Here is a 72089-nt window from a genome sequence, read left to right as displayed (position 1 = left end):
GTTCTATTAGCAAGGAAGAAGGGCGAGTGGCAGGCATAGCCGGTTGACTATTGGGTAGGCACCTGAGTGTATCTGCCACAAGATAAGATAAAATGAAACCCTCATAGTGATAATCTTGCCATTTCCCCCTTCCTGTCAACCTCAGGAAAGTCCTTGGTTTACTTATCCAACCAACCATCAGTCATTTCAGTTCTGGATATCTTTTGGAGATGGGAGATTCCTGGGTGACAGACTTAGGGCGAAGCACCGGAGGAAGTAAACCCTTAAGTTCAAAGGATGTATCACCAAGTTCCATTCATAGATATTAACCCATGATACCTACTCTCTTCTTGTACTGGTACTTTTCCTAGTATACAAAGGCTAATCAGAGAACGAGCTCTAATTTTAGGGGAATAGCACCATCTCAGTGTGGTTGCAATGGAATGTTCCTGAGAAGATCCATTTTTATGAGTGTTTTATGCAAAGTCCAAGAAGCTTGCACACATTTTTCTGCTTACTCAGTGTCTTGTCTGGAATGTTTGCTTCCCCCGTCCACAGTAATTCTAATCTCAAAGGAATGTGCCTTTTCCTTCTGGGGTGATCATCTGGGGGGCCCCACTTTCCAAAGAGCCTGTGTAAGTCTGGGAAATGTCACTGACAAGCGAAGGTTTTCTGGTCAGTCATTCTTCCATGGGCATTTTACTGTCTCTTGATAATGCCTCAGATGAAACTTAGGCTCTCTCCTGATGCTCATATTCTTTCCTAGGCTCATTACAGTCTCCACATTCCTGAAGGATTGGTCCATTGGTAGAAACTCAGTTATTAGGCATTGGTTTCCAAATTACTATTAATGATGGCTATCATGCCTCTATTGTAATAATCACTATTGTACTTTAGCTCACTGGTTGGTTGTTTCCACACTAGTCTTTTTTTCCACTGATGTGGTCGTTAGTTCCACACCGAAGAAGAAAGTATGAGTCCTTGTGATGTTTTCTCCATTTACAGAGTTCTCCACCAATTTATCCATTTGAAAGAGGTATAAGATGATTGCTCCATTCCTTCTTCTACTCTGCTTGTTGTAGTTCAGTGCATCAGTAAAAATGATATGTGTCTATGCAGTTTATAAGTTTATAAATTAATAGTTCTCAGTAAAACACCTGCCTAATTGATCATCACCTTTCATAAAATATCTTTTAAATGTATGTAGATAGAAACTTTGAGTTTTAATTAGATCAAAAACTTTCATGGTAAGTACTTAGAGGGGATAATACACATTTGGCAATTAACATGTTATGTCCTTCAGTGCTAATTTTTTTATAGCCATATTTTTGGTTCCCCCAAAGATTGCCAAAATGGCAGGGATTGTATCTGACATGTCTTTGTATCTTTGACAATACTTAAAGCAATGTGTGGGGACACATAATAGATGTTAAATAATGTGCATTATATTGAACTGAAATTCTAGCCTTGCCTTCCTATGATTCCAGAGTAGCCAAAATAGATGGGATGAGGATCTATCTCTTTTGAAATCTGTCACCAAAATAAAATTAAAAAGTTGGCTCAACAATGAGAAAACAAATACCCCTATTAAAAAATGGGCAAAAGACCTGAGCAGATACCTCACCAAAGAAGATTTATAGACAACAAATGAGTGTATGAAGAGATGTTCACATCATATGTCTTCAGAGAATTGCAAATTAAAACAACAGTAAGGTACCACTACATACCTATTAGAATGGTCAAAATCCAGAACACTGACAACACCGAATGTTGATGAGGATGTGGAGCAACAGGAACTCTCATTCATTGCTGATGGGAATGCAAAATAGTACAGTCACTTTGGAAGACAATGTGGTTGTTTCTTACAAAACTAAACATATTCTTACCATATGAGCCAGCAATTATGCTCTTTTGTGTTTACATGAGTTTAAGTGAGTTGAAAACTTACGTCCACACAAAAACCTGCACATAGATATTTATAGCAGCTTTATTCATAATTTCCAAACCTTAGAAGCAGCCAAGATGCTCTTCAGTACGTGATTCCAAGTAAATGACATTCTAGAAAAGGCAAAACTATGGAAAAAGTAAAAAGATCAGTGGTTTCCAGGAGTGGCAGGGTCAGAGGAGGAGGGAAGGATGAATAGGCAGGGCACAGAGGATATGGTGGGCAGTGAAATTATTCTGTATGATGCTATAATGATGGACACATGACATTATTTATTTGTCAAAACTCATAGAATATACAACACCAAGAGTGAACCCTAATATAAAGTGTGGATTTTGGGCGACAATGGTGTGACCATGTAGGTTCTTCGATTGTAACAGATGTACCAATCTGGTGAGTGATGGTGATAATGGGAAAGCCTATGCATGCGTTGGGCAGGTGGTATATGGGAAACCTCTATGCCTTCTGTTCAACTTTGCCGTGAACTTTAAACTGCTCTAAAAAAAAGTCTGTTTTTTTGTTTTGTTTTTAAATTGGGTATGATTGTGTAGAATAGTATCGTGTTGAATAAGGTCCCCATGAAGTTATGGCTCTGGATCATTTTTTGAACAAAGTCTTCCTAGAATTGCCATTTCCTCCTTTGCAAAAATCACTTTGAATGTGCAAAGCAGATCTGTATGGAGTGGCATTTCTCTAAGTATGTACAAAAGAGTACAGGAACTCAGGGCATAGCCAAAAGCTTTAAACCTGTCATCTAAAGGCTCTGTATCTGTTTCATTTTTTCTCACCAGACCTCAGATTGGGAAAAGCTTTCAGCTTACCAGTTATTATTCTGCTCTGCCATCATTCCCCCATGTTTATAGCAGAATTTTCAAGGATTTCATACTGAAGGTTGAAGTCTCTGAAGGCATAAACCACATTTCCTCAGCCAGCTGGTTACTGCTGCCTTCCCTGCTGACTCCTGACCATCAGTGATCCCCGGATGTGCTCACTCCGCATAAACCCTACCAGGTCCTCTTATTTTGCAATTCATTTTGCAGTATAAACAAGCTCAAATTCAGTCGTATTGGGTGGAATGATGTAACTCTAGTTGAGATCATCAGAGGTCTGATATATACATTCTTATAATATTTCAATAAACATTTATTGAGCATCATTTGTGTGATAGACATTTTGTCTTGGGGGGCTATGTATCACCCCCAAGGAGCTGATTCTTATATCAGTTAAGATGCTTTCAGCAGCAGGTAACAGAAAATTGTGTGGCGTAAACAATAAGGAAATTTCTTTTCTCTATTAACATGAAGTTCAGAGGGAAGGCTGTTCCATGTGTCTGAACACATCATCAAGGATTCGGATTTTTTCCATTTTTCTGTTCTGCTACTCTTAGGGTTTTGGCTTTGTCCTCACGTCATCACCCACCCTGGGGAGAGAGCCAGTCCAAGTGTCCCTGTTGCATGCAACAATGTCGAGAGAAGAAAAGGACCATCTCTCATGATGTCTCCTTTTTAGGAGGAAGAGAATCTTTCCCAGCAGCCCCCAGCCCTTTTACATCTCATCGGCCAGAAGGGGGTCACATACTCAACCCTAAAATAGTCCTTAACTAGCGAAAGGTGATAACCACAATAGACTTCAGCAAATCAAGAAGACTCTCCACGTAGAATAGAATTGCTACGTGAGTAAATTGGGGTAGTTGGTAATGAAAACAGATGGGGGAATGAATGTTGAGTTGGTAACCAACAGCTTCTGGTTGAGGACACAGGTATGTATAACAGGATGCTAAAGATGACTGTTCCCTTTTCCTCAGAACTTTGGATGAAGCCTGAGTAGAGGACACATCCCCGCACATTCTACGGGGAGATGCTAGAAATGCCTGTAGTACAACCCTTGACCCCTCAGCAGGCCTAGCCTCATACTCACCCCCTTCAGACTATGTACCTTTGTGTACTCATGGCTCTGGCTGCCTTTGCTCAGCATAATATTTTTGAGATCCATCTATTATTACAAAATCAGTAGTTTGTTTCTTCTTATCACTGAGCAAAATTCCATGGTTTGTTCATCCATTTATCAGAGATTATACCCCATCATCATTTACAGTTTAGGATGAGTGAGTGCATCAGCTCCTTTCCAGAGAGCAGGATGTGGCCCCAGGGGCTGGAGCTCTGGGGTGTTCCCACTGCAGAGGGATGACCCCCGCGGCCAGGAATGTGCTGAGAGCAGACGACAGTGTGCCAGTGAGCTGCTTCCACCGGTGGAGGGGGACCAGATGCAAGTCCCAGGGAACTCCTAGGGATTCCCTAAGAAGGTGAGAAAGTACAGATTTCCCTCTCCTTATAACTTGTCACCAGGGCTCCTTTTGTTCTGGGATTTTTGGACTTTGCATCAGGAGCAAGAATCCAAGTTATACCATGGGCTGCTGCAATGGAATTTTTCCCCTCCTGCCTGACAGAGTCCTGGAAAACAGAAGGCAGAGGGAGACAGGGAGGTTCCCCTCCTCTCTCAACTCAGCAGGGTACATTATTAGCAAACTCTTGGCCTTGAAGTTAGGAGTCAAGTCCAGTATGTCTATTTCAAGTCCAATTTTCTGTTGGTGTGACAGTAATCCTAGACCTCAGCACATCCAGAACTATGAGCTAAACATTTAATTCCTTAGTATATTTAACTCATGTGGTCATGAGTCACTGTTAATACATTCAACAGATATGCCGGTCTCCAAGCTGAATATCCAAAGTCAGGGTTTTAACTGTTTTTCTTAGTGATTTGCTCATGTCTGCATACCAGCCGTCCAGCTTGGCTGATCAAAGCCATCTTGAAATATTTAACTTAGAATTCAGTATAGGACTAAAACATGTCAACTATTTCTAAGATCTCTAACCAGAGATACAGATCACTCATCAAAGTCAAGTTCCAAACCAAGTTACAGTAGGAAGTAAAATCAACTACGTATTTTATACATTAATATTAAACATGGAATGAATGAAAATTTACATCATGTAGGAAATTTTCATGCATGTAGAAACAAGCATATTGTGTCTTTTACAAAATTGAAAAAAAAAAAAAAAGGAATATTTATCTGGTGAGCAATAATTTTCTTTCTTTCTTTCTTTTTTTTTGGCTACAGCACACCACGCAGCTTGTGGGATATCTTAGTTCCCTGACCAGGGATCGAACCCAGGCCCCCGGCAGTGGAAGCTCAGAGTCCTAACCACCGGTCTGTCGGGGAATTCCGGGACTGAAGCCTTAACCTGTTTCCGTCTCCAGACAGCCAGTGTCAGAATTGAATTAACTGCTTGGTGGTGTGGAAAATACACCCACGTTGGAACAGATTTTCTATAACCTGCTTTTTTTTTTCCACCAGTGATACTTCCTGGACTTCTTTCCCTATGAATATTTAGAGTTCCTCCTTGTTCTTTTTTTTTTAAAGGGATATTACTGAACATAGTTTTTGTTTGTTTGTTTGTTTTTAACAAACTGTGTTGGGTCTTCATTGCTTCGCCCGGGCTTTCTCTAGTTGCCGCGAGCGGGGGCTACTGTTCATTGCGGTGCGTGGGCTTCTCATTGCAGTGGCTTCGCTTGTTGCGGAGCAGGGGCTCTAGGCGTGCAGGCTTCAGTAGTTGTGGCACGTGGGCTCAGTAGTTGTGGCTCGTGGGCTCAGTAGTTGTGGCTCGCAGGCTCCAGAGCGCAGGCTCAGTAGTTGAGGCGCACGGGCTTAGTTGCTCCGCGGCATGTGGGATCTTCCCGGACCAGGGCTCGAACCTGTGTCCCCTGCATTGGCAGGCGGATTCTTAACCACTGTGCCACCAGGGAAACCCCCTCCTTGTTCTTTATAATATTTTCACAGTATTCCATTCAATGGAATGAATTATATAACCAGTTGTATATTTGTAGACGCTTAAGTTTCTGTTATAAATGATGCATCAATTAATATCATTGAATAATATTCTAGTATAAAGCTTATCCCTGTCTGAATTTACCTTGATGGTTTATTCAGTTACTTGCTTATAGTCTGACACCCCCTGGGATATGAGCCCCATGAAAGCAGGGGCTTGTCTCTTGTTCCTCATTATATTGCTAGCATCCAGGAGAGTTAATATTATTTGTTGTTATTACTTGGAGCACTTGGACATTTCTAGATCCCTTCCACGAGGCATGAACGCCGAGGGGAACGTGGGGGGAGGTAGCTACTTCTGCTCTCTCCCTGCCTAGTTCCCTCACTTAGCCACTTATAACTCTTTTCTGCCTAAGCAGTGCCCTTTTGGAGATTTGCTTCTCTGAAACCTTCAAAGTTTCCGGTCTGAAAATTAGGAACCAGTTCAGGTCTCTGGCATTCCACCCCCCCCCCCCACCGCCCAGCTCCTTTCCTTTTTACAACTTATCTGGCTGCATGGGGTAGGTGGGGAGGCAGGACACGTTCAGTCACTCACATCCCTAGACCCCTTTGCTCTTGATGGAATCCGATGGATTATTTCCCATCTGTGTATCTTCTTTGGTGACGTGTCTATTAAGGTCTTTTGCCCATTTTGTAAATTGGGTTGTTTGTTCTTTTGAGTTTTAAGGGTTCTTTGTGTATTTTGGATAACAGTCTTTTATCAGATGTATCTTTTGCAAATATTTTCTCCTAGTCTGTGGCTTGTCTTCTAATTCTCTTGACTGTCTTTCATGGGGCAGAAATTTTTAATTTTAATGAAATCCAGCTTATCAGTTATTTCTTTCACGGATCATGCCTTTAGTGTTATATCTAAGTCATCTCCAAACCCAGGGTCATCTAGGTTTTCTCCTATGTTATCTTCAAGAACATTTTTGTGTTTTACATTTAGGTCTATGATCCATTTTCATTTTTGTGAAGGGTGTAAGTTCTACGTCTAGGCTCTTTTTTTTTTTTTTTTTTTTTTTTGCATGTGGATATCCAGCTGTTCCAGCACCATTTGTTGAAGTATGCGAATTTTTTCAATCTTTACTTTGACCTAGCCAACCCTGATTAGCAACACAGGTTTCAAGAAAGCAAAACCTGTCTTCTTCCATTTGATTTACCAAAATCTCTATGGCTTGTCTGAGTGGTTCCTCGTTTAGTTTTACCTCCTTAATTTTCAAGACTGCAGGCTAAATTTTTGTCTTTGGAGGTCTCTAATAAATGATACCTCCGTCTGAAAGCAACTGAGAGATTGATACAGAAGTCAGGCAGATGAAGATAAAAATCCTACTTTTGTTAACATTAAACACCTACTGGAGGATGTGGCTTATTGTGAGAGCCACGTGGGCTCGCGTGTGCTCCCTGCCTCCTGAACCTCCAAAGTTTACACCTCAGAACAGGTCACCCAAGGGAAAACTGGAGCTTCCAGCACAGACTCATTTGCCTGAGTGTGCATGATGGAGGCTTGATGTGGGGTTTTATTAGAGGTTCCCAAGCTTACACCCACTCCCATCACCTCCCAAACACCCCCCCACATTTAATATTTATCCATTTTAAACTAGAATGCCAAGAGCACCCTTTGCTTTCCTTCATGAATAGGCTTTTACAACCAGGAAATGATCCTGTTTCCAAATCCAAAGTGATATGGAATAAGTGTCTTAGCAAAATATTAGAAAAAACAAAGTTGTATTGCTGTCATGGACCCCTGTTCTTTGTGTGAGACACATGATGTTAACTCCTTGGTGTATCTGGAGTCCCATTCCAGGAGGAGTTTGCCTGCAGCCTGGGGTCCGGAAAATGGCTGCCTTTGGGACCTCACCTCCACCGCCTGGAAATGCTAAGGAGGGACTGTAGCACCTGCCTCTTGGGAGGAACACAATCCAACTTGGACACCAGCCTCTAGTTTTGCAGAAACCATAAAACTGAACCAAAACATACAAACAAAATAGCTACTGGGAGTCCCTGAGTTCAGGTTTACAGTGTGTGCGTAATCTTGCCAAAACATAACTTACCTTTTCTTCTTGGCTTGTTTCTGGAGCTGAATGGCAGACCCAGCAGTGGGAGGCTCTCATGGCCCACAGCTGGGCCTTGTCTTTGGCTGATGCATATAGTACTCCTATTGGCACATTTAGTGACTCTTTGGTTTAAGTGTCAGGTGGTTAAGAAGGTTATTTTTGCTCCTGGCAAACATGTTAAGAGGAGAAGTTGACTCACCTGGTCTGGAGGGAAAAGACCATGTCAATTGCTAAAATCAAGACGTAATCCCTTAGCAGTTTAGGCGGCAGGAAGGTACAGACAAGAAGCTTATTCCCTTCACAGTCCAGCCTGAATTTGGAACTACTGAGCCAGCTGGGAATGGTTGATCAAAACCGTTAGGTGGTCCCAAGAGGACCTAGCCAGGCTGCTAGGACAGAGCCAGCCATAAACAGCCAAATTCTTTCTCAGATTCGTGGGCCCCAATCCCTCAGCCCAGGACTCAGGAGCCTGGGCCAACTGCAGGGCTCTAAGAGGTGGGTGAATACATGGGGGGAGTCGCTAGAGAAAAGCAGGGGTCTGCCTTCTTCAGAAAGCCACAAATGCCTTAGACTCTCCCTGACTTTCAGATCCCAGACTCTGGCATTCACTTTTGACCAGCTTCTCAACCTGAAATTCATGAACCCAGAAACAAATTGTATGTTGAATTACCCACTGCTGGAGCACTTGAGGTGGTGGTGGTCTGTGTGTAGGGGGGTGGGAGGGTGGAGGGGTGGTGGATAGAAAGGATTTGCCATTGTGGTTGTTCAGCTGAATTCAACCTACTGCAGCCTCTCCTCCTTTCCTCGTGTCCCCCCGTATCACACTCTGTGGGGCTGGTCCTCTTGTCCTCTGTCTCTCAGTGCTGGATCAAGTCAGCAGGCCTAAGCTTTATTTGTGGGGATGGGAGTAGAGTCTGGGGAAGGGACATTCTCAAAGCCCATATGCTGATTGCCAACTAAAGGTTGTTTCAGGGACAGAGAGAAGCACAGGAGGGAGGAAGCAAAGGGAGTTTGAACTGGATGAGCTGATGGCCTTTCCAGATCTCATTGGTGTGGGCTGCTGCCCCTCCCTGGCCTGTAGGTGTGCACATCAGTGACGCAAGGACCCTTGCAGCCAGATGTGGGTGGACCCACTGTGTCACCATTAGCTAGACATGTGCTTAGTAGATCTTCTATTAAAAAATTAATTCTTAAATATACCATGTGATATATTAATAGATCTTCCTTATAAAAATTTAAGCATTACAGATCAGGCTAAAGTCTGCTTTGATCATCACCTACGATGCTGGTCCCCTCCACAGAGATAACCCACATTACCACATTTTCCAGAGTCCCTGCTTATGTAACTAGAGAAAACATACAGCATTATTCTGTGGCATGGGGGTTGTTCACATACGTGCTGTTATCCTGTAAGTATAGTTTTGCCACTTGCTTTTTTGTGCTGAGCAATATTTTGGAAGGCTTCCATGTCAGTGCCTTTAGATTTCATGCTAATTCTTTAGATGTTCTTACCTCTTGCATGTGTGTAGTCAGCCCCTTCCGTCACGCTCTATGCTTGCTGAATGGAAGGGACAGGATCTTATACTGTCTTTGGTCTCTTCAGGGTGTCCAGGGTAGCCAGACTCTGCCCTGCCTCCAAAGTCCCCAAGGCACCCTGCCCCTGAGACAGGCTAAGACCTGGGACCCTTTGCTGAAGTGCTTGCACTTGGAGAAACGTCTCTTTGAGCCACGGAATACAAAGAAACTAGAAGGCAGGGGACCCCAACAATTTTGGCACCAGGGACCAGTTTTGTGGAAGACAAGTTTTCCATGGGGGTGGGGGGATGGTTCAGGAGGTAATGCGAGCGATGGGGAGAGATGGAGAGCGATGGGGAGAGATGGGGAGCGATGGGGAGCGATGGGGAGCGGCAGATGAAGCTTCACTCACTCGCCCGGCGCTCACCTCCTGCTGTGCGGCCCGGTTCCTAACAGGCTGCGGACCGGTACTGGTCCATGGCCCGGGGGTTGGGGACCCCTGCTACAAGGGACTGAAAATAATTGCATGCCTGCACAGTTGGGGCAAATTATGAACAGTAAGGTACAAAAAGACCAAAACCCAACTGCTACTTCTGAGGTGCCAGGAGCAAAAGCAGGGGCTGCCCATGATCCCTGCACATGGCACCACCAGGGGGCAGGCAGACCACCTAAGCCATCCCTCTGGCCTGACCCACCAATCCACTCCTACCCTCACCCCATTTAAGGGACCAGCTCACCCCGCCTCGGGGAGCAAGCAAGGGCACCTGTTACTGGTTTTCCCTCACTCATACGGCAGCGTGAGTCCCAGTAAAGCCTTGCCTGAATCTCTCGTCTGGCCTCTTAGCAATTTCTATTGATTAAGGACTCTGAGAACCCTGGTCGGTAACACCCCGGTTTTGGATGTGCTGCACGCCCCTCTCTTGGTCTTTGCTTTCATAAAGAAAACCTTTGGATCTCCCAGTGTCTGCAGGGCCAGCCTGGAAGGCCCTACCTGGAGTCTCAGAACAGTGACAAAGAGGCAGTGATGACTGTCAGTTGAGGAAACACAGTCCTCCTGTTGTGTTTTACTGTGCTTTTTATTTGCACACAGCCTGCCAACAAGGTCAGCTCTAGAAACACAGTGTGTTATTCTTCTTCACTTGGACTCTGAACTAACAGGGTTGGCAGCTAAGAGGCTGAAAATGCCAGCAAGGGATTTTGCCAGTGGTCAGCTTGGTTTACAGGCTCTGGAGGTTCCTGTTTTGTGAAAGTTTTCATGGGGGCACTGGACTGGCCATTCAGAAGGACTGAAACCGCTAGGGAGCTGGTACTTTGCTGGTGACTTTTCCCAGATAAAGTCTGGAGTCTACATATTCAGATTCATATATTTCCTGACCGTGAAACTAATTAGCTCCTAGAATAGGCCCCCAAGGAAATAAACTCACAACTAGACAGTTTTGCTTTGGTTCACACTCTGGAAGATAAAATGGAGAAGATATTAAGATATTTTATTTCCTTTTGAGTTTAGGAAAAAGTTTTTCTTAATCTCTGTTGATTTCATACCTCTTTTCTCAACATATCCTAAATGTAATAGTATGCAATAGTGTATTTATAAACATAGGTATTAAACGTAGGGTTTAATAAACGCTTTGCACTTAGGTATGTTAAAACCTAGTATAGGGACTTCCCTGGTGGCGCAGTGGTTAAGAATCCACCTGCTGGGCTTCCCTGGTGGCGCAGTGGTTGGGAATCCGCCTGCCAATGCGGGGAACACGGGTTCGAGCCCTGGTCCGGGAGGATCCCACATGCCGCGGAGCGGCTGGGCCCGTGTGCCACGGCTGCTGAGCCTGCGCTCTGGAGCCTGCGAGCCGCAACTGCTGAGCCCGCGTGCCACAACTGCTGAGGCCCGCGCGCCTAGAGCCCGTGCTCCAAAAAAAAGAGAAAAAGAAAAAAAAAAAAAAAAAAAGAATCCACCTGCCAACGCAGGGGACAAGGGTTCAATCCCTGATCCGGGAGGATCCCACATGCCGCGGAGCAACTAAGCCTGTATGCCACAACTACTGAGCCTGCGCTCTAGAGCCCACGAGCCACAACTACAGAGCCCGCGTGCCACAACTACTGAAGTCTGCGCGCCTAGAGCCCGTGTTCCACAACAAGAGAAGCCACCACAATGAGAAGCACGCACACCGCAACGAAGAGTAGCCCCACTCGCCGCAACTAGAGAAAGCCCGTGCACAGCAACAAAGACCCAATGCAGCCAAAAATAAATAAAATTAATTAATTAATTAATTTAAAAAAACCCCAGTATAAGTGAAACCAAATAAGTAGGAATTATTTAAAATAGGACTACTGTAAGTGAAAATGAACTATGGCATGCATTTGGAAGATAGTTTATTTGAAAAAATTTCTCTAAGATGTTTCTATGAAAACTTAAGTAGCTTAACCCCCTCTCACCCCCTCCTTTTGTGGTGGAGAATTAGAAAACCTACTTAGAACATTTTCCTGGTTTTCCCTTTTTTTCTTCTTGGGATGGAAAATAAAAACCTCCAATTTGCCTGCTAAAATGTATTCAACTAGCAATCATTTTTTCATTTGTTTTCATTTCTAACTAGTGTTTACAACTTCCAGTTCCGCCTTCTTTTTCTTTTATCACCCTTCTTTCATACTGCTTCCTTTGGTTTCCACTCCTCCGGTTATGTTCACAACAAACTTTACTATGTCACTTTCATTACTGTTTAGCTCTGGGTCCCAATGTCTTTTGATACTTTTGGATTAGCCTTTTAATCTTTTCTTCTCTTTTCTCTTTGTTGATTCATTGCTATTGTGAGTTAATGAAAGTGTGATTCTTCCGCACATGATAAATCCCAGTGGCCACTGTTAAAACCTTTAGCATCTGGAATTTTAAGTCTTCGACCTGCGGTGTGAGCAGTGAGGTATTAAAGATTATGCTTTCCATGCAGCAAAGTAACAGCAGGGCTCCTGTGGATATTAAAAAATTATATCTTTCATTTCCTGAGAGTACCAGTGTTTAACTGCCTTGGCCGTGTTAAAACTTTCCAGCAGTAGTAACTGGAAACTCTCACCAGTGGTATAGTTCTGAGAAGTAAGGAAACACTAAAACTGTGATTTTGATGATGGGTGGCAGTTACAAGCTGTTTTCGGTCCAGTTTTTCAAGGAGAGTCTAGGTCCAGGTTCCTTCAGTACCACGAATAGCCCAGCAGTGATGGATCCCAACGAGGTACTGAATTTTTTTGAAAGATGGCATTCCATAAAGTTCTGTTGAGGATTTGTGGCTGACTGTCATAAAAAGCAGTGAAATGCTGCTTTATCACATCTTTACTGCTGTTGAGTTCAGCTGCACATTGCTCATGCCAACCTTGTCATTGTAAATGTAAACATATTATGTAATTTAGGTTAAAACGTTCTTGGTTAAAAAATGCTATGTAAATTCTTATAAAAATTAATGTCACCAGCTCTGAAATAGCAGGCTCTTTTTGCATCAAAGACTCTCGTCCCACGAAAAAGAGAAACTGCACTTTTCTTTTGAATTAGATGATGGTTTTGAAGTTTGTTATTAAAAATGAATACTTAAAAAAATTCAAGCTTACTGATTACAAAAATTATGCCCATGGTTGAGACATCATTTGGAATATAGGTGGATATAGATGAAAATTTTTATCCTAAACAAGTCACTAACAAATCAAATCCAGCAGCATATTAAATGATAAACCATGATCAATTACAGTTATTCAAAGCATGAAAGGATGACATTATACATACTAGGAAAAGTACTGACTATGTCACAGTTGTAGATTGAAACATTGCTGTTCAGTTGCTCATTAAGCCTGTTTCTTCGCCCTCCCAGGCACACACCTAGACCACATTTCTCAACCTCCCTTGCACTTAGGTATGGATCCGTGCCTGAGTTCTGTCAAATGGAATGTTAGCTGAAAATGATGTGAGCCAGTTCCCGTTCCACCCATATTTTTGTGTGTGTGCGGTTGGTTACTTTTTGTCTCTCTGCCTCCACCTGCTGGCTGGGTGCAGACAATCCTGCAGAAGAATCTGAAGCCCTAACGGATGGCAGCGTCACAAGATGGAAGAGATGGGTCCTTGAATAATCACTTGGAAGGCTACCTCAAGGACATTTGCATCTGTCGTGTGAGTGGTAACAGTTTCTTAAGCTACTAAAATTTTGAGGTTTGCTAGAGCAGTTAGCCCCCTTGACTAATACTGATAACAAAAACGCATTTGATAAAATTCAACAGCTACTGCTAATTTAAAAAAATTGTCAAATGGAACAGGATTCTTTATTAACTTGTTAAAAATATCTACCTTATATCAAATGCCAACATAATTCTTTTTTTTTTTTTTTTTGCCAACATCATTCTTAATGATGGAGTACTACAGGCATTTTCATTAAAATAAACAAGAATGCCTGCTGCTACCACTATTAATGATTACTGGCTTCAACAGGTGAGAAATGAAATTATCATTATTTGATATGAAAAGATCATCCACCTAGAAAGTCCAGGAAAAATCAACTACAAAATTATTAGGGACTAAGAGACTTTAATAAAGTCATTTGTTACAAAATAAAAATTAAACATTAATATATTTTCTATGACCTTTAAAAAGTAAATTATATATCTTTCAATATATATAAAAGAGTCATAAAAACAGGAAGATACTACTTAAAAAGAGGAGATAAAATGCTCTGTGAAATTAAAAAATGGTAGCCAAAATAAAAATTCAATAGAAATTTAGAAAAGTTTGAGATATTTTCTTAGAAAGAGAACAAAAATTCAGAGATGAACAAAAGGAGAGGAAAGATAAGAAAACTGGAGCATCCATCCCGCTGATGAAAAGGAATTCCAGAGACAAAGAGCAAGCAGAAGGGAGGAACTTATCACATACATAATTCAAGAATATTCCACTGAATTGAATGACGAAACTAAAGCCCATGCTTTACTCAGATTTTGTTAGTTTTTATCTAATGTACTTTTTCTTTTCTAGGATACCACGTTACATTGACATCATGTCTCCTTAGGCTCTTCTTGGCTGTCACTGTTTCTCAGACTTTGATGATCTTGATAGTTTTGAGGAGTACTGGTTTTGAGGAGTATTTTGTAAAATGTCCATCTGCCTAGATTTATGCGACTGGACAAGTCATGACTAGAGTGAAGTTATAGATTTTGGGGAGGAAGATCACAGAGGTCAAGTGCCATTTTCAGCACACAGTTTGAAGGGTACATACTCTCAACATGACTTACTACTGTTGATGTTGACCTTCACCTGGTGGAAGTAGTGTTTGTCAAGTTTCTCTACTGTAACAAATACTCTTCCCCCACCCTGTTCCCATACTGTATTCTTTGGGAGGAAGTCACTATGTGCTGTCCAGACTGAAGGAGTGGAGGGTCTTATACTGCACCTCAAGGGTGGCATATCTTTATAAACCAGTTGGATAAACACCTAGGAGTGTGACTGCTGGATCATATGGTAAGACCTTATTTAGTTGTGTGAGAAAACGCCCAACTGTTTTTAAAGTGACTATACCATTTTGCATTTCCATCAGCAACAAAGGAGCGTTCCTGTTGCTCTGTAACCTCAGCAGAAATTGATGTTGCCAATTTCTTGGATTTTAACCATTCTAATAGGTGTGTAGCAGTATCTCATTATTGTTTTCTTTGCTATCTTTTTAAGTTACATGAGTTTAATGAACCTATGCCTGGTAATTTAGGAGTATCTCTGGATCTTTTTCTCTTGTCTGATGCTTGTGCCAATTCTTGTTCATGTATTGTCTTTTTGCATACCTATGTTTGATTATATGATGGACATTACATTTGAAAAAGTATTCACAGTGTATGTAAAATGACATTTTCTTCCTCCAGAGAAGATTTTCATTTGTTTCTGCCTGGTGCCTGAGGGTACTAGTCATCCAGAACTACAGTATTCTAATTCCAGGGTTAGAGATTTTTCTAGTCCACCCAGATAACAAAGCAGGGTTGCTTTCCATATAGTTCATCTTACTCCTAGATGTATCCCTCTGAGGTCAAAATTCTGACTCCCTTCTCCTTGTCCTCCAGACTTCGAGGCTGTTAATAGCACTGTTAATGTCTCAGCCAGCTTTTCCAAATCATCAAATGCTCCCTAGGCAAAAGAAGCACCAAATGTTGGGCTTGGCAGTATGAATTTCTCTTCTCCCAGCTCTTAACCTGGCAATTTCACATGATCTTATTAGGTTTTTCTAATGTTTTCAGGATGATCTTGTTTTATTTCCCACTGTCAGGAGTGAAAGCAGGGTCCTGGGTTCCCTTTGCTTTACCCTATATCCCAGGTCTAAAACTGGCTTAAAATAGTTATGACAGGGGGCTTCCCTGGTGGCGCAGTGGTTGAGAATCTGCCTGCTAATGCAGGGGACATGGGTTCGAGCCCTGGTCTGGGAAGATACCACATGCCGCGGAGCAACTAGGCCCGTGAGCCACAACTACTGAGCCTGCGCATCTGGAGCCTGTGCTCCGCAACAAGAGAGGCTGTGATAGTGAGAGGCCCGCGCACCGCGACGAAGAGTGGCCCCCGCTTGCCACAACTAGAGAAAGCCCTCGCACAGAAACGAAGACCCAAGACAGCCAAAAAAATAAATAAATAAAATAAAAAATAGTAAAAAAAAAAAAAAAAAAAAAGTTATGACAAATATAGCTCTATAATTATATTTTGGGAAGAAACTGTGACAAAGAGAAAATAACACAACTCCTGACTGTCTTCTCCTCTAGTTAAAAAGAAGCTACTGGCTTATTAGTCATGGAGCCACTGATCTGAAAAGTTATACCACTTCCTGGGCCAGAACCACTGTGCATAACCACAGAATACTCTACAATCTCATATACAGAGAAAATTTTATTACTGAAAAGGTCACACAAAGTTTTTGTACACAAAGTTAAAAAATGTGGAAAAGTTAATATTTACAACCTTTTTCATACAGTACATGATAATTCTCTTTTTAAGCTTTAACAGAATGTTAAATAGAGGGAAAAAAGTATAAGAAAACCTTGTTCAAGGAATAATAGTCATTGGAAACAAAATTAAGAAAATTCTTAAATATTTCAAAGTATGTTATATGAAATACATTTTATTCTGTTTATCAGGACTACATTTTTTTCCATTTGTTTGGCACTAACACTGCTAGCACATTTCTGAATGTTCAGCAAAATCTTATTTAGCTGCAGAGATGAATTCTACATGATGTCTGAGAAAGATACTGCACAAATGCAAAGGGTCTGTAGTATTCTAAATGTTAAAAAACAAAAGTTAAAACAAAAGTATAAGCAACTGTAAATGGTCATACAAACATAATGTTGGGTGGTCATGATATATTAAAAAAAGGAAATCAATTGCACTTGGCTTAATTTATAAAGGAGTAACATTTCATCTACTAATCCTTCAGGACATTTTATTTTAAAAAATCAGAAGGACCAGCCAGCAGCATAATATTATCAACAGTGGACACTCAGTAAGCACCTTATTTCAGCTGCATAATAGATCTGTGAAATTCCTAAACCAACTAGACTTTATAAAATTCACATATTGAAGATGATAAGGTAGAGTAAATGGATTTTTTTAGTTGAATTCCCATTATAACATCTTTTGGTGTATCAACTATTTTTTATATTATAAAAGAATACTATTTTTCAATTTTCTTAGAAATTCAGTGTAAAAGCTACCAAAGCAGTGCTAAAATAAGGTATTGGAATAACATAATAAAAATATTTGAAAAGACTTTCCAGGATTTCTAAAAAAAGCTCAAAACATATAAACTTGTTTTCAAATATATAAAAAAAAGATACAAAGGTAAGTTAAATACTTCAGCAAAGAAAAATCTTGATTTTATACCATAAAAGTGAAAGAGCATAGTACAACTTAAAATACTTTTAACAAGAGTAGAATCTTCATAAATAGAAAAGGAAGGTTCCTCTAATACTCCCTCCTCCCACACAACTTAAAAAATATCATTAACCTGCACATTTCCGTTTTGGGGGTATACTGTTGTCAATTAACCTCTATGTGAAATGAATCATATTCTCAGAATCTATTGTTTCCAGTGTAACAGGAGGCAATGTAGCTTTAAGTGCAGAAGAAGAATATAACAGTGAGTCTTATAAGACAGTGTACTGTCACCTCCAGTGTAACAGGAATTCACTTCTTAGTAATGCGATGATCTGGTTTTCAAGTATCTGAGTGACCACCAGTGCCCTGCTCTTTTCCAACTCCTGACGCTGAGTGAACAAGCAGTGATGTGGAGCCTTTGAGGCTGCTTGGCTCTGAAGACCTGGGAACATGCAAGCTGTGGCTCTGCACCGGGCCAGTTTCAGTGACATCACTCTTTGGAGTGACCCTAGGTAAAAGAACAAAAGCTGATGTACATACACACCAAAGCACAAATGTGATGCCAGTTGTCCTCATAATTGCTGTTTCTCTTTCCATGAGTTTTACTCTCAACCAGTATCCACTTTTATCAGAAATAATTAACTCTTTATGTATACTCTTAACTCCTCAAAGTACAAATAATTTATTTTCAAATAAAATTTTTGCTAACTTCAGAAACTTCATCAAGCACCACCCGTGTATGGGCTGAGCATGGTGTCTCGTGGGGAATAAGACAGCTTGATTCCTGCCTTCAGTTTAGCAAATTTTTTATTGATTTCCTACCATGGATCGGACACTGTGTAAGAGGTTGGGAGCACAAAGATGAGTCCGACCTCAGCTCTGCCTTCGAGGAGTTTACAAATCTAGTGGAAGATAAAGGCATGTATCTAATCATACATAATCCAGTATGCAAAAGCTGTTGGAGGTACATTTGGCCTATTTGGGAGGAGATGAGGTAGGACAACCTTGAGACCTTAAAGTAGTCAGCTGTCAATATTTTGGCTAATTCGATATTTACCTGTGTTTGGATCACCTATGACCATTTGGAAAAATTAATTAAAGATAATGTCAATATCCTTTCATGTTCAGAAAATAAAAACATTTTATAATCATCTTCATATAAAATGACAAATACCTTTTATTTATTTTTTTTCCTGCATCTATTGAGATGATCATATGGTTTTTATTCATCAGTTTGATAATATGGTTTATCACATTGATTGATTTGCATATATTGAAGAATCTTTGCATCCCTGGGATAAATCCCACTTGATCATGGTGTATGATCCTTTTAATGTGTTGCTGGATTCTGTTTGCTAGTAATTTGTTGAGGATTTTTGCATCTATATTCATCAGTGATATTGGTCTGTAATTTTCTTTTTTTGTAGTATCTTTGTCTGGTTTTGGTATGAGGGTGATGGTGGCCTCATAGAATGAGTTTGGGAGTGTTCCTTCTTCTGCAGTTTTTTGGAAGAGTTTGAGAAGGATGGGTGTTAGCTCTTCTCTAAATGTTTGATAGAATTCACCTGTGAAGCCATCTGGTCCTGAACTTTTGTTTGTTGGAAGATTTTTAATCACAGTTTCAATTTCAGTGTTTGTGATTGGTCTGTTCATATTTTCTATTTCTTCCTGGTTCAGTCTTGGAAGGTTATACCTTTCTAAGAATTTGTCCATTTCTTCCAGGTTGTCCATTTTATTGGCATAGAGTTGCTTGTAGTAGTCTCTTAGGATGCTTTGTATTTCTGCGGTGTCTGTTGTAACTTCTCCTTTTTCATTTCTAATTTTATTGATTTGAGTCCTCTCCCTCTTTTTCTTGATGAGTCTGGCTAATGGTTTATCAATTTTGTTTATCTTCTCAAAGAACCAGCTTTTAGTTTTATTGATCTTTGCTACTGTTGCCTTTGTTTCTATGTCATTTATTTCTGCTCTGATCTTTATGATTTCTTTCCTTCTGCTAACTTTGGATTTTGTTTGTTCTTCTTTCTCTAGTTCCTTCAGGTGTAAGGTTAGATTGTTTGAGATTTTTCTTGTTTCTTGAGGTAGGCTTGTATAGCTATAAACTTCCCTCTTAGAACTGCTTTTGCTGCATCCCATAGGTTTTGGATCGTCATGTTTTCATTGTCATTTGTCTCTAAGTATTTTTTTATTTGCCCTTTGATTTCTTCAGTGACCTCTTGGTTATTTAGTAACGTATTGTTTAGCCTCCATGTGTTTGTGTTTTTTACATTTTTTTCCCTGTAATTCATTTCTAATCTCACAGCGTTGTGGTCAGAAAAGATGCTTGATATGATTTCAATTCTCTTAAATTTACTGAGGCTTGATTTGTGACCCAAGAGGTGATCTATCCTGGAGAATGTTCTGTGTGCACTTGAGAAGAAAGTGTAATCTGCTGTTTTGGGATGGAATGTCCTATAAATATCAATTATATCTATCTGGTCTATTGTGTCATTTAAAGCTTCTGTTTCCTTATTTATTTTCATTTTGGATGATCTGTCCATTGGTGTAAGTGAGGTGTTAAAGTCCCCCACTATTATTGTGTTACTGTCGATTTCCTCTTTTATAGCTGTTAGTAGTTGCCTTATGTATTGAGGTGCTCCTATGTTGGGTGCATATATATTTATAATTGTTATATTTTCTTGGATTGATCCCTTGATCATTATGTAGTGTCATTCCTTGTCTCTTGTAACATTCTTTATTTTAAAGTCTATTTTATCTGATATGACTATTGCTACTCCAGCTTTCTTTTGATTTCCATTTGCATGGAATATCTTTTTCCATCCCCTCACTTTCAGTCTGTATGTGTCCCTAGGTCTGAAGTGGGTCTCTTATAGACAGCATATATATGGGTCTTGGTTTTGTATCCATTCAGCAAGCCTGTGTCTTTTGGTTGGAGCATTTAATCCATTCACGTTTAAGGTAATTATCGATATGTATGTTCCTATGACCATTTTCTTAATTGTCTTGGGTTTGTTTTTGTAGGTCCTTTTCTTCTCTTGTGTTTCCCACTTAGAGAAGTTCCTTTAGCATTTGTTGTAGAGCTGGTTTGGTGGTGCTGAATTCTCTTAGCTTTTGCTTATCTGTAAAGCTTTTGATTTCTCCATCGAATCTGCATGAGGTCCTTGCCGGGTAGAGTAATCTTGGTTGTAGGTTCTTCCCTTTCATCACTTTAAGTATATCATGCCACTCCCTTCTGGCTTATAGAGTTTCTGCTGAGAAATCAGCTGTTAACCTTATGGGAGTTCCCTTCTATGTTATTTGTTGTTTTTCCCTTGCTGCTTTCAATAATTTTTCTTTGTCTTTAATTTTTGCCAATTTGATTACTATGCGTCTCAGTGTGTTTCTCCTTGGATTTATCCTGTATGGGACTCTCTGCGCTTCCTGGACTTGGGTGGCTATTTCCTTTCCCATGTTAGGGAAGTTTTCAACTATTATCTCTTCAAATATTTTCTCGGGTCCTTTCTCTCGCTCTTCTCCTTCTGGGACCCCTATAATGCGAATGTTGTTGTGTTTAATGTTGTCCCAGAGGTCTCTTAGGCTGTCTTCATTTCTTTTCATTCTTTTTTCTTTATTCTGTTCCACAGCTGTGAATTCCACCATTCTTCTAGGTCACTTATCCATTCTTCTGCCTCAGTTATTCTGCTATTGATTCCTTCTAGTGTAGTTTTCATTTCAGTTATTGTATTGTTCATCTCTGTTTGTTTGGTCTTTAATTCTTCTAGGTCTTTGTTAAACACTTCTTGCATCTTCTCGATCTTTGCCTCCATTCTTTTTCCGAGGTCCTGGATCATCTTCACTATCATTATTCTGAATTCTCTTTCTGGAAGGTTGCCTATCTCCACTTCATTTAGTTGTTTTTCTGGAGTTTTATCTTGTTCCTTCATCTGGTACATAGCCCTGTGCCTTTTCATCTTGTCTATCTTTCTGTGAATGTGGTTTTTGTTCCACAAGCTGCAGGATTGTAGTTCTTCTTGCTTCTCTTTATTTTATATATATATATATATTTTTTTAATTTATTTATTATTTATTTTTGGCTGCGTTGGGTCTTCATTGCTATGCGCAGGCTTTTAGTTGTGGCGAGCGGGGGCTACTCTTCGTTGTGGTGCGCAGGCTTCTCATTGCAGTGGCTTCTGTTGTAGCAAAGCACGGCTCTAGGCACACGAGCTCAGTAGTTGTGGCTCGCGGGCTCTAGAACGCCAGCTCAGTAGTTGTGGCGCACGGGCTTAGTTGCTCCGCGACATGTGGGATCTTCCCAGACCAGGGCTCAAACCCGTGTCCCCTGTGTTGGCAGGCGGATTCTTTACCACTGCACCACTAGGGAAGTCTGACAAATACCTTTTAGACAGTATTATAATGTAGTACTAAGTGAAACTTAATGGCCTGTATTTTATATGAATCTTAAACATTTCCCTAAATACACAAGCAACTGTTAACAATTACCACAGAAATGAACATTACTTTTCTATTTGAATAATAAACATGAAAGGGTCTTCTCAATGCTAAGAATTAAACTACAAAATAGCATTTATAGGCAAAACCCAAACGTCCTTGGATTAAGTGTATAGACATGTCATCTCAAAGAATGCTTTCTTTCCAGACATGTCATGCTTTAATGAAAAATGTGTAATGCAGTATTCAAAAGAGTCATGGTTTAAGATAGCAAAGTCCAAGCTCACCTTCCTTCACTCCGTGCACTTTCAGACACACTGCTCTTATCATTCACATTGCCTGCCCGGCCTTTCCCGTCGGTCTGCTCCCCGCAGAGTTTGGAGCTGGATGCTGCTGGGGAGGCAGGTTCCTCACAGTCCTGTTCTCGTAATTTGGAGGTGCTCGCTCCATCTGCTCTCACCTCTCTCACTGATGTTTCTGGTGAGGTTTGTATTTCTGTCAAAGTCTCTTGTCCTAAGTAACCATGGTTAGTGATTGCTACTGCAGAAGTGCCGTGATTTGCTGTAGCTCCTGTGCTGGTTCCCATGGATTTGGAAATGACCTTCAGCTTATGTGAACTTGGTTTGTAGTGCTTCTTTTTGTGTTTAACTTTAGAATTGTGCTTTAAGAAAAACTCACACGACTCCTGTAGTACTCTTCGACTTTCACTGATTGGACTGTAAGAAAATCCAAGGAGAGAGTTTACTTGATAAATGTTAAGTGTTATAACAGAAATCATAAAGCATACCACATATCTTGTGCCAAAAATCCTAATTCATTAAAGTTACGTCTATATGATTTACATTATTTATAAAATCTGGGATTATAAATACTATGAGATATAAGTAGATTGCCATGAAATGAAATCTTTTTGTGCATACAGTTAGTTGCTTTTGTCAGCATAAAGAGTAGAAAGAAATTAAATAGGCAAAATCAAAAGATGAGGGCAAGAAAACTCAAACCAGCATAAAGTAGGGGATTATCTGTATGTGTATCATATATAAATATATCAAATATGAAAGTAAACCAGAGAGAAAGAACACAGAATATAATTAATGGTCTTTGTTTAAATGCAATTGTTTTCTTTCTAACACTCAAGTTATAGCAAGTTACTCTGAAGTTAGTGTGGGTATATAAATACAGGATAGAGATATAATAATAGTTCAAAAAAATTAAAGTCCAGTTAAATGCAATTCTTCAGGCTGCGAAAACTTATTTGTGAAAAGGTTCTGAAATTTTTACCACAAAATGAGTTCATTAATCAAACCAATTGGGAACAGTTTAAAAAACTCTATACTACACTGTTGATTGTACACAATGTATAACATATATAAATAACAAAATGAACTATTTACTCATAAATGTAAATCTACTATATTGTTACAGAATATTCCATAAGCTCAAATTTTTACCATCTTAAGCAAGGCAAATAAGTGACATGTTAAGTCAGTATTATGTGTAATAAAATTTAAAGGTAATGATTGTACATCACATTTGAATCATACTCCATAGACTGCCTTACATATATTTGACCCATTTCATCTTTCATCATTGATAAAAAAGGATAAAATTATTTAAAATTCTGAACCCAAAACAATGAACTTAAAGATAGCACTAATAATACTGGATATATTCTAAGCCATGGAAAGAAAATGCACTTTTTACAAACTTTTCATTCATATTTCAATAGAATAGTACATGTCAAAGACTATCATAACAAATGCTAAAATAAAGCATATCTCTCCATGAAAAAGATTTCAACTTGAAACAACAGTTGACATAATGAAACTCCAGTACAATGATTTGGTATTTGATCTATTTATTTTAAAACAATGTCAGATAATTCAATAGATTCTTACTCTTTCTTGCGACTTCGTTTAAAAAACCCAGCCCATTCTGTGCATGTCTTTTTGCTTCCAACCCAGAAGACAGCAGAGATGCCAACAATTAATGTCATCAGATATTTTATCATAAATAAAGCCAACTCTGGTCGAGTTTCTGTTTTTGCCTACAAAAAAGTAATGAATAAGAATTTTAGTGATACATTTAAAGTGGAGAAAAGTCTATACAGTCAATGCAAAACTTGAACAAAAAGTATAAATCAGTTTGTTTTATTATGAAATGTTTGATTATAACATAATATGAAAAGTGCTTTAAGTGTAATACAGAAGTTCTGAACAAAGAACTTTTATCAAAATATATAGCTAGAAAGGGAAAAATACTTATTAAATATATTTAGGAAGGACGTCTTACATCTTGGCTTGATATCTGGCATTTTTTTTCCTATAAGTACAGCAGCTTCTTATAATTGCCAAAATATCTGCCTCTCAATATTTATCTTTTCCTTCACTATAATCTATTAAAAAATACATTTAAACTCATTATAACAACATACTATTTTAGAGTCTTTATGCATTGTTGATGTTTTGTTACAAAAACTTAGAGCAAAATAAGTATCAGTAAAATGTAAAAATGTGGAAATTTTCTAAAAATTAAATCATACTTTTCTTTCAAGCATAAACTTTCAAATATTTTTTAAATGTTACAAGTATCAAAATACTATACATTATGCATTATATCTTGCTTTTTTCACTTAGTAATATTTCTTGGAGACCATTCTAGAGCACTTCATTCTTTTTAAAGGCTGTTCCATTGTGTGGATGAACTATAATTTATTCAGCTATTCCTACTAATAGATATTCAGGTTATTTCCAACCTATTGCCATTGCAAATAATGTTGCAGTGACTATCTTTGTATGTATATAATTTCTCACATTTGTGAACAGAGCTGTCGATAAATTCCCAGAAGGACAGGATCAAAGAGTATGAGCATTTTAAATGCCAGATATTATCAAAATGCTTTCCACAGAAGGTTGAACTAATTGAACAGCAAAGTCTAGAACGTGTATTTTGCCAGTTTCATCAATGCAGTGGTTATAAAACCTGTCATAAGCAGAAGTATAATTTTATTATAACTTTAATTTGCATCTGTCTTATAACATTTTTCATATGTTTAAGAACAGCTTTTTTATTTTCCTTTTTTGTGACCCCTCTATACATTCTTTTCTCATTTTTATATCAGATTGTTGGTTTTTTTCTTATTGATCTATAGGAACTCTTTATAAATAAGGAAATTAGCCCTTCAATGATGATGTGATGTGTGAATAAATTTTCCCAGTTGGTCTCCTGACTTTGACTATGGTGGGTTTTTTTGCCATGCAGAATCTGAAAAAAGTTTTTTCCTTAGTCAAATTTAGCAATCTTTTCTTTTATAGCTCCTGGATTTTATATCATAAAGTCCTTCCCCACTGTAAGATTAGAATTTTCTCACTTTATCTTCTAATATCGTTTCTTTCTTTACATGAAACGTAATCTTAAAAAATCATATATCTTGGGCTTCCCTGGTGGCGCAGTGGTTGAGAATCTGCCTGCCAATGCAGGGGACATGGGTTCGAGCCCTGGTCTGGGAAGATCCCACATGCCACGGAGCAACTAGGCCCGTGAGCCACAACTACTGAGCCTGCGCGTCTGGAGCCTGTGCTCCGCAACAAGAGAGGCTGCGATAGTGAGAGGTCCGCGCACCGCGATGAAGAGTGGCCCTCGCTTGCCGCAACTAGAGAAAGCCCTCGCACAGAAACGAAGACCCAACACAGCCAAAAATAAAAGTAAATTAATTAATTAAAAAAAAATAAAATAAAATAAAAAAATCATATATCTTAAACTTTTAAGTAGTATGTAACAGTTGCCTTCCCCCCCTAGTTTGCCAAAAATACTGAGGAATCTAGGAGACATTTAATACAGCAGTATCACTTTAAGAGAGCTCACTTATTAATCATATAGTAAAAACAGACAATGGATAACACACTATGGACAGGATGTAAGGCAGGTAAAACCATTATCCCCACATATCAGTATGTAAAATAGATTTCACTGTGTTACAGTGCAGTAATTTTCTAGAATATAAATTATGTAAAATAATTCAGCCCACACATTGCTTGATCTGATACACTGTGATGACAGCACTCACACTCAATATAATTAGTTAATACCATATATAAATATTCAAGAAAATGTATAAAATCTATTAAAAACAAAGTTTCTATTTAAAAAAACTCAACTAAAATGCTTTAAGAGATTTTCTATTTTCAGATATTTATTTTTTTAATCTTAAAATCACACTTTAATCCAACCAGAAGCATCAGAAACATATGAAACATATTTTGTTTTAATTGTGCGTTTTGTCATAAGAAATGACAGGGTGGTTTCGGCATTAATTCTGTTTTTATAAGCATATACAAGCAAAGTATAAGATGATATATACCATTTTATTATAAACCCAAATAAGGGTTTCCCCAACTAACTGAAGAATTGAAAACAACTACTTCTCTCTCTCTTCTTTTTTTTTTTTGGCTGCTCCGTTCGGCTTGCAGAATCTTAGTTCCCCAATCAGGGATTGAACCCTGGCCCCCTGCAGTGGAAGCGCCGAGTCCTAACCACTGTACTGCCAGGGAAATCCTGCAAGTTACTTCTCTTTTTCTCCCTATGACAAGACCTGTTCTTCTGATTCTGTTCTGTAGTACTATTCATCTGCCTTTGCAATCCAATTTAATTTTTAAAAGAATAGCTAAAGGAGGCACTTTACTATTGCAACTGAAGCTAAAACTTCAGGAAAGAACTTTTGGGACACTTACCCTAGTTTCAACTGAGGCGTAGGGAACAACTCCCTCTGTCTATTGGATTTTTTCACCTGAAATCTAATTTTATGGTCATGACTAATTCAAAGATATTTCCAGGGAACATTTTCCATGTTAAAATTAAATAGTGAAATAACGCAAATGATAGGTTTTTACCTGGTAAGGACATGGGATGTGGTACTGACGACAATGGTCAGAGACCCAAGTTATCTCCCAGGTTATCCTGTTCACTTGCTCATAGACATAACATCCAAGAAGTGTCACTAATGGCACAAGATACAGGCCACTGAAGACTCCAATTCGAATCATAAATTTCTTTAGTTTCTCTTGGTTCCGGCCATCATGTTGTATAACTTGTCGAACATGATTTAAGGAAATAATGCCAGCTAAAAGAAGAGAGAGCCCGACAAACACACAAAGGCACAGTGGCAAGAGTACAAAGTAGCGAGAGGCATCCAGGTCATAAAGGCCGACAAAGCAAACTCCACTAATATTGTCCCCTTCAACTTTGTTCATAGCAAGAAGCATAATGGTCAGAAAACCTGGTATTCCCCATGCAACAGCATGAAACCACACTGCTTTTTGTTCAATGGCTTCACAACTCCATTTTCTCCCAGCAGCTAAGAACCAAGTAATGGTAAGAATCACCCACCACACAGTGCCAGCCATTGTGAAAAAATACAAAAACATAAACAAAATGGTGCAAGCCTTATTTTGAGAGCCTAGAACAACTGTGTCACCAAGTTCTAGTTTCTCATCTGCCTTATTGCATGCTGTGCTATTGCCTAGCAAGAATCCAATGAAGTACATAAGAGATACAATGCTGTAACAGACAGAGTAATATATAATTGGTCTCTCAGGGTATCTGAACCTTCTAACATCAATTAAAAAAGTAAGGAATGTAAACAGAGTTGCACAAAGACAAAATATTGAAACTATTCCAATAAAACTTTTTGCAAACTCTAGCTCATCACTTTTAAAATACATGTTGGGGCATGGAGGTGCACATTGGTCAATTCCCAGAAACTTATAGCCTTGTCCCCCAGAAGTCTTAAGATGCCTTGGACACCAAAATCCAATGTCTCTTTGGACTTGTTCTGTTTTCTTGTGAGGACTGAGAAACTCTGTGTGTTGATCAAAAGTTACAGGAACAGACTCGTCACAGTACTGTAATCTGTAAAGATTTAAAAAAATAATACATGAAGTCGACATTTTTGAGTCACTATTTTAATACTCTGCTTTCCAACTATAAAATATTTCCTTATGCATTCATAACTGATGGGAAGACATACGAGCTTAAACAGATTACAGCTTTAGAGCTGGGGAGAAAGTTTTGAAGTTGACTAAAAACTTGTAGGTGTTAATGAGGCCCCAACACACTAACAAATATATTATCAGGCAAGTGAACATGAAAACTCCCTTACTCAGAAAACAATCAATTAATAATTGTTAAATAATTTCTGGTTTCAAGACTAAGTACTTAAGAAAGAACTTATCTTGATTGGTATTCTCTAGACAAAAAAATGCTGGCTTGTCTGTTTAAGCATTTGAAATATGTCTTGGGGAAATTAATTTTTATTTTCTAGCGTCCATGAGCAAAGTAGATCAGCCTCATAGTAAGGTGATGACAACTAAAATGACTGAAATGAGATCATTTCCCAGATGGAGAGGACAGAGTTCAAGAGATATCTAAGTTCATAAAGAAGGGCAAGAAGAGGAAGGCCGAGGACGAGCTTAACTCACATCACCATTTTGTTGCAGTGTGGCTGTTTGCCTCCCTTGTTTATGGGCAGACCCGAGTGATAGAAAGGGATATTGCTGTTTTGTGTAGAACTTTATCACTGAGTTGTCTCCACACACCAGAATTATTTTGGAGGATCTACATAGTTTAGAAATTAGTGGAGGTTTTTAAGAAGAAAGCGTTTGAAATATGCTTTAGATAAGAATAGAAAATAATAAAACGTATGCCCATAAAAACAACACAGATGTATCTACAAGCTTTTTCAAAAGGTGGTATGTCAGTTTTGTTTTATATCTTTTTAAATAAAGCAATATAACATTACAGATACAGTTTGGACCCCTTTCTGGTCCTATTCTCTTTTCTTTCTCTTCCAAAATATTCATTACTACAAGTTCAGTTTTTATTTCTCCTCATGCACTTTTAAATATTTTACTATGTTGTTTTCCAACTACAATGTTATATAGTATTATTTTACAGGTCTTGAACTTTATATAAATGACATTGTGCTATATACATCATACTTTTTTTTTACTTATGCTATAATTTTTAGATTTATCCATATTGACAGATGTGGGTCAACTGCATTCATCTTATAACTGTATAGCAGTATTCTAGTGTGAAAGTACATCACAATTTACTTATCATTCTTACAGTGGACTTTCAGACTTTTTCTCATTTAAAAAAAATTATGAATAATGCTACAATAAGTATTCTTGCATACGATTCCTTGTTTGTGAAAAAGTTTCTATAGAAGGGGATCTCCTAAGATGTATGGCATGAGCATCTTCACCTTTACTATGTATTAAGTTGTTCTGGAAAGTGATTATGTATCTACCAGAAATGTATGAGTTCCACAAGGGTCTGTAGTTTCTTCAGTCTACAGATAAAGAAACAAAAAGAGAGCCACCTTCCTTCCCAGATTTATTATATGAGGTGTCATTATGTTAGTAGAATATTACAAATTACAAGCTCCCAATGTCTAGAGAATAGGAGATAAAAGTAATTAATCAAGACAGATGCAAAAAGGTCCATGAATTGATAATAAGGCCCATTTCTCCCCAGTTTAGGGCAAAGGCACCATCACACATTCTCATAGAACTATGCACCCTCATTTGTTGTATTAACACAGTTGTAATTTTGCATTTATTTTTATGATTATTTGATTACTCTCTGTTCCTCCCACCCCACTGTAAGTTCCCTGAAAACAAGAACCAAGTCTGGTTTTGCTCACCACTGTTTACAGTGTTGATATATAGTAAGTGCCTAACATATATTAAGTGTGCAGTAAACAGCTGTTGACTTAAATAATGAAAGTCTGTCACTAATATTCTGGAAAATTAATACCAATATTGAAATATCATCAGTAGCTTTCAGCTGAAAACATAACTTACCTGTCACATTCAAGTTCCTCAGGCCATCGGATCCCAAAAGTGTCCATTAATTTTTTGCAGTCAGAATACACTTTCTCACAAAATTTACGACAGGGTGGAACCACATCAATTTGCTCTGTGCAGGTTGGTACGAAAGCTTTGCAAAGGAAAGTTTCAACATTTGGTGAACATTCCAGATTTGCAAGAGGAAGAAAAAGCTATTAAGAAAAACAGTAAGATAAGGTTAGAAAACATTTTAATATAACAAATGAATTTTTTAGTATATACTTTTTCACTTAGTCTCCAAAAGAATCTTTAAATCTCACTCTCAATATAATCAAATTTGAGGAGATAATTTTGTTTAGTTAGACATAAGAACCCTTAATACACAGTGAAATATTATTTTATTCAACTATGCATTTTTCAAGAAGACATGCTAAATCAAAACAAATCAAAAGTATGAGTTGATGGCTAGATGAAATAGATCATACAAATATTTAATTTGTAAGTATATGCTGAAATATCTTAACACTTTACTGCGCATTCTAGAGAATAAAGGAATGTTTGGGGTGGAGGGAACAGCATGAAAAAGGCATGAGGATCACAAGAACATGGAGTATTCAGGGCAAGAAGTCCAGTATGACTACAAGATAAGGTCAAAGAGGTGAAGTCAAGGACAGAGTAGAGAGAGATGAGACTGGAGAGGTTCTCTGGACCTGATCGTGGAGAGCATGGATGACATGCTAAATTGCTTGGATTTAAAAATAAGTACTGGGATACTATGGGAGAGTTGTAAGCAGGATGTGTCTCTACAGTCTGACAGCTAAGTCTGAATGCTAGCTCCACATTTACTAGTTTTATAACTTTGGCAAGTTACTTAAATTCTCTGTGCCTTAGTTTCTTCATCTGTAAACTGGCAATAATAACAGTACCTGTCTCATAAGATCATTATGAATACTAAGTTAATAAATGTAAAGCATTTATAACAGTGTCTGGCATACAGGTAAGTACTCAATAAATATTAGTTATTATGATTACCCTTTAGCGAGTGTGGATAGGTTCTGGAAAAACATGGTAGATTGAGCACATATGTTTATCTCCTTTCCCTCCTCCTTGCTTCCTTAGTAACATGACAATAAAGAAAAAAAAAGGTACTAATCTATTAGTAAGTGAACAAGATAAACTACATTAGCATATCTGAGTTTTCCAAAGAACAAAAATGAAACAAAACAACAAAAAAGAAAGCCCCAAACTTTGAGCGACAGAAAGCTATTAGAGGAGTGATAAGTCACTTAACAGGACAAAGCTGGAGTGGAGGGATTCACATGAGAATGAGCTGATTTGCCCTAAAGAATCTGAGAGTCTCAGTTCTTTGAAGCACCAAGTAGCATAAAAGGCTAAAATTGGAGGAATGTTTACAAATTACTTCCTCACTATGTCACCCCCCATCCCCACCCAGGCAGCCAGGTGACCACCACATTCTACCAGAGTTGTTTCCAGAAGAGATGGCACTAGAGACGTTCTGCACTTGGCTATCAGGCACAGAGCAGGGCAGAAGTACAATCCACAGTGACGAAAGGGGGACTGAGTAAGAGTCTACCTACAGAAGCAGGAAGCCCTCACCTCCTTTTCCTGCTCTATTCCCAAAAGGCTGGCAAACAGGCATACACCTACCATCCCCAATCTTTGAAAAAACCCAACAGTCTTGGAGAAAAGACCTCTCTCTACACATTGACAATGAAAAAGCTAGTTGACCTCAAGCTCACCTTACCACGAAGCCCACCGGTGACCAGTCCCATTCATGCACACAGAGCTTTTCAGGGCCCCACAAACATGAACGGGCAGCCAAGGATCATCAGGCATTTGAAGAAAGCATCACAAAAGACAGAGACCAAAACAAGCAAACAGATAAAAGGAAATTTGGAGGAAATAGAGACTATGCAGGGAACAGAAGAAAACAAATCACAAAACAAACAAAACCCTGAATAACTTAAGTGAGAAGCTATCGCTTCCATTAAAAAAGAATAAGATGCTATGGAAAATTTAAAAATAATAAGATAGCTGAAATTAAAAACTCTATAGGAGGATTAGAAGATAAAGCTGAAGGAAGAGATGGACAATAGGGGGATCACTCCAAGTGTCCAACTCCTGACTAAAGGACTTCCAGAAAGAAACAAGGAAAATGCGAGTTGGGGTGATAATCAAAGAAGAAATTAAGAACATTTCTCAGAACAGAAGGATACCAGTTTCCACACTGAAAAGGTTGGCAGCACACTGCAATCCTGCTACTAAAACATAGCTGGGCTAAAACATCAGTCAATGAACTCTCTTTTACAGAGATCTCTCTCACATTCTCCTCTTTTTTCAAACCTCCAGTTCCATACCCCATCCTCTCAGTTGATGATTCTGTTGCCAGTTCACTGAGAAATCAGAAATAACCAGAAGACAACTTCCTTATTCTCTCACAAAAGGTACCAAACCTAACTGCAGCTTATCCACATTCTCTGCCTTCACTATTTCAATGGTTGAACAGCTTGAACTCCTAACCAACCAAGTCTTCCATTTGTACACTGGATCTCTTCCCACTTGTCTAGTCAAGGACTTTGCTCTGGTAACTGTCCTGTCTCTTATTCTTGCAGTAATTTCCCCCTCTGTGTTACAGTGATTCCCCCATCATACAAACTTACTCTATTATCTCTCACCATAAAAAAAAAATCTTTCCTTGGGCTTCCCTGGTGGCGCATTGGTTAAGAATCCGCCTGCCAATGCAGGGGGCACGGGTTCGATCCCTGGTCCGGGAAGATCCCACATGCCGTGGAGCAGCTAAGCCTGTGCACCACAACTACTGAGCCTGTGCTCTAGAGCCCATGAGCCACAACTATTGAGCCTGTGTGCCACAACTACCGAAGCCCGTGAGCCTAGAGCCCATGCTCCATAACAAGAGAAGCCACCGCAATGAGAAGCCCGCGCACCGCGACGAACAGTAGCCCCTGCTCGCTGCAACTAGAGAAAGCCCGCGTGCAGCAACAAAGACCCAATGCAGCAAAAAATTAAAAAAAAAAAAAAAAACTTTCCTTGACTCCACATTCCCACCCCCACCCAGCTATTATTTCATTTTTCTCTTCCTCTTTATAGAAAAAACCCTGAAAACAGTTGTCTTTACCCACTTTCTCCAATTCTGCTCTTCCTTTTTTTTTTTTTTTAACATCTTTATTGGAGTATAATTGCTTTACAATGGTGTGCTAGTTTCTGCTTTATAACAAAGTGAATCAGTTATACATATACATATGTTCCCATATCTCTTCCCTCTTGCGTCTCCCTCCCTCCCACCCTCCCTATCCCACCCCTCTAGGTGGTCACAAAGCACCGAGCTGATCTCCCTGTGCTATGCGGCTGCTTCCCACTAGCTAGCTATTTTACGTTTGGTAGTGTATATATGTCCATGCCACTCTCTCACTTTGTCACAGCTTACCCTTCCCCCTCCCCATATCCTCAAGTCCATTCTCCAGTAGGTCTGTCCAAGGGGATGGGAGTGGGGGATTGGAACTGACAGATTATATGATATTCTGAGTATCTGAGATAATTACTGCTATATGTCTAACAGGTCTGCTGGGACATCTAAAAAAAAAATTAACCATAGGTACACAGAAAACAAAGCAAATGGGGAAAAATGCAATTGCTGTATTAACTACATGGGGGGGGGGAGGTTTTATGGAAATAAATGCAATCAAAGTATACTACTTGATTCAGCAGTGGAAAAAAAATTGTATTAGGAGGTTGAGAGGAGAAGTAAAAGCGGTAAAGTAAGAGAAATATATTATCAACTACCATAATGAAGGAAAGACTAAAAGTCTACTGCCTGAAGTTCTAAATTGATGAATCCAAATAACACCCTAAGCATATTAGGTAGAATATGGCCTATGTAGCAGAGGAACACCTAAAAGAGTTCAAAGTGGCTGCCACTGGGGAGGAGGACTGGGTGGGGATAGAGAACAGTGGACAGGGATTATTGTTTTTCTGTTAAAAGTCTTTAATAATGAGGGTTTTTTCCCAGCTTTATTCAAGTACAATCGATGTATGATAAACTGAACATGTATAAAGTGCACACATTGATGGGTTTTGAAACCATTACCATAATCAAGGTAACAAATTCATCCATCACTACCAGAAGTTTCCTCTTGCCTCTTGGTAATCCCTCCTCTTATCTCCCCTCTCATCAACACCCTCTTCCCCCACCCGTAACCTCCCCTGGCAACCACTGATCTGTTTTCTGTCACTAAAGAGTGGTATTTTCTAGAATTTTTCATAAATTTATACAGTATATTTTCTTTTCTGTCTGGCTTCTTTCACTCAGCATCATTTTGAGATTCATCCTGTTGTTCTGTGTATCAATACTTTATTCTTTTTAATTGCTGAGTGGTACTCTATTGTATGGCTTTACCATAATTTGTTTATCCATTCACCTGTTGATGGACAGTATGAAGTGCCTGTGGGACATTTGAGTGTGGATGTCTACTAACAGGAAGTTAAACAAATAGAGCTCTGCAGGCGAGAGACTTTAGGTTAAGGATATAGATGAGGAAGTCATCATTATAAAAACAGTAACTGAAATAATTGAATGTAATTATCCAAAGAGAACATGTAGAGTTAGACGAAAAATTGGATTCAAAAATCTGATTCAACACACTGAACTTATATATTGTCTTCTTCCTTTCCAAATACCACTGAAATGTGAGAAAATGTTTAAAGATAAAAAAGAAAATCTATAGCTGTACAAAAAAACAGGGGAAGGGTCTCATCAGTGAGCTATGAACATTGAGACATCTCTGAAAAATAAATAGGAGAATGAGGACTTCTATTTTCAGCACTGTGACCAATTAAATATCTCTGGCCACAAAACATTCAGATTCTAGATAAACTGCAACAGATATACGTTAAAACGCATTGCTGAGCACTGCATACGCCTAACAAAATACCATAAAATATGTAAAATGCAAAGCAAAAAATCTACAAGGAGAAGTGGACAATTCCATGATCACAATCAGAAATTTCAATTCATATTTCTTAGTAAATGAAAGGCCAAGCAGACAAAAAAAAGACTAAATAAGTAAATATGAGATGTGATTACAATACTACAATTAACAAGTCTCATTTAAAGGGCACATACAGAACCCACACCCAACAATTAGAGGACAAGAGTTGTGGAGGACTTTGGACCAGTGGAGAATTCACCCTGCCCTGATGGGGCAAAGTGAGCAAAGACAGGGCTGCCACGGTTGTATACTGTATCTCCCTTATCTGAATGGTCCTGAGGCCTAAACCTTTGCCACCTAACAAGAGCTTGTTGGAGAGCAAACAGTAGGGTACTTTTCTCAATTTTCTCTGTCTGGAGGGGGAGAACGCCCAGCTTGTGTGAGTATCCTCCTCTCGGACTGAGGTGGAATAAAGGGAGGCATGGGCAACTGGTAGCATTTACCTCTTTGTTTCCAGTTCCAAGTAAGCCTAGTTCCTACAAATTTTGAGTGTCTGGTAATCAAATCTTATGATGGAAATAATTAAAACACACTGTTTAATTCTTCTAACTCAGAAGCCATTCTACAATAGCTATAAATAAATTGATGGTCAGCACTTAAAAACTATTATTGTCCAGGGCAGACAAAATGAAAGTAACACAAGTACTTTTTGCTATATTAGAACAATTTTTTTATGGGGCAAACACGGCAAGTCACATCCTCTGTTTAATTCTTCTAGAGTGCCAACACTGGTTAATCCAATAACGTTGCTGTTCATGCAATCTGCAGGGATAAATCAGATGCTGAAAACTCAAATACCTTCAGTGGCCAGGCAGATAAATTCAGAAGGGTATAAGACAGCAGGAGTAGTTGGGGAGCAGCTGCTACTCAGTTCTAGTGGACTGTTATTGGAGAGTGGGAGCACAGAGCTGTTAGGTATTTCAATTTTTCCTAAGAAAACAGAACCTGGATTTGTACGCGAGATCTCCAAATTTAAAAAAATTTTAATGTGAACATTTAAAATAATGTACAGGACAAACAAAACATGTCTTCAGATCAGATCTAGTGTGGGTCACTAATGTTCAAGCCCCGTTGCAAACTAATAGACATAAAGAAATTTTTTTAGACTTGGAAGGGACCTGAGTAGACTTTTAAGCCTGTTGTTTTTAAAATGTGTGTGTGTATTCTGCCAAGGAATAGTTTCTTTAACTAAGAGGTTACAAAGAAGCTTAATATATTAAATAAATAAAAGCACAGCTGCTCTGGCTGAACAGGAAGCCCTCCCTCTGAGACACCTCTCACTGCTCCCCTTCCCCACCAGTGACCTCAAAGCACCTCCAGAGATCACAGTTTGAAAACTACTGAGCTAATCCATTTTCTCAGATTACAAGTGAGAAAATGAAATCCAATTTCTCATTGAAATTGTTACTGAAATCCCCAAATCTAGCCTAAATTAGAATTGTGCCCTTATTCCTGAGCTAATGCTACTGATAATAAATGAGATTTATTCAGCACCTACCATAAACTAGGCACTGTGCTTTCTCATATACCAGTTGTTTTTACAACAATCCTGTGAGAGGGATGTTCTTTTTGCTCGGGCTTCTCATTGCAGTGGCTTCTCTTGTGGAGCACAGGCTTCAGTAGTTGCAGCGCATGGGCTCAGTAGTTGTGGCCCACGGGCTTAGTTGCTCTGCGGCATGTGGGATCTTCCTGGACCAGGGATCGAACCCGCGTCCTCTGCATTGGCAGGTGGATTCTTAACCACTGTGCCACCAGGGAAGTCCCTGAAAGGGATGTTCTTATCTCCACCTTGCAGATGAGGAAACTGAGGCTCTAAGAGCACCTTTCATAGAGTCACATAAGTAGTAAGTGGCAACCAGGATAGGAACCTGGGTCCAAATGACTCCAGATCTGTCCTCTGTAACCCTGATACTAAGTTGCCACCCAACTCTCCCTGAAAATTACCCTTCCCCAAAGCATGAGACAGGCAGGAATGCCAATAAGAATGAAGGGGAAGAAGGATATCAAAAGAGGACTGAGAATCTTCTAACATGAAACAAAACTCAACAAATGTTCACAAGACACATTAATCAAAGACAGTAAAACCTCAAACTATGTTTATCATATTCAGATGATACATGTACCTCCTGAAGCAGGTAATTCTGGAACAGGTAATTTTTAAAATCAATCTATCTATCTATCTAAAAAAAAATTTTTTTGGCCGCGCCACACAGCTTGTGGTATCTTAGTTCCCTGACCAGGGATCGAACCCGTGCCCCCTGCAGTGCAAGCTTGGAGTCCTAACCACAGGACACCAGGGAATTCCCTGGAACAGGTAATTTTAGAACAAATAATAGCACTTTAAATAATGGATAGTCAGCCTGTTATTGAACTCATCCCAAATGGTTGAAAAAACAGAATGAGCATATTTCCCTAATTGTTTAAATAAAATTCTTGACAGGAATCTTTTATGTTGTTCCATAAAATGTCCTAGGTATCATTCTCAGAAACCAAACCTTGACTGAGATGGAAAGACTATTAACCTGACTCATTGTGACATTTCTTGTGTCCTTAATCTTATACTCAGAATATCATATTATTAAACTAGTATTTAGCATGGTAAGTGCTATGTAAACCCATGAACTGAGCAATGATTCAAACTTTCTAGGCTCTTCAGTCCGTTCCCTCTCTCCTCCCTGAACGACACACCTTCTTCAACTCTCTCAGTAACCCTGAGCCTTCATGGTCTCACGCAAGAATTTCCCCTTTTCAAATTTTATTCTCAAAGAAGGCTCAGAAACTCACCCAATAACTAACCACAGCATAAAAAAATCAATGCTGCTTTTGAAATTCTAGCATTAAGTAATAATTAAAATAGTCCTGTTGATTATACTTTTAACACTCAGAGAAATTAAAGGTAGGAACCTTTAAGAAAATGGTCAGTTCCTGGTAGAAATCCTGTGGTAGTTACTATCAGTACTAGCAAGGACAAGGAAGAAGAGGGCACTTAAGAAGGCAAACTATACCTCCATTCTGAAAAAGAGCAGAGCCAAACTATGATATATAGACAATGAGAACCAAAATACATGGAGTATTTTATATAATCCTTTGCTGGAAATAATGCCAGCATTGTAATTCTGGTTCCAGCTCTGTCATTAACTGCTGGTGTCACCTTTGGCAGATAATTTTCTGTCTTTGAGTCTCAGAGCATTCATCAGTAAAATGAACATGATGAACTACTGGATGGTCTCTAAGAAACTTTATGGCTCAGAAAGTTTATGAAGAGGGTAACAAAGACTTGAATAGCAGAGCTGGACATAAATTTCAAAGCAACTGTAGGTACCACAATGAAATTTTCTCCTTGTTAGTTAACTAACTCTGTCTTGCACTGAGCTTTACAGTGAACATTTTCATATCCATCTGCCCAGCAGTCCTATTTTGGGGAATCCCAAAGTAGGTGGGATGCTACAGAAGCTTAAGGACAGATGCAAGGGTGCAACCTGACAACAAAAACATAGGCACATAATCTAAGCTTGGCCAGCTGGATGCTTCAGGTATTGAGATTCTTGTATAAAAGAACAGTCAGATTATTTGAGGCAGTTGCAGTGGGATCAATAATACCCACAGTGCCAAAATATGTGTCCAGGGACAATGGTTCAGGAAGTGTCCACTGGCGTTGGCACTGGTGACAGACTGATCTTATGGCATGATCTTAGCTGTGTTCTGGTTCCCTTTGCTTCTCCCTGGTTCTCTAGCCTCTCCATTGATCCGACAAGCTACCCAACATCCAACCATTTTCTGCTTCAGTTAGTCAAAGTTGGTTTCTATTGTTTGCAACCAAGAAGACCAACTGGCACAAAAATTATATAAAGAACAAGTTGTAAGTGACCTCGGTGAAATGGGAAGAATTCTAGAACTGGTTTTCTGGACTAACTGGGGCCAAAAGCGAGCAAACATTCTGTCAGTATTTAAAGATGGAAATCTGGCAGCCCATGATATATAGCAGAAAAACAACTAATTGCATTATCCTTATAATCACTTAGATTCAAAGAACTTCTTAGAATTATGTGCCCAGTGAAGACAAGGCTGAGTGGCTGCTGCCAGACAAGCAGAGAAAGGTATAAAGACCATCACGTATTCAAGGACTATGGGCTGAAGTGAGTGCTTCTAGGGGCGCTGTTCGGCTTAGGAAGAGAGTGACATACTGGCATCCCTGAATTCTTGGCTCAAGGTGTGGAGTGAAACAGAAAGATTAAAAGATGCAGACCACTCCAGATTGGTAGGTGGCAGATTTAATAAGCAAGGAAACTTAAATACGAGGCTTGTCTTGGGTGGCCACAAGATGAGTAGATCTCCGTACCCGCCCGCCAGAATCTTAAAAGTTTATATAGAGGTCTTCACTGGGCTCAGTCACACATACCGTCCAGGTGGTCTCAGCACCACTTTACTATCTCAAGGCTGAAGTTGAAAACCAAAGGCACAGTTTGATCCTGCAGGTTGCCAAATTATATCAGTTAAATTTGCTTCCCTTTCACATTGGAGATCCAGTGATATTGTGATAAGAAGGCAGTGGGACGTCAAGATCTGAAGTGGGGATACATGACAAGGTTCAGAGTCCCCACACAGGACTCTGAACCCCCAGCCCTCAAAGCAGACCCTCATCCCTGGTCTGTTGAGGCACTCATCTGAAAGATTTACTTTGTAAGAAGCAAATAAATGGCCTCATACCCCATCCCCACCACGCTTCAATGTCTCAATCTATAAGAAGAGTTCTACCCCACCATGCCCTGGGAGGGTCAAGTCAAAATTAAATCTGAAAAAAAGGATTATATATTATTTGTAAGACACGATACATTTATATTGGTTTGAGGGTGCTGGATTATGGGGGAAAGAACAAAATTTTAGATGGTGCTAATACTGATAGGAGTGTATTAATTCTAGATTCAACGTGCTAGCTTCAGAGACTGGGCTTTTGACAGGGGCTTGGTGGGACCCAGTTGGAGGAGATAATCGAGAGGACATGACCCATGAGCTGGTCCCCGGCAAACGGAAGTCCCTCATCCCCTCTCCTGTCCTTTGAAGGTATGTTCCATTGGCCTTCCCCATACTACAAGCTGCCCAAGGCCTCAGCCTTGAGATAGTAAAGTGGTGCTGAGATCACCTGGACGGTATGCGTGACTGAGCCCAGTGAAGGCCTCTACATAAACTTTTAATATCCTGGCGGGTGGGTGTGGAGATCTACTCATCTTGTGGCCACCCAAGACAAGCCTCATGTGTAAGTTTTCTTGCTTATTAAATCTGCCACCTACCAATCTGGAGTGGTCTGCCGCTTCTTCAGTCTCTCCCTGCCCTCTGTGTATGGGGGCCAGTTTCAGATTACACAGGGGCAACTCCGGAGGAGGATGCGAACTGACAGATCCCAAACCCAACCTGGTGTAATTTCCCAAGCCCAGGTGTGTATACTTCAAATAGCTGTATTTCACAATAGCATAATCACCATACTGGCTTCCTGGATAAACACTTTTATGGTCGAGGTGGCAAAACAAAAAACATTAAAGGTCTCCCTCTACCATGATAGGAAATCAAAAGCAATACTGTAGACAGGGCTTTCAGAGATGAGTGACACCATCAAAAACAGATTCAGGGGTAGTAATCGGTGGCACCTGTCCATTTTAACGGGCTATGTTATTAATACATTGTCTTAAGCAACCTTAATCAAATGGCTAAGGTACTTTTCCAGATGTGGTCTCTTTACTATAGCAAATCAGTACAGCCTTGGCAACACATATGCAGCTCTAATCTGGCCAATGCTTTTTCCTCCAAAAGGAATTTACTTTCACCTAACAAGGACAGCAACACATCTTCCCCACCTTGCCTTAGAGCAGTCATTCTCAAAGAGTGGTCCCTGAAGCAGCAACAGCACGCCCCACTGGAAACTTGTTAGAAGTAAATTCTCCATCCCACCCCAGATCTACTGATTCGGGAATTCTGGAGGTGGTGTCAGTGATCTGTGTTTTAACAAGCCCTTCAGACGATTCTGATGCACACCAGAGTGTGAGAAGCACCGCCTTAGAGTAATATCAGCTCTTCAGCTCTGTGCCTCAATTTCATTTGACCAGAGACACTAACCATATCACTATTTCACAGGACATCACGCTGGCCCATCATATTTAGGACATAAAGCTGGTGAGGCCAAAGGTATGTACCAATGAGGAGATTAACCCTACATAAATAAAAGGAACCTTCCACTTTGATTCTGCTAATGGTTCCTGGTAGACACTGGACACAACTATGGGACATCTAGAGATAATCAGCCCAAGACCTCTCATGAACTGGGTGTTTTCTAGTCACCTACTTATGACATCAGGTGTAGCCAACATCATTCCCTCTTCAAGTGGCCGGAGTAGATTTTAAAGACACGGGAAAGCAGCATGAGCGTACTGCTCACACTCTCAGAACGCCTACTTCTGTCATACTACACCTTTTCCTTAAAACACACCAGCTAGCTCTCCATGATCTAATGACATGATAATGGAAGGAACCATAGTATAGACCCGGGGTTGCTGGTGCTATAAGATCCTGAAGAGAAACTCTGGGTTAAAAGGCTAATAGAGAGGGATCAGAAGAAGAAAAATATTTTGATTTTAAAAAATACATAAAGCTAAGCCTAAGCAGAGTGGGCTTGTGGCAGTATCTTGCCTGCACCTTGCCTCCCTTAGCAATAAAGATGCAGGTTATATAGACATTTGTCACTTTTCTGAAGCATGAATCAGAATCCCCCTGGTACATGGAAGAAGCCACTTTACTAGTGACCAAGGCCAAGTGACCGTAAAGCATCTGATTCTCATCTCAGGATTTGTGCTTTCTACTCATGGTGTCACACAGTAACTTTCAAGAAGTGGTAAGAGCTTTATTTCTTACTTTAAAATGTCACCAAAAAGAAAGCCAACCTCTAGTGATAGTAATGAAAATTGAGAAAAAGTGAAGAAGTTTAAAAAAATGATTGAAAAAAAAAAAGTGGTGCGCCTTAGGTGGGCAACAGACTCACTAAAGATCTAAAGGGGTCCTTAAATGTTTACACTTCACAGAGCAAATATTGTCAAAGTGGTTACAGGAGTTGAGTAAATTCTTTGAGAATGTTAATGGACTACTGTATAATCAAGTGGTACAAACTCTGCCACTTGTTATCATGAATGTGACCAATCTCAGGCAAGTCAACTTCTTTTTAAAAAATGCAAACCAGGGCCTGGAATACCAAGACAAGAATAAAAAACAGAAATCTGCATTATTTCCACAACAGAAAACTTGTTATTTTTTAAGTAGTTCTTAGCGAGCACTACAAATTTTAAAGTATTTCTCCAAAAGACCTTTACTTTAGAAATTAGACAAAGATATATAATAAGTGGTTGGTACTGCAAAATAATTTGTCCACTGAAGAGTCAATTATTTAATTTAAAACTTGTAACTTAGAGTGTGGCCAAGATGGTGGAGTAGGAAGACTCTAAGCTCACCTCCTCCCATGGGCACACCAAAATTACAGCTTTACAGAGCAACTATTGATGAACACAAACTGAAGACTAGCAGAAAAGATTTTCCACAACTAAAAATATAAAGAAGGAACCACAATGAGACAGGTAGGAGAGGTAGTAATACAGTACAGTCAAGACCCACTCCCCAGGGTAGGCAACCCATAAATGGAAGGATAATCACAATTGCAGAGGTTTTCCCCAAGGAGCCAGGGGTCTGAGCCCTACATCAGGCTCCCTAGCCTGGGGGTCCCACGCTGGGAAGATGAGCCCCTAGAATGTCTAGCTTTGAAGGCCGGCAGGGCTTGCATACAGAAGAGCTGGAGAGATGCAGGAAACAGACACTCCACTCTTAAAGGGCACATGCAAAACTTCACACACTCCAAGTCCCAATGCAGAGGCAGTAATCTGACTGGGTCAGACCCTCTTACTGATCTTAGAGAGGCTCCCAGAGAGGCAGAAGGCCGGGACTCCGCCTGGGGAAACAGACACTGGCAGCATCCATTTTGGGGAGCTCATTCTACCACGAGGACACTGGTACTGGCAAGCACTATTTTGGAGTCTTCCCTCTAGCCTATTAGTGGTAAGTGGGTACCACTACCTCTGGCAGCCACCACACAAGGCAGGGACTTGCAGCCAGCAGGGCTGGGGACCAGCCCCACCTACCAGGGTGCTCACAGTTGTTAGCCCTGTCACAACAGAAGGGCCCACACAGCCCACATAGTGGGCACCCCTAGAGCATACAGCTCTGGTGGCCAGAGGGGCGTGTTCTACTGGGCCCCACAGGACGTCTCTTACATAAGACCAATTCGCCAAGATTGGGAAACATAACTGACCTACCCAATAAATAGAAATAAACACAAGGAATTTGGCAAAATGAGGAGACAGAGGAATATGTTCCAAACGAAGGAACAAGACAGAACCTCAAAAGAAGAACTAAGTAAAGTGGAAATCAGCAATCTACCAGATAAAGAGTTCAAGACAATGATCACAAGATGTTCAACAAACTCAGGAGAAGAATGGATGAACACAGTGAGAAATTTAATAAAGAGTTCGAAATTACAAAGAAGAACTAAACAGAACTGAAGAATACAATAACTGAAATAAAAAATACACTAGAAGAAATCAACAGTAGATTAGATAATACAGAAATCAACAGTAGATTAGATAATACAGAGAATCAGATCAGTGAACTGGAATACAGAGTAGTGAAAATCACCCAAGCTGAACAGAAAAAAGAAAAAAGAATTTTTTAAAAATGAGGATGGCTTAATTTAAGAGACCTCTGGGACAACATCAAGCATACTAACAATTTGCATTATCAGGGTCCCAGAAGGAGGAGAGAGAGAGAAAGGGGCAGCGAATTTATTTGAAGAAAACTTGTAACTTGAAAAACTATAATTCACATTCAGGTACACACTCAACAAACATTAATGAATGAATACATACACATATACAAACTAGAGTAATAAAGCTTCATTATCTACATGCCACATTCTCAAGGAAAGGAAAAAATCACAACACAACAGTCTTCCCATTGTCTAAAAGAACCATGTCTCTTTGTGGACAGGCTCTCCTGAAGGCATAACTAATAATATCCTAGACTGTGGAATAACAAGGAATGACCCTAGGGACTTTGTGCCTATCGGCAGAGACTCCCAGGAGAAATACTGTCCTCTGTTCACATACAGGTCTAACCCTGATTCTGTAGACTCAGAATTAGTCAAGGTACTTTCCCTACTACTGCAGTACAATGTCAGAAAGGAAGGTAAGTTTATAGTTTCTACATTTAAAACCCAACAGTAGCCACTGTACACACAACTGATCTGGAACACTTTTCTATATTTATTTCATTTTAAATGACTCAATAGCTTACTTTCAGAAATAATTACACCTATTTTCAGAAAGTCTTCCCTGAAAAATAAAGAGGTTAGTCACACTAAACATTTTCTTTCCTTTTGTATGGGGTAGAAGAGTGGAGAATAAGGAGGAAAGGAAGGGGTCCACTAGACTCATCTAAAAGCAGATGAATATGTTTAAAAACCAATAGAAACAGACTTTTTCTTTAAAGTTTGTTTATACAGTTTTTCTCCATCCCTTTATTTGTAATTGATTAGAGACATTTTACTAGTGCATATTAACAGGTGGAAAGGAATGGAGTTTTTTTTTTTTTTTTTTTTTGGCTCACTTCCCTTTAGACTGTTCAAAAGTAGAACAACCACATGCTGTTCCAAACACAATACATGACTTAGCTTTGCCTAGGCCTTAATGAAGGCAATTCAAAAAGAAAAATACAATATTCTGGTCTCCATTTTCCCTAGATCAGCCTCAGCTCTTTCTGGATGAAATCAGTCTCTCAAGGGACATCAACCTCACAATTTGAGAAACAATGCTCTAGATATGAAACAAAAAGCAACACAATGGAAAAGCAGCAACCATTTGTTTTTCCACTTGGGAGAGTTAGACTGTACAACATCCTTTTCACTACAAAGCCAAGTTACTATTCAGAATTGTAAATTAACTCTTTGTAATAATACAAATGACTTCAGTCTCAGATAATAAAATAAGGAAAAAATCAAAGTCCCTTATTTCAAGCAACCTCTGAAACAAAACTAAAGGACCAGGATATCTCAGTCAGATCCTTTGGTTTGTGATAAACTTGACTTAAAACTTATCTGGAAAGAAAATAACACATAACACATATGGTAACATATTAATAAGAATGCACAATAATGATTTTTATTACATGCTTTATGTGTGTAATCCTTAAGAACATTTTCAAGTACTTTAAACCAGGGTTCAGCAAACTACAGCCTGTGGGCCAAAAGTGATGCACTATCTGTTTTTATAAGTAAAGTTTTATTGAAACATCCACACTCATTTGTATTGGCTACAATTGAAGAGTTGAATAGCTGTGACAGAGACTGAATGTTTTGCAAAGCCAAAAATATTTATTATTCACCCCTTTACAGAAAATGTCTGCATTCCCTGCTCTAAACCACTGGGTCTCAAATTTTAACGCTCATAAGAAACACCTGGACAGCTTGTTAAATCAGTTTCCTGAGCTCTACTTTCACAGATCATGATTCAGTAGGTTGGGATGGGGTCCATGAACTTGCATTTCTAACAAGCTCACAACCTGCTGGTCTATGAACTAAAGTTTGACCACCACTGCCCTAAACCATCTCATATAATCACAGATCAGCAATGACCACAAATGTTATAAATTCCATAAACCAGGATAACCATCACACATAATGAAAACTAAGGCATAAAAGAGGAGGGAAATAGACCTCTTGACTTACATGAAATTCTTGGTAGCTAAGAAGGCACAATTGGTTGCCATAATCATCAGATAATTCTTCAGCCCCTCATCCTAATGTTAATTCATAGTAAACACTGGAAATTCAACTGGGACCAGCAGGAGCCAAAGGCAGTTAGGTTGGAAGTGTAAAACACAATCAGTTCTTTAGAGAAACTATAAAACACATTTTAAAAGTAAAAGCTGAGGCATATTCAGTTATAATTTAGTATTTGACTGGACTATAGATTAAGTACTAAAGTACAATGTTTGAAAAGAAATCTGACACATATAGTTTATAATACAATGGTCCAATCAAAAGATTAATTTTTTCACTCCATATAAATATAAATGGTTAAAAAATCTAATCTTTTAAATAAATTCAAAATAAACATGTGTCAAGCTAATAATGGGAAAGAACATAGAGGATATCAACTGATGTATTTTATTAGAACTAGGCTCAGGCAGATCAAAGGTGGATGATATGTAAACCACATAAAAATATTAGTGCCTTTCAAAAACAGAAATATAGATCAATAGAACAAGATAGAAAGCCCAGAGATAAACCCACGCACATATGGTCACCTTATCTTTGATAAAGGAGGCAAGAATATACAGTGGAGAAAAGACAGCCTCTTCAATAAGTGGTGCTGGGAAAACTGGACAGCTACATGTAAAAGTATGAAATTAGAACACTCCCTAACACCATGCAAAAAAATAAACTCAAAATGGATTAAAGACCTAAATGTAAGGCCAGACACTATCAAACTCTTAGAGGAAAATATAGGCAGAACACTCTATGACATAAATCACAGCAAGATCCTTTTTGACCCACCTCCTAGAGAAATGGAAATAAAAACAAAAATAAACAAACGGGACCTAATGAAACTTAAAAGCTTTTGCACAGCAAAAGAAACCATAAACAAGACCAAAAGACAACCCTCAGAATGGGAGAAAATATTTGCAAATGAAGCAACTGACAAAGGATTAATCTCCAAAATTTACAAGCAGCTCATGCAGCTCAATAACAAAAAAACAAACAACCCAATCCAAAAAATGGGCAGAAGACCTAAATAGACATTTCTCCAAAGAAGATATACAGATTGCCAACAGACACATGAAAGAATGCTCAACATCATTAATCATTAGAGAAATGCAAATCAAAACTACAATGAGGTATCATCTCACACCGGTCAGAATGGCCATCATCAAAAAATCTAGAAACAATAAATGCTGGAGAGGGTGTGGAGAAAAGGGAACACTCTTGCACTGTTGGTGGGAATGTAAATTGATACAGCCACTATGGAGAACAGTATGGAGGTTCCTTAAAAAACTAAAAATAGAACTACCATACGACCCAGCAATCCCACTACTGGGCATATACCCTGAGAAAACCATAATTCAGAAAGAGTCATGTACCAAAATATTCATTGCAGCTCTGTTTACAATAGCCAGGACATGGAAGCAACCTAGGTGTCCATCATCGGATGAATGGATAAAGAAGATGTGGCACATATATACAATGGAATATTACTCAGCCATAAAAAGAAATGAAATGGAGGTATTTGTAATGAGGTGGATGGAGTTAGAGTCTGTCATACAGAGTGAAGTAAGTCAGAAAGAGAAGAAGAAATACAGTATGCTAACACATATATATGGAATCTAAGGGGAAAAAAAAAAAAAAAGGTCATGAAGAACCTAGTGGCAAGACGGGAATAAAGACACAGACCTACTAGAGAATGGACTTGAGGATATGGGGAGGAGGAGGGGTGAGATGTGACAGGGTGAGAGAGTGTCATGGACATATATACACTACCAAATGTAAAATAGATAGCTAGTGGGAAGCAGCCGCATAGCACAGGGAGATCAGCTCGGTGCTTTGTGACCACCTAGAGGGGTGGGATAGGGAGGGTGGGAGGGAGGGAGATGCAAGAGGGAAGAGATATGGGAACATATGTATATGTATAACTGATTCACTTTGTTATAAAGCAGAAAGTAACACACCATTGTAAAGCAATTATACTTCAATAAAGATGTTTAAAAAAAAAAAAAAAAAAAAGTCATGTACCAAAATGTTCATTGCAGCTCTATTTACAATAGCCAGGACATGGAAGCAACCTAAGTATCCATCAACAGATGAATGGATAAAGAAGATGTGGCACATATATACAGTGGAATATTACTCAGCCATAAAAAGAAACGAAATTGAGTTATTTGTAGTGAGGTGGATGGACCTAGAGTCTGTCATACAGAGTGAAGTAAGTCAGAAAGAGAAAAACAAATACCGTATGCTAACACATATATATGGAATCTAAAAAAAAAAAAAAAAAAGGTCATGAAGAACCTAGGGGCAAGACGGGAATTAAGACACAGACCTACTAGAGAATGGACTTGAGGATATGGGGAGGGGGAAGGGTAAGCTGTGACAAAGTGAGAGTGTGGCATGGACATATATACACTACCAAACGTAAAACAGATAGCTAGTGGGAAGCAGCCGCATAGCACAGGGAGATCAGCTCAGTGCTTTGTGACCACCTAGAGGAGTGGGATAGGGAGGGTGGGAGGGAGGGAGACGCAAGAGGGAAGAGATATGGGAACATATGTGTATGCATAACTGATGCACTTTGTTATAAAGCAGAAACTAACACACCAATGTAAAGCAATTATACTCCAATAAAGATGTTAAAAAATAATAAAAATAAAAATATTAGTGCCTTCCACGTAGACTCTGCAGAAGATAAAGGAGAAAGGTAAACATTTGGAGGGAGAATTCTCATTGATGATTTATTAGAATAAGAAACATCTCCTTTTCCTTTATTTAGCCTTCATTGAACATCTACCATGCTCAGAGGCACTGTACACTGTACTAGGCATTAGACATAGAAATGAATAAACATCCCTACTCTCAACAACCTCAAAAGCTAGAGAGAGAGCCACGTAAATAAGTGCAATACAGCACGGTAAGTATAAGAACAGTTGTATATATTATGTACTATCAGAGTGTAGAGAGTGAGCTGATTAAATATGCTTGGGAGAAAGGTGAAAGGAATGCTTCGCTAGACACAGAGTTATTGCTTCAATTGAGATGTAAAGAAATTGAGCAGATGAAGAAGGGTAGGTAAGGAGCACAGGAGGCAGTGGATACAATATGGGCAATTGTACGGAAGTGAGAGGGAGTAATATGGATCTGAGTTCTACATCTACAAACAGGTCAGCTTGGCCGAAGCAGAGTGTGTAACATGGGAAGCAACGAGATGGGAAGCTGGACAGGAAGGCAAGGTCTCATATAAAGAACCTTAGGTGCCGCCCTGGTCAGGTCTTTATTTTTCCAGCTTTAGGGAAATGGTGAAGAATTTTAACCCCAGAGTGGACTGCACGGATTTGCATTTTACTGAAATCACTTTGGCACCACCAGAGGGGACAGGCTGAAGGCAAAGGATTTTATTTTTGATCTAAAAATTTTGACAAGACTTTGTATTCAAGGCATGGATGAGAAACAGAAAGGTAGAGCTGATTAGAGGTTAAAAAAAAAATCTCCCTGCTTAATTTTTATCAAAATGAAGTTTAGGAAGAAGCAGCAAAGATTGAAATTAACACAGGGCATTGTAATCCGGGAAATATTTTCTTTTTTATCTAATAAGGTCAAGGATAAAAAAACACCCCACAAAAACCGTTAAAGATGACATTATGGTCCATGTTAACAGAGAAGACTGCATCAGATTATAGCGCTCAGATCTTGGACAAATCATAACTTTTCTGGGCTTCAGTTTCTTCACCTATATAATGACAGGTTCAAAGCTTCCTAACCTGGGCTATAAATAGATGTATATTTCAATATAATTTGTTTCCTTTGTAATCCTACTCATGTTATTTAAATTTTAAAATTCTGAGAATGGGTCAATGGCACAAAATAGGATAAGAAGCTCTGCATGATATTTAAGTCACTTACAACTCTCGAATTATAGAATTTTGGACATTCAATACAGGAACTAAAAGAGAGTGCCACTGGCTAAGGACAAATAAAGACGGGGCAATAGGAAAAGCGTAATACACTGGACCAAAAAGATAATTTATAGGGATTTAAAGTCTGATTTAGGTTGATATTATTTTGCCTTTCCATTTCCCTTTCTTCTTTTGTAAACTTAGGTTAATGCTGGTATTAAATGACTGCTTGATGGCTTTCTTTATATCCTTAAACCAACTGAAATGTGATTTATGGAATAAAACTTAATATTAAAGGCTAAGAGAAAGTGTAGATGATATAATGAAGAGATTATTAATGTCAGCAATCAAATAAAGGAGGTAAGAACAAAAATGCCTTCTTGATATCAAGTCCAGACACAAAACTACCTGGGAAAGAAGCTAGGTAAATGAAAAATAACCTTTTTTGGGTCAGAAACAATTGGTTTTAAACAGACATGTCTAGAACAAAAACTAGTTCTTATCATCTTATAATTATAGTATTTAATAGCAGGGATGCATCTCTCCCTATCTTCATAATGGTACTCTATGATAAGGAATTCTAAATTATCTGAATTTATAAGGTCAATGTCAGCATTCAAAATGCATGTAGCTACTATACAAAAAGGAGACCATATTTAAAAAATTTTTTAAGAACTCTATAAGATATGAGTTATAAAACACTTATTATCAGAAAAAATGTGAATGAAGGTTATAATTATTCCTTGAAGTTACTCATACTACATACTTTATTTAATCAGATTAAACAATCAAAATGTTTCTGATTAACCAATGGAAGTCTCACCACATCATCTGTTCAGTGTTCAAAAAGACACCTTGCACTGGTTTGAAAAACCACTGAAAGATTATAGTAATATAATTTGCAGTATCTTTTAAAAGTACTTCTACTTAGTATTCAAAAGCCTTCCTATTTTAGACATGAGTCTACAATGAGGTAGCTGGACAACTATTCAACTAAACAACAATGGAAGACTTTAGAAGCTGCGAAATCAAGTCTGGTCAGTTTTTAAAGCTGTGTCTATATTAAAATTCCTGGGGTTTCAACTCTTAGAAACAATCTGAGGGGGAAAAGCCTTTACCATCCTCAGTTTTTCTGGAAAAAAACTACAGAAACATTTGTCTTCTTTCCTTCATGAAAGTTATCCACCTAACAGATCTGTAGGAGAGGACAGGTTTCTACAGGTAACTCTTTCTTCCCACACCTCCCTAGCAATCTGCGTATCTCTAAACCAGAGGCAGGTAACTGAGGCACCTGAGGCAATCTTTAGTGTCACTCTGCTCCTCTCCTGACGTGTGTGTTTTGTTTTTTTTGTTTTTAAACAGGTATCTTACAAAGAATACTGAAGCACTATGCTTAAAGAAAAACAGTGTCACTTTTTAGCAAAACACTATCTACAGCCCCAAAATCTTCTAGTCATTGATTTGCTTCAGAAAAACAGGGCCAAGTGAACATAACAACTACTTATGAAAATACATGTAGTCCAAGCACTTTTAGTCCAGGCAATATAGATTATACGTTCAATCAATTAGGAAAAATTCAGAATTCACATTTCTAGAGGAACTACCATAATTTACTCAGGAGAGCAAAATATTTGACAGGTGCAAGACATTGCAAAATCATTCATTAACTATACTTCGTATAAAATGAACCCGATCTTAAGCAAATCCACTAAGCAGGGCCACAGATGTACACGAGCGTAAGTTAGTAGGGAGATTTAATTCTCAAAGGGATTTATTCAAAGTAGGACTTATATACAACTTGAAGAAATCCCTTACTGTGTGCGTGTTTTTTTCAAAAAAAAAAGGTCCTATTTATAGTTTATTCCAGAACACAGCATAAACTATTTTTCCATAAAGATATGAAGAACTACTCACCTCCATTTCCACAGCCGCAATACTCTGGTCATAATGACCCATCAGATTGGGGAAAAATGTCATGTTGTAGGCCATTTTCATACATCTGGGAACAGTAATTGGTTCACAGGTGAAAAGACTGTGCCCTCCTACGAGGGGTAGAAACATACATGTCCACAAAAATGTAAACGTTTCCATTCTCTTCAAATTCCTAATTTTACCACATGGCTTGGATTAATCGCTCTTTTCATTCTCAGATTTCCATCCAAAGATAAAATGCTCAAATTCCTCGTTTAATTATTTTACCATTTTGAAGGAAGCTCTTTTTCCTGAAAATGGGTTCTGGGTCAATTACTGTAAAAACAACCAAAAGGGTGTATCAGCAACGTTTGTCATAGACTCAAATGCGTACGTCAAAGTGCAGAGTTAAGATTTTTCACCCTAGGGCTTCCCTGGTGGCGCAGTGGTTGAGAATCTGCCTGCCAATGCAGGGGACACGGGTTCGAGCCCTGGTCTGGGAAGATCCCACATGCCGCGGAGCAGCTGGGCCCGTGAGCCACAACTACTGAGCCTGCGCATCTGGAGCCTGTGCTCCACAACAAGAGAGGCCGCGATAGTGAGAGGCCCGCGCACCGCGATGAAGAGTGGCCCCCACTTGCCACAACTAGAGAAAGCCCTCGCACAGAAACGAAGACCCAACACAACCATAAATAAATAAATAAATATTAAAAAAAAAAAAAAAAAAGATTTTCACCCTAGGTAACTAACACCGGAAAAACGACGGAAAATTTCGTCCCATCGAGATCCTCTTCCACCTGCCTTGGCACAGAATCTATCGCCTGCTGAGGAAGTCTCATCTCTAGGGAACGGATGATAGGAGGCTTGCGCTGTACGGAACACAGGGTAAAAGGGGGGCACTGGATGAGTGAGATGGAGAAAATGGTGGGGATGGGACTAAGTTAAGAAGGGCTGATAGAATTGTAAAACCTAAAAGCCCCTGTTGGCTATCTTATTACGCACAAGAAAACCGAGTCCCAGGGAAATTCCTTAAGATCTCATGAGTTCTTCAATTCTTTAAAGACTCTAAAGGGCCAGTTTTTGTGGCACTCTTCTGGAGACATACTTTTACGTTTTTTAAAAGGCCAACTAGAGGGAGACTTCTAGGATTCCTACTGCGGAGGAGCGAAACTAGTATTCAAGGTCTGGGGGGAGTAGCGATCTCACGGAAAAGGGAAATGAGCAAAGCTGTCCCGCGGCGGCGACGGAGTTTCGGTGGGAGGGAGGCTGTGGGCCCGGAGCCACGAATAATCGCACGCCCCCACCCCATCCCCCAACACACACCGGTGCCCCGACTTCCAGCGCCAGGCAGGGCAACTCACCCCACCCCCGGGCACCTGCCCGGGCCCAACGCCGGGCACCTGCCCCTGGCCCCGCGGGGACCGGCATCGCCTTTCCCCAACTTCCGGGAAAACTTTGGCCGGTGCGGACCGTCCCGCCGCCGCCGCCTTCCCCGCACCTGCGGCTCCAAGCGCGCGCCCCCCGCCCGCCCCGCACCCCTCGAGGCCCGCCCCCGCTCACCCCAGCGCCCGCCCGGCCGCGGCCGCCCGCCCAGTCGGGGCCCGAGGACCCTCACCTCGGGCGGCGGTCGAAGGCACTTTCCTCCCCGTCCCCGTCCAGCCCACCGTACCCCCGCGACCAGAGACGGCTCCCGGGAGTGTCCGGGACTCTAGCCACCTCAGGAGCCGCACCGGGAGCGAGAGCTGAGGAATCCCGCGAGACTGCGCCGCCAGGTCTGGCGGGCAGGTCACGGCTTGCGGCGGCAGCGGCGGGTCTGGCTCTCCGCCAGGGCCCCGCCCGCGCTGTGCCGGCCGGGCCTGGTTCTGGGCCGGCCCGGCCGGGCCGGGTGAACGGTGTCGCGGTGTCGGGGTCCAGCTGTTGGGCCGGGGAGCCCCCTCCACTTTGCCGTCTCTTATGTGCTGTCCAGAGGGGTTCAGCCTAGAATCCCAAATAAAGCTTCTTTTAGAAGAACCCAATTTATTACGAATTTCAGGAGCCAAGAATTCTTAAACGGGGCCAATTTGCTCTGGAAAGTCAATTGCCCAAGTGACCTTAGTTGGAGAGTGGGTAACTTGCTGGGTATCTGTCTTAAAAAAACCAAACCAAACCAAACCAAAAAACCAAAAAACCCTTTTATTAATTCAGGGAGTCTGGTCACCAACCGGAGGCACAGGTGGCAATGGGATTTCAGCCCTGGCAGGTCCTATGGTTTACTGATGCGGAACCGTAATAGAAAGTTCAACTGCTTTAGGAGTCAACCCAGTTTTTAGTACCAGCTGTGCCACGCGTCATCTCACAGTGCTTACCTATTCATCCCTTCCCTCTAACGTTTGAAAATCACCAGATCTTCATACGGTCACCAAGTTTGGTCTTTTCCAGAATGTCATACATTCTCTTTTCCAGTGGAATCGTACGGTATGTAGCCTTTTCAGACTGGCCACTGTCACTCAGTACTATTCCTTCATGTCTTCCCATGGCTTGATAGCTCATTTCTCTTTAGTGATAAATAATATTGCATTGTCTGGATGGACCACAGGTTATTTATCCATTCACCTACTGAAGGACATCTTGGTTGATTCCAAGTTTTGGCTCTTATGAATAAAGCTGTTACAAAAAACATCTGTGTGCAGGTGTTTGTGTGGAAGTAACTTTTCAGTTCCTTCGGGTAAATAGCAAGGAACCAGATTGCTGGATCATGTGGTAAAAGTATATTCAGTTTTATAAAAGAAAAAAAAAAGTGCTAAACTGTGTTCCGAAGTGGCTATACCATTTTGTGTTCACACCAGCAACGCTTGAGAGTTCCTGGTGTTTAACCCCTCGCCAAGGTTTGATGTTGTTACTGTTCTGGATTGTGGCTATTCTAATAGGTGTTTAGTGGTATCTCTATTTTAATTTGCATTTCCCTGATGAAATAAGATATGGGCATTTTTTCATGTGCTTATTTGTCATTTGTATATCTTCTTTGATGAGATGTCTGTTAAGGTCTTTGGCATGTCTTTTAATTTGGTTGTTGGTTTTCTTATTGTTGAGTTTTAAGAGTCCTGTGTATATTTTGGATAATAATCCTTTATCAGATATATCTTTTGCAAATATTTTCTGCCAGTCTGTGGTTTAACGCCTAATTCTCTAGACCTCCTCTTTCACAGAGCAGAAGTTATTAATTTTAATGAAGTCCAGTTTGTTAATTTTTTCTTTCATGGATCGTGCCTTTGTTGTATCTAAAAAGTGTGTATCTAAAAAGTCATCACAAACCCAAGGACTTCTAGATCTTCTCCTATGTTATCTTCTAGGAGTTTTATAGTTTTGTGTTTAAATTTAGGTCTGTGATTCATTTTGAGTTTATCTTTGTGAAAGGTGTGTGACCAGATTTATTTCTTTTTTTGCATGTGCAGTTGTTACAGCACTGTTTGTTGAAAAGATGATCTTTGCTCCATTGTATTGCCTCTGCTACTTTGTCAAAGATAAGTTGACTGTATTTATATGGGTCTGTTTCTGGGCTCTCTATTCTGTTCCATTGATCTATTTGTCTATTCTTTCACCAATACCACACTGCCTTGATTACTGTAGTTTTGTAGTGAGTCTTGAAGTCGGTAGTGTCAGTCTCCAACTTTATTCTTCCTCAATATTGTGTTGGCTATTCTGGGTCTTTTTCTTCTCTGTATAAACTTTAGAGTCATTTTGTCGATATCCACAAAATAACTTGCTGGGATTTTGATTGGGATTTCATTAAATCTATAGATCAATAGATTTGGGAAGCACTAGTTGGGAAGCACTAGCATCTTGGCAATATTGAGTCTTTTTATCCCTGAGCATCAACTATCTCTATTTATTTATTTCTTCATTGATTTCTTCCATCAGAGTTTTGTGGTTTTCCTCATATTGATCTTATATATATTTTGTTAGTTTAATGCTCAAGTATTTCATTTTTCGGGATGTTAATGTAAATGGTATTGGGGTTGTTTATTTGTTTGTTTTTAATTGGTATTGTATTTTTTATTTCAAATTCACTTGTTCATTGCTGGTATATAGGAAAGCAATGAGATTTATGTTAACCTTGTATCCTGCAAGCGTACTATAATCACTTATTAGTTACAGGAGTGTTTTAGTAGATCTTTCCAGATTTTCTACATAGACAATCGTGTCATCTATAAACAAAATCAATTTTATTTCTTCCCTCCCAATCTGTATACTTTTTCTTTCTTTCTTTCTTTCTTTTTTTTTTTGGTCTTATTGCATTAGCTAGGACTTCAGTACAATGTTGAAAAGGAATACTGTAGTGAGAAGGAACATTCTTGCCTGTTCCTATTCTCAGCAGGAAAGCTTCTAGCTTTTTAGGATGATGTTAGCTGTAGGTTTTTTGTAGATGTTCTTTAGCAGGTTGAGGAACTTCCCCTCTATTCCTAGTTTGCTGAGAGTTTTTATCTTGAATGGGTGTTGGATTTCATCGTGTTTTTTTCTGCATATATTGACATGATTATATGATTTTTCTTCCTTAGCTTGTTGATATGATGGATTACATGAATTTTCAAATGTTGAATCAGCCTTGTATACCTACGATAAATCTGAAGTCTGCTCTTCTGAAATTAATATAGCTACTCCAGCTTTCTTTTGATTAGTGTTAGTGTGGCATATCTTTCTCCATTCCTTTACTTTTAATCTATATGTGTCTTTATTTTTAAAATGGGTTTCTTGTGGACAACACATTGTTGGGGCTTGTGTTTTCATCTACTCTGATAATCTCTGCCTTTTAATTAGTGGATTTTTACCATTGATGTTTAAAGTGATTATTGATATAGTTGGATTACGATACTATTTTCTATTCATTGCCCTTGGTCTTGTTGCTATTTTTTCCTTCCACTCTTTTTCTGCTTTTTGTGGTTTTAATTGAGCATTTTGTATAATTCCATTTTCTCTCCTTTCTTAGCATATCAATTTTACTTCTTTTTTTACTTTTTTTTTAAAAATTGGTTGCCCTATTGTTTGCAATATATGTTTACAACTCATCCAAGTCCACTTTCAAATAACACTATACTGCTTCAGGAGTTGTGCAAGTACCTTATAATAACAAAGCATTCTTAATTCCTCCCGCCCACCCTTTATATCATTGCTGTCATTTATTTCACTTATACATAAGCTATAATCATTGAATATGTAGTTGCTATTACTGTTTTGAACGAACTGTTATCTCTTAAATCAATTAAGAATAAGAAAAATAAAAGTTTTAGTTTGCTTTCACTTATTCTTTCTCTAATGCTTTTCCTTCCTTTATTAGATCATGTTTCTGACCTATATAATTTTCGTTTTCTCTGAAGAGCTTATTTTAACATTTCTTGCAAGGCAACAAATTCCCTCAATGTTCGACTGAGAAAGTCTTTATTTTTCCTTAACTTTTGAAGGATGATTTTGCAGGATACAGAATTCTAGGTTGGTGGGGTTTTTCTCTTAACACTAAATATTTCAGTCCAGTCTATTCTTGCTTGCATGATTTCTGAGGAGAAGTTGGATATAATTCTTGTTTTTCCTCCTCCATAAGTAAGATTTTCCCCCCACTCTGGCTTCAAGATTTTTTCTTTATTTTTAATTTTCTGCAGTATGCATTTTATGTGCCTAGGTGTAATGTTTGTTATCTGCATTTATCCTGCTTGGTGTTCTCTGAGCTTCCTGTATCTGTGGTTTGGTGCCTGACATTAATTTGGGGTAGATTCTCAGTCATTATTTCTTCAAATATTTCTTCTGTTCCTTTCTCTCTTTCTTCTCCTCTGGTAGTCCCATTACACATATGTTACACTTTTGTAGTTGTCCCAGAGTTCCTGGACCTTCTATTCAATGTTTTTTTCAATCTTTTGTCTCTCTTTGCTTTTCAGTTTCGGAAGTTTGTATTGACATATCCTCAAGCTCAGAGGTTCTTTCCTCAACTGTGTCCAGTCTACTAAAGAGCCCATTAAAGGCAGTCTTCATTTCCATTACACTGTTTTTGATCTCTAGCATTTCTTTGTGATTCTTTCTTAGAATTTCCATTTATCTGCTTACATTATCCATTTGCTCTTGCATGTTGTCTACTTTTTCATTTACAGCTCTTAGCATATTAATCATAGTTATTTTAAATTTCTGGTCTGATAATTCCAACATGCCATATCTGAGTCTGGTTCTGATGCTTGCTCTGTTTCTTCAAATTGGGTTTTTTGCTTTATAGTATGCCATGTAACTTTTTGTTGAAAGTCAGACATGATGTACTGGGTAAAAGGAACTTGGGTAAACAAGGCTTCAGTGCTGTGGTGTCAACGTGGGGGTGGTGTGGGAAGCATTCTATAGACCTATGATTAGGTCTCAGTCTTTTAGTGAGCCTGTGGCCTTGGGCTATGAACTTCACAAGTGCTTCTCAGTTTACACCCCCATTAGGTGGATAGTATGGCTAGAGTGGGCTGGGATTGGGTATTTCTCTTCGCCCGGTCAGTTAGGCTCTGATAAAACCCCAATAGATTAGCCTCTGGTAAGATAATTTCTCTGAAGAGCAGGTCTGGTTAAGAACAGAATGCTCTGACATATTTCAAATTGTTTCCTTTTCTTTTCCTCCCTGCCAGAAACGTAAGGGGCTTTTTCTCCAATATTCACTGTGAGAATCTGGTAGAGCTTCAGAAAATAAAACTCACAAAAGTGTGGGTATCCCCCAAAGACTGGGTCCCTGTGGAGTTTTGAACTCTAGCAGTCTTCTGCACTGAGTCTCCAGGAGTTCATCTATTACAGTTCAGGTTTTCATACCGCCTACTGGTTCCCCTGGAGGTTTCTGCCCAGTAAGTTGTGATTCTCTGTTTCTGCCTGTTTGTCTCTCCAATTTTGGGAGCAGCAGTTTGCTTTGTGATCTCAATTCTCTAACATGTCTAAGAAGAGTTGTTGATTTCCAGTTTGTTCAGCTTTTTACTTGTTAGGATGGAGTGATGGCGTCTATACTCTTTACATGCCAGACCAGAAACCCCAATCCTTCATTTTCTAAAATAAGTATTGTTTTAAGAATTTGATTGACAATTCCAACTGCTACTGCCTTAGCGGAACAAAGTTTCTCCAAGAAATTAAATTTAAAAATTCCAAAGCTACAATATTATGTAATTTGGCATTATTATTAATAGAACACTGGTTATATCAATATGAATATCATGATTATAACAGCATCATTAAATGATTTTGCCGAAATGAAGGGGAGAAAATAAATTTCATAGAGTAAGTTGTGTGAATTTTTATTTTATTACTTATCCAAACATCTACAGCCCTTCACCAGACTACGCAGACACACACGATAATAATTAAATTTTTTCATCGCTGATACCTTGTCCATACTAATTAAAATATAGCTTTATACATTACAAAAATTTTTATCTTAGGATAAAGGTAGGAAGATTGAACATATTTAACAGTTTGTTAGCTTGATTTATGACTTTTAACTATGTAAACATAGAGGCGCAGCTACTATGGAAAACTGTATGGAGGTTCCAAAAAAACTAAAAATAGAGTTGCTATATGATCCAGCAATCCCACTCCTGGGCGTATATCTAGACAAAATTATAATTTGAAAAGATACATTCACCTCAATGTTTATAGCAGCACTATTTACAATAGGCAAGACATGGAAACAACCTAAATGTCTATTGACATGAATGGATAAAGAAGATGAGGTATATATACACAATGGAATACTACTACTCAGCCATAAAAAAGAATGAAATAATGCCATTTGCAGCAACATGGATGGACCTAGGGGTTATCATACTAAGTGAGGTAAGTCAGAAAGAGGACAAATACCATATGATATCCCATACATGTGGAATCTGAAATATGACACAAATGAACTTATTTACAAAACAGAAACAGACTCACAGACATAGAGAACAAATTTATGGCTACCAAGGGGAAAGGGGGTGGGGGAGGGATAAATTAGGAGTCTGGGATTGGCAGATACAAACTACTATATATAAAATAGATAAAAACAAAGTCCTACTGTATAGCATGTGAAACTATATTCAGTATCCTGAATGGAAAAACCATAATGGAAAAGAGTATGAAAAAGAATATATATACACGTATAACTGAATCACTTTGCTGTACACCAGAAATTAACACAACATTGTAAATCAACTCTACTTCCATAAAAAAAGTAAATAAATAGAGCACGGTGCCCTCCTTTGTACTCTTGCCTGGGGCCTACAAACACGTGGGTAGGCCTGCTTGTGACCACTCACCTGATGCCCAGGCTTTAGGGGGCTGAGGAGCAAACAGCAGTAGGGGGACCTCCACTGGACGAGTCTGAACTGAGCAGAGGCATAGAAAAGAACAGAGGGAAAGAGAGGAACTTGGGCTGCATGGGCTCCTTCCCTCGTGAAGTTTCCTCCCAAACTCTTCTTGGTCTAACCCTTGAAAGCTCTCCCCATGGCTCCAGTCCCTCCAGGTGACACGTGTGAATTTGATAGCTTATTGACTTAATTTAGGGGAGTCTATGGGCACAACATCGAGGATAACCTTTATTTAAAAGCTTTCACTTGAAGTATGTTGCCTGTGGAGCCCTGCTATAAAAGCTAATTACTGCTCTGCAATTAGGTTCATGGGTACCGTATGACCTAGAGGGGTGGGATAGGGAGGATGGGAGGGAGGCTCAAGAGGGAGGGGACATGGGGACATATGTATGCATATGGCTGATTCACTTTGGTGTACAACGGAAACTAACACAGTATTGTGAAGCAATTTTACTCCAATAAAGATCTATTCAAAAAAAAAAGCTAATTACTGCAGTGTTTGTAGCATAACAATTAACCTTTTGCTGTGGTTGTATCCATTATGGTTGGCCAGAAATAATACACCTTCTAATTACTACCTCCAGTATTACTGGAAAATAAAAATTTTGGTAGTAACATGACACTGCAGGAAAGAGCCACATATTTTCATGACAGTTTGATGTATAAGATTGCCTTGTTGGAGCTCTGGTATTGTCATTTGCAAGTAAAGAGATTCATAATGCAAACGAAAACCAGCTTCAGCTCTATTAATGCTTTGAGTTGCATTTTGTGCCTGTGATTTTACCCTACTTGGTTTTGTTTTTAGTGGCTTCACTACCTTCCATCTGGTCATCTTTAATATTTAATATTTTGTCCCTTTTTCTAGCCAATTAGCTATATTAAGTCAAACACTAGAAATTGTATTTCCCTAAATCTTTTTGCACCTAAAAAAGGGCTTCTGCCTCAAATGTAATGATAAAGATAATAACTAATGTCCTTTGATATGCAAAGCCAACTTTATACCTAATTGTGCATCATGGGCTACTCATGACTATACGTCATTTTCTAAAATTGACTTAAAACAAATGGGATAAGTATGTGTTGTAGGGTGATAAGTGGAGGAAAATATGGAATTAAATTTTAAAGAAACTAGAATTAAAGAAATGTCACTGTTTCTGCTGTTCAGTAGAAAAGATTTTATAGAGGAGGTGGGCTTTCGGAAGCAACTGGAATGTAAAATTCTTGAGAGATTTGGTGTTCCAGACATGGTATGTGGATTGGGAAACAGGATAGTTTAAAACAATAGACCTTGTGTGTTTTCACTGGAAGGCAGAGGCAGATTTACCATGAAGCTAATGAAGCTCCAGCCTGAGAGCTCCATTTAATTTTACATTTGAAATCTGACCTTCTCTTAAAAAGAGTCCCTAAAATTTGTAAGCTTCAAGAAACTTACAATCAGAATTCATTCCTCTTGAAAGAAGGAAAACAAGATAGTGGAGGCCAGAGAAATGGAGTGATTCAGGTGGACTTTGAGGCAGTTAATAACAATTAGAAGAGTCTAACTGATTTCCTCTAGATAAGGGGAAATAACGGGAGGTGAGGTTACTGACCTATGTTCTTATTAATAATAAACCTTGTAGAACTAGTTAACTTTTGTTTGTATAACTTTGGCAAAACTTAAAACTTTAATTAATTAATTTATTTGAGGGGAAATGGAGTGCTGAGCCGGACACGTACATGCCCGTTCTTGTTGCAGAAATCTTCAAGCCAGGGAAAGCCGTGCCAGTCTTTGGCCCTCCACCCCTTCCTCCAATCTAGAGGCCCTTGCTGCCAAAGGGAGAGTTCATGGGAAAAGGAAATTCTTCTCCCACATTGCTTGGCCTGGCCCTTCACCTTCTCCGTTAATGATGAGGCATTTCTTCCCATTGGGGTGGAGGTGGAGGGTGAGGATGGCAGATGGGGAGGTGGTCGTTATCACCCTCTTCCATTGGGTGGATTTTCTTTCCCACACTGCCTTATCGGAAAGTAGAATCCACATTCAAGGTGGATTCAGCCTCCAAATAAACCTACTAATGAACAACTAAAACCATTATAAAAATTTGGGTCAATTTCAATCTCTTTTTATATACAATTTCATATGATCACTTTCATTTTTAATTTGAACACGTACTTTTTACTTAAATAACTATACTTTTGCTCAAATTGAATGGATTACAATCTTAAGGATAATATTTTATTTAAAAAAGAGAGGTGATTTAAACAGGAATTTTATGAATAAAATATTTCCATTTTAGTAAAAACTCTGGATAAAATAAATACTGTATTTGAATTTGATGAATAAATCCACTGTAGCAAAAATGACAGTAAGAGAATTACATGGGTAGTTCGACAACCAGAGACACCAGAGATTGTAAAATCGTTTCTCTGGGCTTACTGTAATTATAAAACAAATATGAAAGTTACAGAAAGTTTTCCTAAATAAATTTAATTATTTAAAAACAAAAAAACACTGACAGGTCTAGGCTTGAGTTGGGTGAGACCAGGACATGGTGGGAGGGATAGAGATGCAGAGGAGAGATAAAAAGATATACTTCTAAGGAGGTATAAGAAACTGTTGATGTTGGGTCCCTTGTGGCTGGTTAGAATATTAGAGTCTAAGGCAGAGGCTGATGTGCAAAGGGGACTTTTATAGAGCATATATTACTTTTATAAAAACATTTTGTAGGAAAATCTTACAAAGTAGTATATATACAACAGAAAAGAAAAAAGAAAAACACAGTACTAAAACCAACAATGAGATACCACTATACATGTATTAGAATGGCCAAAATCCAGAACACTGACAACACCAAATGCTGACAAGGATGTGGAACAACAGGAATTCTCATTCAGTTGCCAGTGGGAATGAAAAATGGTACAGCTACTTTGGAAGACTGTGTGGCAGTTTCTTACAAAACTACACATACTCTTACTGAGATAGGATGGGACCTGGGACCTGGGACCCTTTGCTGCTGTGCTTGCACCTGGACACAGATCTCCTCGAGCAACAGAATACAAAGAAACTACAAGGGACTAAAAATAACTGCGTGCATGTGCAGTTGGGGTAAATCATGAACAACAAGATACAAAAAGGCCAAACCCAACTGCCACTTCTGAGGTGCCAGGAGCAAAAGCAGGACACTGTGCATGATCCCTGCACACGGCATCACGAGGAGGTGGGTGGACCACCTAAGCCGCCACTCCAGCCTGACCCACCAATCCACTCCCACCCTCTCCCCATTTAAGGAACCAGCCCACCCCCTGCCACCCCTCGGGGAGCAAGCAAGGGCACCTCATACTTGTTTTCGCTCCCTTGTGCTGCAGCATGCGTCCCAGTAAAGACTTGCCTGAATTCCTTGTCTGACCTCTTATCAATTTCTATTGATTAAAGCGTCCAGGGACCCTGGTCGGTAACTTTCCATACAACCATATGATCCAGCAATCATACCCCCTTGTATTTACTGAAATAAGTTGAAAAATTATGCCCATGCAAAAACCTGCTCTCTGATGTTTGCAGCAATTTTATTTGTGATAGCCAAAGCTTGGAATCAACCAAAATGTCCTTCCGTAGTGTTAGGGACTGAATGTTTGCGTCCCCTCCCCACTCCCAAATTCATATGTTGAAGCCCTAACCTCTAATGTGATGCTATTAGGAGGTGGGGTCTTTGGGAGGTAAGTAGATTTAGATGAGGACATGAGGGTGGAGCCCCCATGATGGGATTAGTTCCTTGCAAGAGGAAGAAGAGCACCAGAGCTTTCTTTTTCTACCATGTAAGGATACAGCCAGAAGGCAGCCATCTGTGAGCCAGGAAGAGCACGGAATCCACTGATGCCTTGATCTTGCACTTCCCAGCCTCCAGAACTGTGAGAAATAAATGTTTGTTATTTAAGCCTCCAAGTTTATGGTGTTTTGCTATAGCAGCCCAAGCTGACTGAGACAGTGGGTGGATGGAAAAATAAACTGTGGTACATCCAGACAATGGAATAGTATTCAGTACTAAAAAGAAATGAGCTATCAAGCCATGAGAAGACATGGAGGAATCTTAAATACATATTACTGAGAGAAGACAATCTGAAAAAGCTACAGAACTATAGTATGATTCCAACTCTATGACATTCTGAAAAAGGCAAAACTATGGAGACAGTAAAAGATCGGTGGTTGCCAGGGGTTAGTGGGGAAGGAGGGATGAATAGGAAGAGCACAGAGGATTTTTAGGGCAGTGAAATTATTCTACATGATACTACACTGGTGGATACATAGCATTAGACATCAGTTAAAACTCACTGAAGGTACAACACCAAGAGTGATCCCTAATGTAAAGTATGATCTCTGAGTGATGATGGTGTCAATGTAGGTTCATCAATTGCAACAAATCACACCACTCTGGCGAGGATGTTGATAGTGGGGCGGCTGTGTGTGTGAGGGCAGGGAGTGTATGGGAACTCTCTGTACTTACCCCTCTACTTTGCTGTGAGCCTAAAGCCAGTCTGAAATATAAAGTCTATTAAAAAGAAGAAAAGAAAAAGAAAAAGAGAAAGGAAGAGGAAAAGAAAAAGAAAGGGTTCCAGGAAAACTTCCCAGAAGATTGGAATCTTGCTTTTGAGAGCTTGATGGTTAGTCTAAAGGGGTAGGTGAAGTTAGGAGTCCCTATCGGGACCTTAAAAAGCCACAGGCAAGAAGGAGTTGAGATTACAGAATAATATAATTAGTTAGACAAATGGGTAAAATAAAAGGAAGGTCTGCATGCAGACACACAGGCATTCACACTACTCTGCTGGGGTCAAATCCCTAGCACTGGGACGGGAGTGGAAAGAGATAGAGGATACCACTCTCCCACGAGAGGTCTCTAAACACACACAGAATGGGAGGGAAATGAGTGCTACCTCCTGCTCTAATGGAAAAATTAGATAAGGCAGAGGAAATTTCTAGAAAAGTGTGTATGTCTTGGTCATTTTTCATCCAGTTTGGCAATTGGAGTTCTCCCAAAGAGCTATACACTAGCAGACTGCAAAAAATGTTGGAATGGATATATTCCTTGGCTTTTTTCCTGTTGGACTGGTTTACCTATGGTTGAAGTGTTGGCAGTCCATTTTATTCAACAAGAAAAACAGTGATTTGAGACATTTTGTAAATATCATGAGCTGCAGGGAAACTGTATCATGGAGGAAAAAAACCCGACACATCTTGGACATTAAGCATGATTATTAGATCTGCTTTTGTCATTTTATTTAGCATTTGATTCCCTGGTTAAGCCTTTTTGCATAAGCCCATCTCATGTATTTTTCTAAACCTAATTTATGCACATTTTCGTTCCTGGGTAGGATGGAAACTCTCATACTGGAAAATTGATTCTCTTTTGGAAAAAGGAGGTTTTTTGTTTTTTGTTTTTCTAATTGCTCCCATGCTTTGGGTAATGAGTCTTTTCAAACATTTCTCCTGATCATGGTTCGAAACTTTAAGTATAACAATGAAATTCCTTAGAAACGGGAAGTAAGAAAAACAACTTTGAGATGGGAGAGGCCTGGAAAATGAATGAGGTATTCGGTGACATCCCAGGCTCTGTAAAGAGAGCCTGGTGAAAGGCATTGGGGGAGTATTTACAACTACCAGGTTTTGTGAAGTTATATATAGTTCCTGCAGGCAATCTTCTCCTTTACGTCAGATAGCAAGAGGCAGAGTAGTGTGGCTAACATCTAGGGCTGTAGCTTTGGACTTCCTGAGTTCAAAACATAGGCTAGACGTTTACTAACTCTGTACCTTAGATAAGTGCCTTCAGTTCTCTGGCGTGGTTTCTATATCTGTCAAATCAGTTCAGTAATAATACATTTCTCACTAGGTCTTTTGAGGCTTAAGAATTAATTTACATAATGCATTAAAACTATGGCCTGGAGAGTAGTAAGATGCCCAATTAATGTTGACCACTAAGTCCATTGAAGAAAGTCCCTGGAGACCTTCTGGAATATAGGTAGATGATGGTGGCATGATCTCTTCTGATTGAGACACCGGGCATTCCCTGTCTCTTCCTTTCATCTCGGGAGGTGTTTTTGAGAAACACACAACAACCACTATTGCCCATGAATTTAAAGGTTAAGCTCTCTCATGTATCTGTGATCAGCTACAGGTCAGCTAGGCGACTCTGCTTCCAGAGGTTGGATGGCTATTGGCTGTGATACTTCTCCATATGGCCTGGCATTCTCCAGCAGACTACTCTAGCTAGGGTTTGTTCATATGGGTCTCAGAAATTTCTAGAAGGAGAGTGAAACTCTGCCAGGCCTTTTGAGATCTAGACTCAGAACTGGCATAGTATTGCTTCTGTTGTGTTCTGTTTGGTAAAGCAGTCCACAAGGCCAGCCCAGATTCAAGGGGTGGGGAAATGCCATCTCTCAATAGGCAGAGCTTCAATGTCATCTTGCAAAGGGGAGTGGGAAAAGGGAAGAAAATAATCGCAGCCATTTTTTGCAAACAATCTTCTACAGTGCCCAATTTAATAATTTCTTCTACAGATTTTCCGGCAGGTGGTCATGTAGCTGGAACACCTTCAAAAATGGGCAGGTCACTGTTTTACCAGGCAGCTCTCATTGTTAAAATGCTTTTCTTTATTATGCCTCTGTAGAGACACTGACTCTCACAGAATCTTTGAATCACAGAATTAAAGGTCATCCAGGCAATGAACTTTTTGAAGCCAGATTCCTGTACAGGAAGCCACATGAAGTCTGCAATTTCCCCTGATTTGTCCCAGTTCTACCTTTTGGAGCAAAACAGTACATTCTGTATGTATTACTTATTTGTTTTCAAGAGATTCTAATTAAGGCCTACTTGGGCATTACATAACAGGTACATACTCTAGTTCCCATTCATGCATTTTTTTCATTCACTTGTTCATGCATTTAATATTTATGAAACAGATTCCATGGGCCAGGCACTCATCTTAATATGAGTAAGAGCATGGTGTTGCAAAGCACTCATATTTAATGCAAAGTTTCATTCTACCACTTGCCGACTATGTGATTTGGAAAATTTATTTAATTTCTCTAATTCTCAGTTTCCTCACGTGAAAATTGGGTATATAATATCTCTACCTCACAAGGTAGTTGTGATAATTAAATGAAGTAACAAATATAAAGTGCCCGGCCTTTAGTAGGCCCTCAGTTAATGGCAACTATCACTATTATTATTATTATCAAGGGATAATTGTAGCCCTGGATATGTTTCCTGGGATCTCATGATCTCTTGGGGTCTCAAATTACTCTCCACTTCTTGGGAATGCTTCTTTCTTTAGAATGAGTTATATTGTACACAGATAATATAGTATGGTGTAGCAGTTTGAATAAAATGGCCTTTCCAGTCAGACATAACTGGGTATGAATCCTGGCTCAGCCATTTACTATTCTGTGACTTAAATTCTCAAAGCCTCAGTTTATAAATCTGCAGAATGAGAATAATAATAATTTATAGATTTGGTATGAGGAATATGAGAGAATGTACATAAAACCCTTAGCATGGTGCCTGATGCTTAGTGAGTCCCTCCACTGCCCACTCTCTACTAGATGGATGCTGTGAATTTTACTTGATGCTTTTTCATAATGTGTAGCATGGCATCATGGAAAGAATCAGAAGAAAACTTGGGTCGAGCCACTCTAGCTTTACCTTAATGTGTAAGGGAGGAGATGGATTCTGTGGTCCCCAGGATAGCTTGCAGCTCTAATAGCCCGCAATTCCCTTCCTCCAGGTTCTCTTACTCCTTTTATCAGAAGTAGAGTTATGTAGGAGTGTTGGGATGACCATAGAGAGTGCAAGAAAATGGAAATTCAAAGCCCTTCCGAGATTAAATAATCTCATGTTGTGAGTCTCAGCTCCCCACGAATGTGCCAGGCCACGCTGTTGTTGATAATCAAGAATCGTGGTCTAGAAAGCCAAAGTTAGAGAGAAATTGCCCTCTTTTGCCCAGGCATCATGCCAGGAGTTTCACACAGTGCTAAAGGGCCTCACAGCAGCTGTAACTCAGGGGACGGCAACTAGACAGAGTCTCTTTTGGAAAGCGGTAATAGCACTGTCAAATGTTACAGGTAAATGCTGAATAAGCTTTCTTACGTTTTCCTTTCTGTGTCCTCTAAAGTGTAGGAAAACAACTGTTTGACTGCCTCTTCGTCTCATCTGCATTTTCTCACGTGCTTTCTTCTGATTTTCTTCAAGTGACAGTCTCGTATGCATAACCTATGTGGAAATAACTTAAAATTGAAAGACAACACTCACTGATGACCTGCGGCTAATCTCCCGCCATTGGCTTAAATGTTGTTCAGAGTAAGAAAGGAAGATTGCAGCAAATTACTGACTTCTATGTTCTAGTGCCTTAGACTGCTTTAAAAAAAAAAAAAAAATTGATCCTAGTCTTAGCAAATGACGTCCTTAAGGACCAGTCTCCCAGACGTGAGGACTAGATTTAACATGAGAGGGACAGGACGGCAGAACTGGGACCCTGTGATTTTTATTTTTATTTTTATTTTTAACTTAATGTAAAGCTCTCCCACTATCGTTAACAGCATATACACAGGAAAAATTCAGAGCATACACGACTTTGACTGGCTTAAGTGCCATGGACATGTCATCAGGGAATACTAATCACAGCCCACTCTGGCTGCTTGCAGCCTCATCTTGCTACTGTTGTGTTAGGTTCCATTTAAAGCTCAACATCCCTTTTATGTTTACCCTTTCCTCATGGGGCTCCCTCGTAAGTTATCTAAGAAATGTACCATGTTTAACAATGTAGTTGAGCAAATATATATATATATATATATATATTTTTTACACTCATGAGAGAATGATTTCACTCCTGGGTGTGTCTCATTAGTACTGTTTCTGATTTGAACCAAGATAAGATGCTCCTCCAACACCCTTGCAAGGATGGCTATGTCTTGTGAAATTCCTGTCATTTTCAACTGGAATATTGTTCTCTAAGCAGCTGACAACATATAGGCCATATCAATGTTATTTGCGTAAAAAATAAGTATCCAGATGTTAGTCTGTTTGTCCAAACCATCAAAAAAGCAGAAAAGGTTGTGGGAAAGATAGCTAGTTTGGGCACAAAATAATATATTTGGTAATAAATTAAGTATCATAATAGAACTGTTATAAAACATTTACAAATCTTTCAGAATATGATAAGGAAAAGGTAACTATAAACATACAGTGTAATAAAGTGTGATTAAAGCCTCATAGCATGTCATAGTGGTGCCAGAGAAATCACCCCAGGGAACAAAACAGTAAAAAGCAAAAAGACTTCTATCACTGTGTCAAGTCCAACAAACGTTATTTTGGCATAGTTGTGAGTTTCTATAATGTATGATAATTAAGTCAGTTTTCCATAATAGTATGGCTTTAATAGTATGGTAATTATCAGTCAAGTTAAAACAAAAAACAAAAAACAACCAAACAGTCTATATATATTATAAGAAGGATAGAAAGACTAAAATCTCTTGCTAGACAAAGAGACAAAGAATAACATAGAAAAGGAAAATGTTCAGCAAATATATGCACAGAATTATAGCTAAAAGAAACATTGGGAAACGAATTAGACTACCATCTCTCTAAAGACTTCCTGTATCTTACCCTCTCCCTCCCAATAAAAATTTTGGAAATATTTATTTTAGATGATAATTATAATGAACATTTATTTGGTACTTAACATGAGTCAGGCATTTGCTGAATGGTTGTGTCATCTTGTTTGGTTCTACTAATAACTCTCTAATCCTGGGAGGTAAGTACTTTTATCATTGCCATTTTTACAGATGGCTTCTAGAGATCGGGTAACTTGCCCAGGGTTACACACTAGTAAGTAGAGAGCAAGATGGAACCCAGGTCTCTCTGACCTTTGACCCTCTACCAGTCATTTGCCTGTTTGCTCTCAGCTCCAATCTAGCCCTTCCATGATCTGCTCTGCCTTGCAGGATGCTAAATCTGCACTGTCCAATACAGAAACCACTAGCCACATGTGATTCTTCAAGTTATATTAATTTAAAATTAAACACAATTTAAAATTCAGTTCCTCAGTCATAGCAGCCACATTTCAAGCACTCAATAGTCCCCAAGTGGCTAGTGGATATTGTATCAGACAGCAAAGATGATAGAACATTTCCATCACTGCAGAAAGTTCTACTGGACAGTGCTGAATTCTAGATCCTGAAAACTACATTTCCTTTCAATAAACTCCCAGTGCCAATGGAAGACACTGATGGGAGGTGGGAGAAGGGGAGAATGGCTACAAACTCCAGTGCCATTAGGCAGTTTTAGTGGCCCACAGCTGCTGCTGCAGTGGGTGGCAGCTGTGGCAGCACTGGGCCTCAGCGATGTGTCAGTAGTTCTGGCAACAATAGTAAGCCTCAGTTATTAGAGAAATGCAAATCAGAACTGCAATGAGGTACTACTGTGTACTGGTCAGAATGACCAGTAACATCTTAGAAACTCAAATTATCAGATCCACTCAGGACCTCCTGAATGAGATGCTCTGAGGATGGAGCCCAGTAGATCTGTGTTTTCAGAAGCCCTCCAGGTGATTTTGCTACACACTGAAGTTTGATTACCACTGGTCTAAAGACAACTTTTATTATCCATACCTGTAAATCCTCCTAGAGTTCCATAAGTGGGGTCCAAAAATTTCAGTCATTTAAAATGCAGGGTTGCATTATTGTGGGATTAATGAACTGACTGGCATGGGCTTTCTGAGGAGAATGAAAGCTCATAGAGTTGTGCTTTGTCTGAATTCACTGCAGGGCAAATTATGCTGGGGTTTTATGATAAATATATGTCTTCCGAATATATACACTCTATACTGAAATCCATGGTGCATTTAATAGACAAAAGGCTAGATTAATTTAAATAGAACTCAAGTTCATGGAGACCACTTGACACCTGTGATGTTTCACAGAATTGGAGGAAGCTTGGTTTTTTTTTATTCCTACCTCTGCTTGTCTGATGGCTTCACTTTCTCAAGTTTGATTTTTCTTCTATAATTCTTCCTTCTCTCCTCCACCTGTGCAAAGATAGTGGATTTCCATATTTTGTGAAAAAGACCATCGCCTCCTGTATTGGAGAGGTTCCCTCCTCAGTTCCCCCCATGGAGTCTTTGCTTAGCCCAATGCGTTACATTTAGTTGCTTGTGGATCTGTCATCCCCCCACTAAATGGAGGACCTGACCCCTTGTGAGCAGAGACATTTACTTACATCTCCCTGCATCCCTAGTTTTCATCACAAGGCCTGGCAGACAGCCAGAGTTCAACATATTGGTTTAATGAATGAAGCAATGACTGAATGTTACAATTTATGAAATATATTCATCTATTCAACATCAAAATGTTTTGCATAGCAAATTTTAATACAAGAAATGCATGCCAGGAATTTTACCCACATGAATTTTAATATGTGAGGAATGCATGTACTTAAAATGTTATGTACTGTGCTGTTTATCATTTGGTTCATCTTAACCTCATCAATTTTTCAGGAACATCCAGCAGATGGCACCAATAAATACTGTCATGGGACTGAATTGGAAATTGGTTGATAAGTTCAACATGAACTTAAAAAAAAAAAAGGAAGATAAATAAAACTTTAGTTCAACTGATAATAATAATTAGCACCTGTTTGGCATTTTCCAGTTAACAAAGTGCTTTTATATCCTTGTCTCAATTCTGTCTCAAATTATGTCAATGTATTGAGAAAATTTTATTATGTACTTTAGATTTTTGTTGGCATGTCATTAAGTCACAGTAGCAGGATAATTTATGCCAGTTAATGACTCTATTATTAGTTTATATTTATAATACACACCAATCTTTCAAGGATCAAAATTTTCTTTGGAACATTTAGGCATGATCCTATACATGAGAACTGAACAGTAACTGAGACCACTAATAATTTAGTGAACTGTTTCCCTGGCTTATTAAACAGTAATGATTCCTTTCATTTATAAGGTGTACTGTGAATACAAAGCACTTGCTGAAATGTAGATCCTCTTGATTCTTGCAACAGCCATATGATGTGGACCAAACAAATATTACTTTGTGGGTGAAGAGACAGTAATTCTCTTCCTCTCCTTCTTTCCCATTCCTCATGCCTCCTCCTGGGCCCCATTGCTGCCCTTCCCAGCTTGATTAGCTCAGGCTTAATATGTCATAAATCCAGTGATGCATGAATTGCAATTAACATTAGCTTCACTTAGAAAATTTCAAGAAATACTTAGAAAGGTTAAAACTCAATATTTAAGGATATGCCACTATTTGGGAAAAAATAGGAAATAAAACAGGAGCCAAAGAGCCTTTAGCCTGTGGGTAATCACTCTTATAACTTAAGATGTGTATTAGCTCAGGCTGCCATAACTAAATACCATAGACTAGGTGGCTTAAACAACAAAAGCTCATATCTCACAGTCTGGAGTCTGGGAAGTCCAATATTAAGGTGCTGGCTGATTTGCTTTCTTGTTAGAACTGTCTTCCTGGCTTGCAGACAGCCACCTTCTCACTGTGTGTTCACATGGCCTTTTCTCAGTGCATGTGCTTGGAGAGGGAGAGGGA

The 72089-nt window shown here is 39.2% G+C and overlaps 1 protein-coding gene across 2 annotated transcripts; it reads right to left on the bottom strand.

Moving 5' to 3' along the window:
* Positions 1–16253: 16253 nt before the first annotated feature.
* Positions 16254–52947, bottom strand: FZD6 (frizzled class receptor 6). Of its 2 annotated transcripts, XM_061171276.1 has the most exons (8): positions 52802–52947; positions 51475–51522; positions 51190–51317; positions 29516–29712; positions 26540–27557; positions 23549–23697; positions 21938–22366; positions 16254–17733 (listed from the first exon to the last, which is right to left on the bottom strand). In XM_061171276.1, exons 3-8 carry the CDS (start codon positions 51268–51270, stop codon positions 17565–17567), a joined length of 2043 nt encoding a protein of 680 aa, XP_061027259.1. In that variant the 5' UTR covers positions 51271–51317; positions 51475–51522; positions 52802–52947; the 3' UTR covers positions 16254–17564. The 2 variants fall into 2 exon arrangements, with proteins under 2 accessions (XP_061027259.1, XP_061027258.1); XM_061171275.1 differs by having other exon boundaries at positions 51190–51522.
* Positions 52948–72089: the final 19142 nt, after the last annotated feature.

The sequence above is a fragment of the Eubalaena glacialis genome, chromosome 17, assembly GCF_028564815.1.
Source record: "Eubalaena glacialis isolate mEubGla1 chromosome 17, mEubGla1.1.hap2.+ XY, whole genome shotgun sequence".
NCBI lineage: Eukaryota > Metazoa > Chordata > Mammalia > Artiodactyla > Balaenidae > Eubalaena > Eubalaena glacialis.
This window is presented reverse-complemented; position numbering and strand designations above follow the sequence as displayed.

Bases quoted from the DNA above. Each gene is read 5' to 3' on its own strand.
- FZD6 (XM_061171275.1), bottom strand. From the start codon at position 51,366: ATGGAAACGTTTACATTTTTGTGGACATGTATGTTTCTACCCCTCGTA. The intron at 23,698-26,539 runs GTAAAAACCTAT...ACTTTTTTGTAG, and splicing joins ACATCCCATGTCCTTACCAG to GCAAAAACAGAAACTCGACC. The intron at 22,367-23,548 runs GTAAGAATCTAT...ATTTTCTTACAG, and splicing joins AAACGAAGTCGCAAGAAAGA to TCCAATCAGTGAAAGTCGAA.